The following is a 58,636-nucleotide window of genomic DNA, read 5'->3' on the forward strand; positions in this document are numbered from 1 at the left end:
AATTTATTAATTGGCAGTATTTAAATAATCATCTATCATTATAGTTCTGATAGTATGACTTTTAAAAGAAACTAGTTGTCAAATAAGTGTAGTGGACAAAAAGTATAGCACTTCCCTCTGAAATGTATTGAAGGTCAAGTGGATGTAGATTGTCTTATCATTTTTTAAAGTAAACTTACCAAAACTTGGTTGCATTATGTTTCAAATACATGCTTTATGTAAAGTTTCATTTCACATTTGAAAGCAAGAAGAATAAGAAAATGCAGACTGCTGTTCAATCTCTTCAAAAGTATAGCTAGACATGTGCAAGCATGTGAATGTTTGGGTAGTAAGCAGTGTGATTGTATGCTTCTGTACTTCTGTTTGTTATTAATGCTTCCTGGTCATATTGTGGCTTGAGGGAAACAAAAAATTAAGTAAACTCGTGTGAATTTAATGATAATGACACAGTTGTTTATTGCATTGGTTTGCTTGTAGTGCGATGGTGCTTTAAAACTTTGAGTCCTGCATCTTTGCCATTGCTATTTACATTAGGGACCACAATGTGGTCACTGCATTGTCTGGTGAGTATGAAAATGATGTGACTCATAAGCTAATTTACATCAGGGACCACAATGTAAATGACAGGATCATGGGCTTCACTTCATCATTGTTAGATGGTATCATCAGTTGTGAAACCGAGCTAAACATACAGTAGGCTACAAGTATTCGGTTTCTCTACTTCTTCTGTTACTGTGAACACAGCACCTCCCTTTGGTAAGAAAACAGTAACAGAAACACAAAATTGAACTTACAGTAAAAGCAAAGCAAAAGATTGAAAATAAAATAAAAGAACAGAACAAGAAAAAATATCCAAAAATAATCCAGGATGCATAATTGATGGTTTTAAAACATTTAACCCCTTTCTGTGATTTAAGTATTAAATGTTTAGAAATCTAAAAAGTTTCAGCATATTTTTCTGTCATTAATATGCATTCAAAATTATGTAATATATATTAACAATGAAATTTTAAAAAAAGCTTAATGGACAAACAGCACAAGATCATGGAAATCATTGTTTTGGGCTAGTTAATTATATGAGGTACGCAGACACTGTGCCCCTGTACAGCAGTTAACTGCCTGCTGTTCTTGTCTTAACACATTTGTAACAACACCCAACATTTGTAGTTTACAAAACCACAACAGATACGGTAGACATTTACAGATATATAGTAAATTAAATCAAAACCAAACAGAAAGTGTTTTAGTGAGGTAGCAGGCCCCACATTACACCAGCACAGTTTCAGTTCTCTTTGGTTCTACAAGTCTTTGGAACACTATTGAAGCAATGGAACACCATTAATCCAGGAGATGTTCCCTCATTTGGTGTTTTCCTGGTAGTGGAGAGTGCTGTCTACAACATCAGCTCAAAATCTTCCATAGATGTCCAGCTAGGTTCATATCTGGTGGCTGCAGAGGCAGTAGCATATGATTCACATCATTTTCATATTCAGACAATTCAGTAACATCATGTGCTCTATGGATGGAGGCACTGTCATCTTGGAAGAGACTACTCCCATCATGATAGGAATGTTTCATCATAGGATCGAGGGAATCGCTCAGTACAGCTTTGTTGTGATTTGCAGCAAATATTCCCTCTAAAGGGACAAGTGGACACAAACCACATCAAATAAATAAATAAAACAGAACCACTGGAACCTCTTCACTGTAGGGGTCAAGGGTTCAGGAGGTTCTTTACATCTACATGCAAGTGAACATTGATATGAGGTAGTAAACACATGGGCTAATGCAAAACAGAGTGTCAAGCTGCTGCCTTTCCCACAATGCAGATTAAGTTTTGGGAAATCTGAGGTATTGAAAGGGTCCACATGAGCTCATTCCCATAGACTGCAAAGAAGGTTCTAAAGGGGAAACCAGTACTTTCCACACTCAGGGTGCAACTTATCAGGCAGGTGAAATAACTCAGTCTACCAGGAATCTCAGTGTCAGATCTATTGATGTTGACATGAATCATACAAAAAAAGATTAGAAAATACCAAAGTAAAGACAAATAAATTATTTTATGTTTATTTAGTGTATTTCTTTATGCTTAAATACTTACAGCTGAGTGGACAGCTCAAGCTGAAAACTATTGGTAGAAACCAGCATCAGTGGGCAGCAGTGAGTCAAAATGAAGTGAGGTTGTTTTACAAACTAGACTGCACTGCATTCAGCACTAGAGGGCACTATCTCACAGGAATTTGCCAGTGCTTGTTGTCCCCTCCTTTTTTCTTCTTCTTTCTAAAAAAGAAAGCCTATATATCAAGTAGGATGTTCAGTGAAAGGCCTGAATTGTTTGCTTAATTCAACAGTCTGTCAACAGGCATTTAGACTGGTGTTGATATAATGACAAAACAGCATAGCAGTGTTTGGTGTCGTTTCTTCCTCAACCACTTTATTTTTTACTTCCCCCTTTTCGTTGATCGTTAAACTTAGACAGTATTTAGCCTCAGGAATGTGACTTTTGAGTCCTACTACTAGTAAATAGATAGGCTGAAGTGAGACTGTGAAAAGGTTGTATGCCTATTAAACGTATTTATTCTAGTAACATGATGAGGTTTTATTGCATTAAAAGTCCGTTTTGACTTGTGATGAATCCACCGAGACGTCTCACACAGTCTCACACAGATAAGTCAATAAATTAATGGCAAATTTCGAGGTGTGGCATTTCTGGTGCACGATTTACAATTTAAAAAACAGTAAAAGACTAAGAGACTAAAAGTGGATATGTAGAATTTGTTATTTGTCACATACTGGTAGCAGCTGTAAAAACAATGAAAAAGTAGTTTCTAATTTATGTAATTTATTCCTTTACACAGTACTTTTACAGCACTGTCATTTGAGTAAACTGTATTGTTGTGACATAAGATATAGCAGCATAATAACACCACTTTGAATTTATTGCTGCAATTTAAATGTAGTGTCATTCCTGTCAATGGGTTTATTTCAGCTGAATGTTCCTACAACTACTTCCTCTTCTTTTCTCCAATGGAAGACTTGAACAAAAATCAAAAACTGACAGAAGTTACTGGTAAACAGGGAATGATAAAACATAATTAAGGTGTGGAAAAGTTACATTTGTAAAACATTGTTTTCACATTGTCTATGCAGGTGAAATCCAGTGAGTAATAAGTAACTAAGGGGGGAGGGGAGATCTGGACAAACACTTGTGTCATTTGTGCTGATCTCAAGTTATTGTTTCATACAAAGCACTAACCACAACCAAAATAAAACTTCCATGTAGAATACTTTATTAACAACAGATTACTGTGTTCTGGGTGAACAGTTTACCAAAGAAGACAGGCATTGATCTAATGAGGTTTGTGTGAAACCTGGCTTTAGCCAAATTACATTCTGCTTGAAACTGCAGTCTTTCTTTTTAAAAATTCATGTTTGTTATGGTACCTGATGTGTACAATCAAAAAGACAATTACAACATTTCTCAATAATGCATTTGTGGTTTATGTAATAAAGGAATGAAATCATACAACATCTGGATACAACACTGTGCTTGTAAAACAGCTGTTTTAAAAAAAAAAAAAACAAAAAGCTTGGCTCCATTTGTTAAGTTAAATTTAACATTTAACCAGAACATAAATACATCTTGGCATTTACACTTTGCTTGGCTTTGGTAAATCCCTTCTGCTATTTTGCTTCAGATTTCAATACTGAACGTTTCAGCTCCCCCTTAAAATCTGAAAATCAAATCAGAAGTTTTGTTGACAGATGATCTGTTCAAGAAGATTTTTTGGGTTGTGGTTTGTCAACAATTTACAATTTACTCAGTGTTATAAGGACAACACATTTTTAAAAAGTCCATAGTGACACTTTTATATCATGCTGAACTTCCCTTTAAACAGTCTACAGTCTGCTGTATTGTTTTTTAACAAACAAAACTCTTTTTATGAAGTGGCACGGGAAACCTATTGTATGTAATGCCTTGTGTCTGGGCTCCCTCCTCTGTCCCAGCTTCAGCCCCCACCTGACCTCCCTCATCCTCCCTCATCCTCCTTCATCCTCCCTCATCCTCCCTCATCCTCCCTCATCCTCCCTCATCCTCCCTCATCCTCCCTCATCCTCCTCCCTCCTATTCCTCTCTCCACCTTCCTGCTGCAGCTCAGCAGAGCTGCTCTGTCCAGCTGCTGTTCATCACCAATCACTCATCAACGGAACTCCGGACAGCTGTGGTGCAGCACACCTGATGATCATCTCCACCATAAAAGCCGGCTGCACACTCCACACCCTGCCAGATAGTAAACTCTGCTCACGCAGTCAGTCGTCCAGCCTTGAACCTTTGCTGAGATTTTGCCATTGAAAAAGCCTTGCCTTGTCTACCCCTGTTTTCCTGTTTAGCTCTGCTGACCCAGCTGCCCGGTTCCACCTGCTCTGCCCCCCCCAATCCCCTGCACTCTGGATCCAGCCCTGACCAGACCTCTCCCCCTCCCCTCCCCTCCCTCACCTTGGACCTGCTGCCTGCCCCTGGAACTTCTACTCGTCGTGGAGGGTCTCTGCCTGCCATACTCCCCCCTCGGCTCTGGAAAACACCCCACTTGTCGCCCCCACTGGAACGAGGCTCTCCTGTCCGCTCTCCGCCGCCAACCTACCCCCACCACGGAGGACGCCAAGCGGGCCGCCGGTTCCTGGTACTGTCACCCCCCGTCCTCCCCTTTTTAGTTGAGTCACTCCAGACATCAGTTTTCCCCCCCCCGTCCAGCACTCCCTTAACCTCTGTTCAAAACAATAAAATCCACCTTGTTCTTGCCTCAGTCCCTCGTCTGTGTGCTCTCTGCTCGGGTTCACCCCCACGCCGTGACACCTTGATGTGTGACACAGCGTTTAATATAACTGGCAAAAATAGTCATAAAAATTAAAAAGTTACAAAAGGTCTATACAGTTGACGACTCACATTTGACGATGATTTGTATTAATTAGACATGTGTACAATTAGTGTATGTGGCACTATAAACTGGCATTCCTTTTCTAATCACACTATTGTAATGTTCTCACAGATAAAGCACTTTATTTTATCATCAGAACAACTTCTGATTACATTTACTGTAAACTTGCTCAGAACTAAGTTGCAGTTTCTGCATGTCTGCTAGATGGACTTAGGACTTTGAGCATTTATTGCACTTGAAGATATCCATCATATAACCGCTGGACTGTGTCTGAATGTTGAAGTCCTTTAAACATCGGCAGTGAACTATTGCCTTGTCTGAGCTTCAAGTAGACCAGTCAAAAACTGTCTTGTTATTGCTGATGAATAATATGTCAGCATTACAGGTTATTGTGACAGCAGACCTTTTCTCTTTGGGTTAATACTGCAACCTTTTACAGGAATCTTTTGATCACAGCAAATCCTTGATGTTTACTTTAGAAATGACAAATTAAAAGGCTTACAGAGTATCCAGGAGTATTCATGTCCTGATCCTTATAAATATACATTATCAGCACATACTGTATATCATACATTATCTATCATATTGGTGTAACTGATTTTTTTTTTTTTTTTTAAACAAATTGATATGTTGGAAGATTGTAAATTAATATTAGAATCAATCCCTAACTTATGAGCTACAATCTGGAATCTCCACTAAAATTACACAGTAAACGTGTGGATTCAAAGATATCTGCATTATGTATACACATATAATGCTGAACAAAAGTACAGGGAAGCTATTGCATGTATCAGTAAAATAATGAAAGAAACTATGGGCCTCCTGACCTCTGTCATGGTGACAGCTGCTAGAACTGGTTGATGATTAACCATCTTAAAGTGCTTTGACTAAGTAAACTGAAGCCCAAATTAGTCTGCCATATAGGAACTGAGGGGGGAAGTGCACGTTTCTTTATATCAAATTCAATCAGTTTTTACAGATCTGAGCTTAACTTTGTACGCCATTAGCACCAGCCTGAGGAGCTTGTCTCTTCACTCGCTGCATGTGGGCATCATAGTCAGGAGGAGCTGCTGCAGGAGGGCCGTTGTTCACTCGGACTTGAGCATAATCTGAGGAGGTGTTCTGTAACCCCAGCTGGACTTCCCCACCATTTTTCTTCAAAAAACTGACGTCTGTATAGTTCACCTCCTAGACAAGAAAACATAGGGTAATATTATTCAAGAATTTCCATGAAAATGTTTAAAGTATCTTGTCGAAGCTTTAAGAAATTCTATAAAATGTAACTTTCATTTCACAGTAGATATGATATTAAAGCAAATACTTGATTAGCAATGGCATGAAAATGAAAAGGCATAAAAGCTGTAATGTGTGGTAAAGATACTATTATACTGCAAGTTTAGAGTCCTGAATAAGTCTGTGTGTGAGAGAGAGACAGAGAGAGCATGAGAGAGAAGAACATGAAATACCTTTTGTACACAGTAAAATTAGCAATGTATTATATTATATTACATATAAAATCCCATAAGGACAGCTATACTGCATTTTCTCTTATACATATCTTTTGGTTTATTCAAAATCATTCATTTAATGAGTATGGCATGTAAACAGTGTCCCCCAATTAATACATACCGTGATTTCATTATAAAGTATCTTGGTTACTTCAGTGCATGTAAAGGCACTGATAACTTTACCTCACTTGAGTATCCTGTGTTGTCTTGGCTTTGGTCTCCTTTAAAACATGATACATAAACAATGTTTAATAAACTGAATTAAGTTCAAGGAGTAAATAATAATGTGTAAATTACCCAACAAATATTGAACACATACACACGTATGCACTTACCTCTGGAAGTGTTTCTTTTAGAGGATGTTTTTGGATGTTTTCTGTTAAAAGAGACAATAAGTTATTATTATACAAATTAAATATTCTCTGAATAGTTATTAGTATATTTATTCAGTGTAACTGCTTTTTATAATTTAACATCTGGCTCCACAAAAACATAGAGAACAAATATGATCACATTGATTCTGTGAGACAAAGATTTTTTCTATTTTAAGAAACAACTAACAAATAAAAGGTCCAAAGGCCCGTATCCCACCTGGCTTTGATAAACATCAGTTCGCCTACAGGTCAAACAGATCCACAGACCATGTCATGTCCATTGCCCTCCACACAGCTCTCAGTCACATTGAAAACCCCGACACATATATAAGGATGCTGTTTGTTGACTTCAGCTCGGCATTTAATTCCATCAGCCCCAGCAGACTCATCAACAAACTGCAGACACTACAACCTGGAACCTCCCTCTGTCTGTGGATCGAGGACTTCCTGACTAACAGATCCCAGCATGTCAGAATGGGCACTTCCACATCCTCCACCATCATCCTCAGTACTGATGTTCCTCAGGGTGTGTGCTGAGTCCAGTCTTGTACACACTGTACACGTATGTCTGTGTAGCTACTCATGGCTCACCATATGAGACACCATACAGGGAGGAGGTCCAAGCACTGGCAGCCTGGTGCAGTGACAACCACCTCAACCTCAACACCAAGAAGACAAAAGAAGTCATTACTCACTTCCGGAAGTGTAGGACTACACTACACTCAGGCCTGAGCATCAATGGGGAAGAAGTGGAATGGGTTACCAGCTTTAAGCTCCTTGGCCTGCACCCCCCCCCCCCCCCCCCCCCCCCACTGAGAGCCAACAGGACAGATTTATAGTTGAAGCTGACGTTAGGATTTATACAGAGAATATACTGTAGATTCCCAGACTAGCAAAAGTAGCACACTGTTATTTTCCCTGTTGATGAATATCAACCGTCTGTTGGTGTTCAATGAGTTTTACACCTGAACGCTCAAAATATATTTAAACACAATGTTGTAAATATTAATAATTTCAAAAATGTTTCCTGGTTATGTTTCAATGCTACTTTCCACTTACTTTTTTCGATATACGTAGAACCCTACACCAACAGCTACAGCAACGAAGACACAACATGCAATTACTATTCCAGCGATGCAGCCAGCAGAGCAACCTGGTGATTCGTCTGGGAAAATATAAACACAACAACAACAACAACAACAACAACAACAACAAAAAATCATTACTAATTTTTTTAACAGAAGCTTCCATCACCTCAAAAATATCTCATTTTTTTCCCCTTTGTGTGATTTCCATAGTTACTCAGATTTCACTACCTGTTTGGTTAGTATAAAGACAGAGGCAAAGAAATCTCCTTTGGCAACACTTGTGTTTGGAAGAGTGATGGATGTACTGTATAGCTTGAGCAAACATCTTTCTACAGATCAATATTTTGCTAAAGGTCAATGAAATGGAATATTCACTTTCAACCGATTGTTGTCTCATGAGCTTAAACAAAGGCCCCACGTGTACATGGAAGAAAAAGATCTATGAGAAAAAATCAGGAAGCCTAGTACTACTCAAAATACCACAAGAATAATAATAGAAGATGAACACAATATACACAAATATCGACAGTATCTGCAATCAGCCAGACCTAGGTACCCGACACAGACAATCCATGCACTGCCGATGATCTCAGTTATACTATTCCTTGCTTGATAGGTGTAGTTGCCACTGTCAGAGAGATCAACCATTTCTTTAACAATTTCAACCCAAACCCGAACCCAAACCCTAGGGAGAGTTGTTGAGTATCTGTGTCCCACTGAATATCCAGGTGTAACTGGTAGATGGTGTGGACTCTGCAGAACAGATATTTTTTAAGGTGCTTTTCACATTTATCAAACCTGGACCTATGATTTAAACATTGTCTAGTCCATCTGAAAAACATAAATTTGTAAAAATATCTTACAGCAACAGAAATAACGTCATTTTACCCAGTACACTGACTAGACAACAGTTACTGATAAAGAATAACATCTTAGATAAATAGCTTTAAATCTAGAATTCTGTGTTAATATTAATTTCAGTAATACATCAGCATGTTACTTACAGTTAACAACCAAGTTGTATTTAGCTCCATCACTGCTGATAGGGTTGCTGACATTGCAGAAATATTCTCCGTTGTCGTTTCTATTCACAGGGTTAAAAGACAACAATCTATTATTCTCTGAAAGTGTCATGTTGTCAGCCAGGATCAGATCTGAGCCATCCTTCTTCCACATCCTGGTCCAAATGGAACCAGAGGCCTCACAGGTTAAGTTGATAGAAGTCCCCTCATCAATCAGAGTTGTTGATGGTTTGACAGAAGCACCTAATATTTTCTCTGTGAGGCAAAAAATAAAGGATTCTGTATGAAAAATATGACAGTTGGAACAAAAGCAACTCCAGAACTGAAGGGAAATAATAAGGACAAAGAAAACTTAAGAATAGTGTGTAGGGAAACATGACATGAACATATAATCATTGCTTATGCTGGGAGATTTGAAAGCAAAACGGTGCCTATTTAGGCTACACATCCAATACATACTGTACTGAGCAACATTTCCAACATACACTGTCATTTTTGCTCTGTTTTGGTCTCCACCAACTTCTGCGAACCACATCTGACTCTTTTGTCGCTAAATGTTCCCCTATGTTCCTCATTAGTTCGCTACAAATACTTGGAGCTGGGCAGGTAGCGTACAGGTGATTGTTAGCTGACAGCTGTCTACCGTGGTCAAAATCACACATTTAGGTCATTGATGGTGAACAAACAGAGTCCAGTTGTGAACTGGAGAACCAAAATAATGAGGTGAAATCCAGCCAAAAGGTCCATCGAGTTGAGGGGAACTGCTGATACTAGGGATAATTCTTGTGTGTTCATGAACAGCGCTTTCCAAATGCAAGTAACAAAACTCACTATTGGTCTAAAAAAATACTGATTATGTTTTTATATGACGTTTTCTAATCACTTTATATGCAAAGTTAAGCAATCTAATGGTAAATTCAAAGGTGTTTGGTTTTTTTAAATTTTACTTCTTTTACTACAATTACATTTTAATAGTAAGTGAAACTAATCTGAGAAAAAAACACCAGTATAGATCACTCTGCAGACACATACACAAGTAACACACCACTCATTATACATCAATACTATATCTGTTACACTGTTTCTCAGACTTCTGTTCTGAGCGTATTTGAAACCATAAAATAAGTATTGCTGAATGCCACTGCCATGAAATCTCCTTTATTGTAACTCACCTAGTACAGTTATAGCTGAAGGCTGAGATGTTTGATATCTCAGCGTTTTGCTGTTAAATGCCTGACAGCTGTAGTTTCCACTTTGACTCAGTTGAATGTTGGTGAGTGTGAGCTCTGACCCAGTATCAGCCAGCAGGTTTCCATTCAGAAACCACTTAAACAGGGCAGCAGGTCTGGAGACAGCTGAGCAGGACAGGCCGATGTTTGACCCTTCCTCAATGAATTCTTGTGATGATGATCGTATCAATTCAATATTTTCAGGACCATCTGCAATGTCATGGTATATGCAGAGGATAACAGTAATGTTAGCAGCTGCATCACTTGCAGCTTTGTTTAGTGTGAAGTCTCACTATAGCCTAAACTTGAAAAGCTCAAAGCTGAAGCTTTGAGGGTGCAGGTATATCATGCAAGATAAAGATGATGCTCATTTAGGTTTGAAACTCACAGCTGATAGAGAGGTTAATGGGACTGCTGGTGCCATTACTGACAGGGTTGAACACCTGACACGTAAATGGTCCCTGGTCATAGCGGGACACATTGACTATAGTCAAAGAGGAGCCTCCATCGGTGAGCTGAACTCTGTCATTTTCTGTAACCTTCGAACTTCCATTCAGCCAGAGGAAAGACAGCAAGGTTCCAGAGGAGGTACAGGAGAGACTGACAGAGCTGTTGAACTCAACCAGGTCTGTGCTGTCTGAAGTCACCACAATGTTGGCAACATGTGCTGTGGGTGAAAAACATTGCTTTTTTGTTTGTTTTTTAACTTGCTGCCAACAAAAGAAAAGGAATATTGTTCAATATTTGGGAGGAATGTAGAGACTAGGAATGAATGTATTTATACAATGATGTGCAACATTGAATCCACTGTCAAAGGTTGTACTTCAGCTGGACATAGATACATGTATTTATTTGGGGACGTGAGACTTCGTTGCCTGAAAACTGAGACAGTTTTGACCCAGTAAATGATACAGCAACAAAACAAAAAGAAGACCTTTGGGTAGACAGCCATTGCTTGTTAGAGGCATCACTGAATTACTAGACTCTATGAATAGTTTTCATTTATGGTCTGTCTGTTTACAAGAAGACAATATGTGCATTACTGCAGCCACAGTGCATATTTTTAAAAATATTGTAGTTCCCAATTTATTTTCACTATTGACCGTGTCATGCATTTGTTGTTTTTTAGTACTTCATATTGAAAGAGGAGTCTCACTTAAAGTTGCAGCCGGAACGGCAACTTTGTTGAGGATTTTGTTTTTTTAGTAAATAAAAAAAAATTATTGCACAGCAATGTTGGGATTCACAATTCAGGCATTGGCTTATTAGACCCATTTTTCATGGACACTTAAGAAAGGTACTTTATATGTCCTCAAACAGTTTCCTTTTTTTTGTTTGTTTGTTTGTGAGACGCCTTGGTGATCTATGTTCGAGCAAAAATGGCAGATGTATCTTGATTCAGTTAGTCAGTTTTCCAAATATGTGTTGCAAACTTTTTTGTACTTCATAAATACATGTTTAGTTTTTTTTGAAAAGTGTCATAAATACAAGCTTAAATCACATCTTTTTAACCACATTTTTTTATATATGCAAAAGCTTTGTTCACACTTACCCAGTACAGATATAGCTGTAAGCTGAGATGTTTCATTTCTCATGGTTTTATCATTGAAGGCCTGACAGCTGTAGTTTCCAGTATTGTTCATCTGAATGTTTGTCAGGTTGAGCTCTGGTTCTGAGTGAGGCAGACTTTCTCCATTTAGAAACCACATAAACTGGGCAGGAGGTCTAGACTCAGTTGAGCAGAACAATCTGACATCTGACCCTTCTGCAAAGTATTCTTCTGATGGTGATAGCAGTAAGTTTGTATTTTCTGGGCCAACTGAACATGGAGGAAACAGCAAGAAGAAGCAAAGTTATTAGCTTGAAAAGCTAAATTGCATATGACATACAGCTTGACTCACTGTGAAGTCTAATGCTGAAACTGTTCAGTATACACAACTACATTACTGTGCAACAAGTCTACAAAAAATTACAATGTAATATCATTTAAAGAAAAAGCAAAACAAAGGCTGAGCAGCAACTGATTTGGATGATGGAGTTTCTGATGGTGTTGTACTGAATCCCAATAGATAGAAAAACATGTTTCTAAAGTTTTCACTAACCTCTGTGAATAATCTAAACTACCTCTGAAGTTTGCATGCAGATGTCAGATACTGAACAGATTAAAAACTCACAGCTGATGATGATGTTTACAGGCTCACTGGTGTCATTACTGACAGGATTGAACACATGACACCTGAATGGTTGCTGGTCATAGCGAGTCACGTTGACTATTGTCAAAGTGGAGCCTCCATCAGTGAGATGAACTCTGTCACTGGCTGTAACCTCAGAGGTGTCGTTCAGCCAGAGGAAAGAAATGGAGGATCCAAAGGAGGTGCAGGACAGAATAACAGAACTGAATTCAACCAAGTCTGCACTTTTGGGATGTACTGCTACATTGGAGACTGGCTCTGTGGGTGAAAAAAGACATGGTTTTACATTTGTCATCATCTAACAACCAGTCAGAGTCAGACAAACATCACAATGATCAGAAAGGAATTAGACCTAAACAACCTGAATGTTTGTATGAACCTACTTATTGTTTAATGGCAATGATGCACAGACCAAATAAAATAACAGCAGTTAAAATCCTGAAAACAGTTATTGTACTACAGTGGTCAAAATATTTAACTTTAAATTACTGTCCAACCATCATGTATCATGTTCACTACTACTGGCTACTAGTTGCACTGTGCTATGTGTCATGTTCATTGTATTTTGCACAATGACAATAAAGCCTCTATCTATCTATCTATCTATCTATCTATCTATCTATCTATCTATCTATCTATCTATCTATCTATCTATCTATCTATCTATCTATCTATCTATCTATCTATCTATCTATCTATCTATCTATCTATCTATCTATCTATCTATCTATCTATCTATCTATCTATCTATCAATTAGCAGAAATAAAATGACAGACCCGTTCCATGTATTTTTACACATTGTTGAACTGTAGCTTATACAGAAATCATATTGGGAGAAATATATGTTACAATGGTATTGGCTGTCAATTGAAATTATTCATATTTCAGTCATGATAAAGAATTTGTAAGATGATATGCTTCTGAGACTGGATAACTGCACCCATAATTTACACTGTATAATTTTATAAAGAACAAGAGATGAAGTCCCCAATAAACTTCATTGTTATTATTACTATTATTATTATTATGTCACCATTTTAGATTTTTAAAAATGGATGTTTTACTATTTTGAGAAGACACCAGGAATTATTTGTAAGTGGATTTCAACACTTGCTCACCATATATGTTCAGTGTGGTGCTCCCTGTTAAAGCGCCTCCAGCAGCTGGTGTAATGTTAATGATGTACTCTCCACTATCAGCATCAGTCAGGCTCCTGAGCTCCAGAGATCCAGTAGACAGGAATAGAGTTATCCTGCCTTCATACTCTGGAGGAGTTGTGTTTGAGGCAGCATGTGAGGTTATTATATTATTTACACCAAAAAACCAATTCACAACTACAAATGGTGTTTCTGTTGGAGTCAGTGATGTAGTGAACAGGAACGTCCCTCCAACAGTTGCATTCAGAGGACCATCTGGCAACACACCAGCACCCTCAGTTAAACCTGAAAGAGACAAAAATAATTCACCTACATATAAAACAAAGAGCAACTGTGGATTTTAGAAAGATTTGCATTACTGTTTACTGCCATGCACCTGAAGAAGGTATTTTCAGTTTTTGCATCCAGACTCTGAAACATTTTCATGTTCCACATTAAATTCTGTCTCAATAAAGGCCTGTCATTTTTAATATGCCTTTATCTCCTCTTGTGGCTTTCTTTCTTTTGATCAAACTGCTTTTTGTCATTTTGGTTGGTTTCCTGATTTCACTGACTTTTGTCTTGTATGAGTTTTACTATTAGAGTTCTGTCTCTTTTTTACTGGAGCCACATGTTTTATCTTAGCTATCCAGTTCATATTGACTATCTTCAGGATGTTAGCTTTAATCGTATTTTAATCAGGTAATATTGTATTTTGTATCATTTTGTAGGGCTTAAATTGTGATATTTAAATTATTATGACAAATTCATAACATAAAAGATGTCATCTGCAATCTCCAGCTGAGATTTGTTTCACTCATCAATTTGGAATTAACTGACAAAAGTGAAGCTGAAATAAAAACATGTATGTATTTGTTATGTAGGATACCAGTGCAGTTAAAGTAAAAGCAAGGTTAACATTTGAAAATGAAGTTAATAGATAATCAAGTTTGTACCAACTAAAATGACTGTCGGGGCTCTTTTTCCTTCTCATTTTACAGTTTGTTTTTTTCCAGTAGTTGTTTCCAAGTAGATATCTGATTTAACTGTCCTTGATAAAAGTTTACATGCATACCTCTTGTGTACATATTATGTTGACATTCAAAATATATATATATATATATATATATATATATATATATATGTATAATTTTTTTTTATTAATTAATTTATTTTTTTTTAAATTACATGGTTCTTAAATGGTCATCTAACTCACTGTCAAAATAACTGCTGTCGTGTCTAATCTAATTATTGCTTATATAACACAGCGAATGTGCTCTTCATGCTTTTGTGACTCTTCAGTTTTGCTGCTCTTCGTAGTGAAACTAAAGTCTGATGAACAAACCAATAATAATATGCACAGCACTGCACTAGAAGTTCTACTGAACACTCTTAAATGTGAGACTCCTACCTGTAAAAGCCACAAAGACGATGAAAAGTAGTGGTAACTTAGCCATTGATCAACCTCCCTGAGGGGTGCAGTTGAGGACAATGAAACCTTCGAATCTCTTTTCAACCTGGTGACTTATTATGTTGAGTGAATCTCTGCCTACGTGTGGAGTTAAGAAATGACTTAGTCATGAGAGCTGCCTGGTAGCTGATCACCTGCGGTCAAGAAGTGCAGGACGCCTCCCTCCTGTGGCAAAAACGACTTCGTGCAAGCAACCTAGAAGAAGGTACAGATTTAACAGGTCAGTAAGAAACAAAGCAGCATACAATCATAAATGCATGTCTAAGGATTCATTCATTTTGAAAGTGTCAATGTCTAACATCAGGAAAGTGATGAGTGAATGGATGCAGGTTTGAATGAGTGTATAGAAATGTTGATTTTTGATGTGCTTGTGCTAGATTCAAATTTTTGATTTATATAATTTATTGCCCAGATGTTGATGATTTAATAGCATACAAGCTTTTGGGATAGAAGAGGACTGACTCTGAAGTTTCCAAAAAAACAAGAAGACAGGAGAAAAATGTTCTGTAAATATATTTCATACAGTGTAATCCATTTTTGGTGGATGTGACATGAGACATGACATGAGAGAATGGAATTTTAACAGCATGTTAGTAATGATTAACAAGCTCAGGTAATTTCAGGGATGCAAATCTATTTCCTTATATCTTTGGATTTTAGAACTGACATTCATAGACTGAAATCAGCAAAGGGGAAGTCAGGGAGTCAAAGACAAACCACTTTTTGTTTCTTGTACTTTGTGACGTTTAAGTTAAAATGGAAAAGGTTGTGATCAGCATCGTCATTCTTGGATCCATCTCAGGTGAGCTCTTACATCTTGATTCAAGAGGAAGAAAACATTTTTTCACTTGTTTCTGAAAATATAAAAATATGTTCATATTCATTCAGTTAATTATATTAACAACAAAACTTTAACAAAAACACTTGAAGGCAATGTTGAAATGAGAAAGTTTGTGTCTCTTTCCTCTTATCTAGATCTTGGAACTCATGTTTGATGAACAATTTTGTTTCTAAAGCAAATATCAAGTCCCTTTTGATCTTTCTGAGACATTAGATTTTACAAATACCTATCGATGAATTTCTGTGCTCAGATAACGTGTCTCAGGATTGTTGTAAAGCCAGCAGTGTAAAGAGAATGTACAGAGAATAAATGAGAACAACATACTGTAGGTACATGTTTCATAGCAACGACATTTAAAACTGAAACAAAGAACTGACAACACATCTGCATCTTAAAAATTTTGAAAACATTTGAGAGGATTTTGAGTGCAACATGTGTGTGACCCTTTGACAACCTCATTAAATGACTCACTAACACCCATTTCAAGTTTATACAGTAGTTTCTTGTTTTTGCTGTCAACAGACATCTGCTCTTGACAGTTGCAGAAAAGTTGCTACATGCAGCAGATGTTTTAGAAAAAATCCTATCAGCAAAGTATAATGTCCTATACTTATTGAATTTCCTCTCAGACCAAAAATGTCTCTTTCAGGTTTAACTGAGGGTGCTGGTGTGTTGCCAGATGGTCCTCTGAATGCAACTGTTAATGGGACGTTCCTGTTCACTACATCACTGACTCCAACAGAAAAACCATTTATGTCTGTGAACTGGTTTTTTGGTGTAAATAATATAATAACCTCATATGCTGCCTCAAACACAACTCCTCCAGAGTATGAAGGCAGGATAACTCTATTCCTGTCTACTGGATCTCTGGAGCTCAGGAGCCTGACTGATGCTGACAGTGGAGAGTACATCATTAACATTACACCAGCTGCTGGAGGCGCTTTAACAGGGAGCACCACACTGAACATATATGGTGAGCAAGTGTTGAGATACACCTACAAATAATTCCTTGTATCTCTTCAAAATTTAGAAAAAAATACATTTTTGAAAAATTTAAAAATAGTAACAATATTATTTAATATGTCTTAAAAAATTGTGTTTCATGTCTGAAATATGGATCATTCCAACTGGCTGCTAATGCTGTTGTAACGTATATATATTTCCCCTAATATGACTTCTGTATAAGCTACAGTTCTATCAACAATGTGTAAAAATACATTTAATAGATCTGTCATTTCATAACTGTTATAATCTGAACCTGTAATAATGCTGTTCAATGCAACAGTCGTGGAACAAATCTTGCTCTTACAGATTTATTCCACTATTCTGATAGTAAGGAGTTTGAAAACTCTTCAAACACCTTTTGAATCGTACTGAACAGCATTTGTTTACAAGTGAGACCTGGACACCACCATAGAGAAGAGACTGAGAGCTCCATAGAGTTCAATTATGGCCTCTCAAATATGGTGTGAAAACAACTGAAAGTTTATTTTACATGAGCCTTGCTGAGTCACATCAAGCAAAATCTGGACAGCAGATACATGATGGTTGGACAGTAATTTAAAGTTAAATGTTGTTGACCACTGTTGTACAATAGCTGTTTTCAGGATTTTAACTGCTGTTATTTTATTTGGTCTGTGCATCATTGCCATTAAACAATAAGTAGGTTCATACAAACATTCAGCTTGTTTAGGTGGAATTCCTTTCTGATCATTGTAATGTTTTTCTGACTGGTTGTTAGATGATGACAAATGTAAAACCATGTCTTTTTTCACCCACAGAGCCAGTCTCCAATGTAGCAGTGCATCCCAAAAGTGCAGACTTGGTTGAATTCAGTTCTGTTATTCTGTCCTGCACCTCCTTTGGATCCTCCATTTCTTTCCTCTGGCTGAACGACACCTCTGAGGTTACAGCCAGTGACAGAGTTCATCTCACTGATGGAGGCTCCACTTTGACAATAGTCAACGTGACTCGCTATGACCAGCAACCATTCAGGTGTCATGTGTTCAATCCTGTCAGTAATGACACCAGTGAGCCTGTAAACATCATCATCAGCTGTGAGTTTTTAATCTGCTCAGTATCTGACATCTGCACGCAAACTTCAGAGGTAGTTTAGATTATTCACAGAGGTTAGTGAAAACTTTAGAAACATGTTTTTCTATCTATTGGGATTCAGTACAACACCATCAGAAACTCCATCATCCAAATCAGTTGCTGCTCAGCCTTTTTCTTATATTAAGAAAAAGGCTAATTTGTAAAGATTTTGCTTGTGATTTCATTCTCAGCATAAGACAGTGAGTCAAGCTGTATGTCATATGCAATTTAGTTTTTCAAGCTAATAACTTTGCTTCTTCTTGCTGTTTCCTCCATGTTCAGTTGGCCCAGAAAATACAAACTTACTGCTATCACCATCAGAAGAATACTTTGCAGAAGGGTCAGATGTCAGATTGTTCTGCTCAACTGAGTCTAGACCTCCTGCCCAGTTTATGTGGTTTCTAAATGGAGAAAGTCTGCCTCACTCAGAACCAGAGCTCAACCTGACAAACATTCAGATGAACAATACTGGAAACTACAGCTGTCAAGCCTTCAATGATAAAACCATGAGAAATGAAACATCTCAGCTTACAGCTATATCTGTACTGGGTAAGTGTAAAAAACTGTTTTGTATGAAGAAATATGGATTTTAAAAAAAACATGTTTTATTTTGTATTTGTAGCAGATGAAAAAATAAATATGTTTTTAATTTTAAAAATTGCAATAAACATTTGTGGAAAATTAACTGAACTGACAAAAGATACATCTGATGTAGATGTTCACGGAGCTGTGGGTCAGACAGCTGCTGTAATGCATGTATTGTCTTCCTGTAAACAGTAACACCATAACACTATTCATGGATTCTAATAATTCAGTTATGCCTCTAACAAACAATTAATGTTTATCCCACACAAATGGGATTTTTTTTCCCAGCGTCTACATTCCTCGCAAATACTGAATGATGTTTTGTTTTTTTTTTATGTTGGCGGCAAGTGAAAAAAAACACAATGTTTGTCATTTACAACACGTTACAAACATTGTGGTGACTTCAGACAGCAGAGACCTGTTGAGTTCAACAGTGGGACTGTTACGCACCCGTCTAGGGGAAGGTGCGTAGCATAATGTTTGTTTTTAAAAAAAAATAAAATAAAATAAGGTGGAATATTCTCCCAGTCCCCAAAAACAATGAACAGTTTGTAGAAAAATTACAAAAAGTTAATTTACACTATTTACAAATAAAAGAGGCCATCACATGGGCTATTCATTCAAGCAAAAAAAAAAAAAACAACAAACAAAATAATTGGATACAAACTAAAGAGGCATTATAGCACTCAAACAAAAGATCCTATCCAACAAAACCACAACTTCTTACAAAAATAAACCCAAGTCTAACAAACAAAAAACACACTATCTTAATCTAACCAAAAAACACAGGTATCACGGCAAAAATTTGGAGTCTGGGAAAAAAACAACGGGTGCTGCTGTCATTGAGGCTCCCATCATCACTGCCGGCCGCCAAGATTTAAAATGGTTTACAGCCAATCAGCGCTGGGTCCGCCTTGCCACCAATCAGCTCCTGCACACAAAGATCCACAAAGACAGAACACCCACTACCAACCAACAGGACGAAACAGACCACGAGGACGAAACAAAGATCTATAAACAAACACAGAACACCCACTCCCAGACAAAAAAAAAACATTTCAAAACTACAAACACAACATTACCAAAATACGGCCACAGCCGTAACAGGGACACAAAGGAGATATTTTCTGTGTATTTGTTTTTATTCTTTTATTCTGTCAGTCTCTTCTGTACCTCTTCTGGAACCTTGCTGTCTTTCCTCTGGCTGAACAAAAATTATAATATTACAGAAAATGGCATTAACCTCTCCATCAGGTGTGAGTTTCAAACCTAAATAAGCATCATCTTTATCTTGCATGATATACCTGCACCCTCAAAGCTTCAGCTTTGAGCTTTGACATTCATGCTATAGTGAGTCTTCATACTAAGCAATGCATGTCAGGTCGGTGTTAGCGTTACTTTTTTCCTCGACACATACCATGACATTACAGTTGGATACAATCCACTGAGTCAGAAACAGCTGCCATCTTGGCCTTCAGCTCATGAGCTGTACTCATTAAGATGGAATTAAGTTGTTATAGATAAATTATTGATGCATGATGTGTCACTGAAGTGTTTGCCTGCACTGACTGATCTCTGCTGACGGTTTCTCAAAATAGTGTCACTTACTTTTAGAAGATGCAAGATTCTGTTTTTTAAACTGGAGCAATAAATAGTTTTTGAATTTATATCTTCCCAGGTGAATCATCAGGTTGCTCTGCTGGCTGCATCGCTGGAATAGTAATTGCATGTTGTGTCCTCATTGCTGGAGCTGTTGGTGGAGGGTTCTACATTCATGAAAAGAAGTAAGTGGGAAAGAGCTTTGAGATATAACCAAGCAAATGAATAATCAAAGAAATGACCACAACATATTTGCATAGTTGAACAACAAAGGTTGACATGTCTCAAAGGAGGACTTGCCAGGTGGCTACTGTTGCAAGTGTGGGAGTGTATCAGTACATTCTCTGTGTGGTTCTAATTATGACTTCACAACCAACTCTAACTCTTATCTGTTTTTTATCAATGACATTGAAATCTGTACAAAATGTTGTTGTGGCCATTTAAAATACTAAACTGATAAGTCCCATCTGAAGTTAGAACTTTGTCATTACAGTGGAGTTCAACTCAAAGTAAAAATTATTATTGTTAATAATTTTGGACTTAGATTTTAATGCTTCATTTCTCATATTTAGGATAAAAAAGAAACCTCAGACACCTGTGACAGGTACGTAGTCATATTACTCTGTACTTTGACTGTCATATAAATACAGTGCCTTGTTGAAAGTCATCACCTCCTTTGGAAGTTTTCCCCTTGTGTTGTTTTTCAACATTGAATCATGGTCAATTTCAATTTAGATTTTTTGATAAGAATTTACAAAAGAAATTATTTTCTTTCTAAAATTCTACAATTTCATAAGCAGACACTTTTATCCAAAGCAACGTATATCTGAGAGTAGATACAACACAAGCTAGGATCTAGTCAGTAGAAAGGATGAGGCCATAGAACAAGTTCAAGTGTGATAATAGGACCGTGGTGTCTACAGGCAGTGTGGACGTCATAGGATTTTTATTTTTTTTCTGGCTTTCTATCAAGTGCAAAGGTGTTCAGTGAAGAGCTGGGTTTTTCATCTTTTCTTAAAGACTGAGAGTGACTCTGCATTTGCCAACTAACTGCTATCTGCCATGTTCTAGAGGTTGAAAGGGATCAGTTTACAATGTGGAAAAGGACACAACTTGTGTGGCACAAAGGGGATATATTCTGTTTGTTGGGGTTTTTTTTGAAACTCAGAGATTGAAACCAGGAAGTTCTCTGTGCAAACAAAGTCTGACTGCTCCCTGACAACAAGTCCTAATCAAACTTAAAAAACAAAGTTCCAAAAACACTTCCCAACTAACTGCTATCTCCTATGTTCTACATCTCAGCTTGCTTGCTTAATATGAGCTTTTATTAATAGTGGGCTTTTCTTTGCTACTCTCCCATAATGCTTTAACTGAAAAAGAACAGGCTGCAGTTGTTGTCTGCACAGTCTCTCCAAACTTAGTCACTGAAGCTTGCAACTCCTTCACAAGAGTCATGGGTGTCTTGGTGGCCTCCCTCATTAGCCTGTTTCTGGCACGGTAACCCAGTATTAGACGATGCTGCTTGAAGCAGATTGATGCATGTGCTATATTCCTTCCTTTTCTTAAAGATGGATTTAACTGCACTCCAAGGGATATTCAAGGGATTTCGGGGGAAAAAATTGAATCATCCCCTGACTTATGATTTTCAATAACCTGAAATAATGTACTTTAACATCAAAAAGCTGACCAAAATTAAACTGACCATGATTCAATGTAGAAACATAGATTGGACAGGGAAAACTTTCAAGTTTGGAGAATATTTTGTGTAGACACTGGAAACAGATTAATAGCGATACAGAAAAAGTGGAGGATCATGATTATAAATACTGGATTATCAAACACACCATAACAACTCTATTTTCTCTTAGAACAAGAAAATATTTATGCAAACACTATTGTGGTGTATGAAAATACTAAATAAACACAGTGATCATCTTTCCTTTTAAAGGTAAGTTTTGGCTACTGACCACCAATCATAGTATCCAGTTAATCCCATCAGCTTCTCTTTACTTGAATCCCTTCACTTGTCTTGTCTTTACTTTTTCCTGCAGATGATCAAGAAATAAAAATGCTTGTGAAGGTTTTACCTGCACAATGAAAATATATCAGTGATTCTTCTTCACACTCAGAAATGAGCATTTGTGCAGTGTACACCTGCCTTGATTCTCCTGTTCTTCATCTTCATCATCTCCATCCACAACATTGTAAATAACATTTTTGAGTTGGGACAAGGTATTTTAAACAGGATATATCCAAATAAAAAATGCTATGTTTTGACATTTTTAACCTGCACCTTAAAAATATTAATGTTTTTCTTCTTCATGTGGTTTAACAGCAAGTTCAGAATGTTGAAGTTGCTGCTGTTTCAATACAACTGTATATATGTAGCTTCTGATTGTTTGCTTGAATTGACACCTCTGACTTTTTATTTATTCACTTCAGAATGAACACCAACAGTGTAGAAATGTTAATGGTTTAATAAAGCTGTGACTCCGTACTTTATATAAAATTATCAAGCTTCTGGTTTTGCTGTTCTGTTGCAGCTGCACTGATATGACAAATAAATATCCATTTTTTGCTGTAAAAAGTTAGAAAATTTGAAAGAAACTCTCTTAATCCATACAAAACGTCATAACACTGTTATTTTAAATTAAGGCAATTCTATTTGCTGACATGGAGTATCTCTAAGAGAACAAGTACAACTTGTCCCCATGCTGCTGGTCTCATGATTATGAACAGATTTAGCTTTAATTAATCAGTGTTGACACCGTTTGATCTTCCAGATGTTGTATAACAGACCTGACATATTCTGTTCTTGTGTCATCCAGCCTTCAAAAGTACGGATAAAATGCTTAACTTTCTTCAACAGTGACTGAAACCTGATAATCTTTTTGCTCTAATAAACTTTTAAAAACTCAGATATGTTGATGAGCACTTACATTATATTATATCTTGCATTTCTATTGTCCACAAGAGTGCGCTCATGTGTTGCAGAAAGCATTACCTTGTGAAGAGAGCTTTTATTTAAGGAAGCTTCACAGCAGCCTGTTCGCCAAAACTCTGCAATGTTCAATCCTATAAACAGCAAACCCGAATGAGTCGTTTTTTAGTGTCAGAAAATTTAAATTGAAAAAATATTGCTGAAAATGCAAGCAGAAATATCACTGAAAATTAGCACATAAAAACAAAATTTTCTGTCCATCTCATCTCTGTGTCTGAAAGAACCAAGACAGAAATCTGTGTAGGAAGGAATTTAGAGAAACTAACTTGTGCTTTTAATTGCTGCAAGTTGTTTCAATGCCCTGCACTTTTCTGAGCTCTACCTCAGATTCCTTTCAGACTATTTAATCTCATTCAGAAAGTTGCTCTAATGTTCTTTTTGTGTGCTTTTATTGTGACCTATTGTCCTATGTTTCATTGTGTGTTTCAATGTTCTGTTTTTTGTTCCCTGCCTACAGACTGCGGATGTAAATTAACATTGTTGCTATAATCTGGCATATTTGCATCTGCTATTTAAATAGATGTTCATTATTGTGCACTGTCCCTATCAAATACAGAAATAAATTAAATAAACAAAAGAGACAAACAGCAATAAACATATCACACTACACATTTATTCTTACTTCCTGTATTATACATCTGTTCTTAACCTAAATAATAAATGTGTGTATGTATACATGCATTGGCTAATCTAGCAACTAAATGGGAATTATTGAACTTAATATCTATGTGGGGATGGCATGGTGGTGCAAAGTAAGAAGGTTCTGGGGTTACACATTATTTCTTTTCACAGGTTTTATACACTGATGCCTGTCAAGGGCATTTTTTAGTGTGTGAGTACTCAATTAATTAATTTATAAATGTAAATATGTGCTGTATGTAAACAGTTGTACACTGACATCATTCCAGTACAATACAGTTCAGTTTTTATCTACTGTGCAGTCACACCAACACCTGTAGTCACTAAACTAATCTTCTAAAGACTATAAACTGACCTACAATAGTGGAATTATTAGATGCATGCAGCTGAACTATATCACTGATACAAAGCTTTTCATTTCAAAACTGGCGTGTACATCTGCTCTTCTGTGCACGAAACTGCAGAGTGTTTTCAGTGCATACAGCATGTACTAACATTTAAGAGAACATCACAGTCTGTTTTATTTTTAACAGCTGTTTGTCTGTTTTCTCCCACTGATACAGAACAGGCATTTGTTCTTGACTAATACTGCCTACAACAGTTCAAAGGTGAGTATTAACTACTTATAATATTATAGCCATGATAAAATGTTATTAGAACTTTACATCAAAATCAGTGTTTATTATATGCATGGATGCTTTCAAATATCAATCCAAGCCCCTTGTCCATGACCAGGCATGATGAGTGCTCATAGAGGCTGATCTGTGAACTGGACAAGCGGATTTGCACATGAAAATATGAATAATTATACATGACAATTGATTTAGAAAGTGGGTTTGTAGAGACGACACAAATTGCCTCTGTATGCAGGAGTCAAATCGCTGGGTTGCTCACAGGCACTAAAACATACAGTAACTATGTACATGACAGTTGTTAGCTGTGGTTGTGTTTATTGTATTGGTGTTTTGAGTAGCTGTTGCAGTTGTACGTGGAGTTAATGTCTCTGGTGGGTCTAAGTAAGTTTTTAAAATGTGTCTGTCACTGATAAAATCCACAAATACACCCACCACAATTGCACATCATGTGTTTTTATAGCGTACTGTGTTGTAAAATGAATCATATCAGTGATGCAGAATACAACTTCTTCAGGGTGTTAACAGTCGAGGGCATAAGATAATGTCAAGGTGAGTTTGTTGTCACCAGATTTCATGCTGTCAACATGTAAAAAATCTGCAGTCAGTGGGTTAGTTAGTTGTTTATTGTTGTTTTAATCATGAAGCTGTGATGTTGTCTAGTGTCATAATTTAGGCAAGATGATACTATAGCCTAAATAAGATAAAGGAAGAAAATGAGGACAACAATCTAAATCTGCACTGAAGAAGTATACTGTTGTCTATGTCATTACTGAACGATTGTTTCAAAAGGAAATTTATAGGTAAAAAGTCATTTCTGTCCAGTAAAAGTTAAGCTGAGTAGAGTAATTTTTTCTTTCTTTTTTTTTAGTACTTATGACTTTTCCTATAAAATGTAGGTTTAATTTTAGATGTATTTTTTCTTTCTTTTTTTTATTTTTTAAAGAATTATTATTTGTTTATGTTATTAGGTATTGTACTTCACAAGTCACAATGACCAAGCGCTTGGGGGAGCGAGTGTTGCAGCCACACCTGGGCCAGACTGGGCTTTGTGAGCAGTACAAAAATAGGCGACCACAGATTTAATGCACCACCCAGTAAGCACCTAAAGTAACCCGAATCCAACTCATAGATGAGGTTATGTTGGCAGCAACTGCACGGAAAGATAAATGTTTATGTGATGGAAGTAGTGCTTAATAGTTAGAGTGAGTGTGTCATTTCAAGCAAAACCCAACTTTTACCGACTTGTTTTGGGCAGCTGTGGCTCAGGTGGAAGAGTGGGTTGTCCACTGATTGCAAGGTTGGCAGTTCAGTCCCCCACATTTCCACATATCAAATGTCCTTGGGCAACATACTGAATCCAGAGTTGCTCCCAGTGGTAGACAAGCACCTTCACATTGTAAAGAACTTTGAGTATCACCAAGGTAGAAGGGTGTTACGTAAGAGTAGACCATTTACTATTTCTATCAGTTAAAATCAATACTAATACCTTTCTTTTGCACAGTGTAAGGCCACAAGTCCTGAAAATACTGCAGTTTTTATAATTTTGTCAAATCACCTGAGTAGCAGAATCTTGCACCACTCTAGCTATGATAAATGTAACTGCTATGAACAGGGACCATTCACATGATATGTGTTCAATAACTTCAGTAATTATGCCAGTGATCCAGATAAACTCTACATCAGCTGTGAGTCATTATGCAGTACGCATATTCACTCATTCATATTACATTTAGATGCAAATGGCATGCAGCCTTTGAAATTTGCAGCCTGATTTACTGATTTACGAAATGACTTTTTGTTTGTTACTATTTTATTGTTGCAGGGCTTTTCCAGAATTGAGCAAATGACTGTATTTAGTTTTAATTATGCAGTTCTGCATCTAAATTACATACTTTGCACCATGATCCCTTCAGACTCAGCCAAGCTAAATGCCATACATAGCTTTTTCTCAAGTCAATATTTATTATGGATGACTGCTGTTTATGTATTTTTTTTCCCCACTTTTAATTTCTGAAAGGAAATGAGCTGCTTGACACAGAATCAGAGCTCAGGGTGATGAACATTCGGAAGAGTCAGAGTCATAACAACAGAAGAACTATTAAATCATTCCATCTCAAATCAATTTTTTTTATAACAATGTCAAGTTGACCAACTTTGATTTGCTTGAATTGCTCTATTACAACATCTCTAAAACAATTAAAGATAAAAGCCTGACATTTTCACAGTTATTTCTCAACGTGACACTGGTTCAGAATCTGCAATAAATGGATCAAATAGTCTCTGATTAAGGGCGAGCAATCATGAAAAGTCCCATCTTTGGGCTCACATTAGAAGAAAAGAAAATATCAACTCCACATTACGATGGGGTGAAACTTGTTATGAAAGCTTGAATTTATTCACATTTTCACTTTCCCATAATTAGACACTATTCGGTATACTCATCCTATATAGCAGAGTCTGAAAAAATGATATGATAAGAAATGACAGTAAAATTGAAGCAGTTATTTTTAACAGTCAGAAATATTGTCATTCAAACATAACCAAAAATTTCAATGTATGAAAAAAATGTGCTGAATGTGGGTCACAGGCATTTTTCATATACCAGTCTAAAATTTTACATACAGCTTCTGAAACATCTGTAGTTTATAGTTTAAAAAAAGTTCAAGCAAATTAGAGATGGTCGAGCAGAAGGCCCCTGATGATTCAAAATAGAATAATCCTGTAGTCAGTTAGATGATTCAGCTGAAGTCTCCAATGTGATTTCAAACAATGCAAATTTGTTAGACTGCAGCAACTTTGTCACTCATTCTGCTTCTCCTCTGGATCCTCCCTGTCTTTCTTTTAACTGAACAGAAGCTCTGAGGTCACAGCCAGTGGCAGAGTTCAGCTCATTCATGGAGACTCCACTCTCTTTATAATTAATGGAACCCATTATGATCAGGGACCATTTAGCTGCAATGTGTCAAATAGTATCAGTGATGGAATCAGCCAACCGGTGAGTCTTCAAACAAGCCTTCACTAAGTTGATGTGATAGTTAATATCAGGTTACTCACAAATTCTACCTGTTTTGGGAGAATTGTAAATGTCTCACTAAAACCACAGCTTCAGAGGTTCCATCTAGGGCTGGACAAATACATGATTTCTAATCAAATTTTCGATTTGAGACAGTTCAATTACCAGATTGCAGGGGCCACAGTTCAGCAGATCCAGCACATCATGCATCATGTCTGACCCAGGGTTGCATCTGTCATGGCAGTGATTTTACTAATTCACACTGTCCTCCCTGTGTAACAGCAATTGTACTGATGGTGTCTTATGTGGTAATGGTCCATCACATCTTATAAATCTATTACAATGTGAATGTTAAACTAAAGATTGACTTATCAGACTCATTTGATTTAACAAATTATATCACAAATCCAGTAGAAATTGCATGACCTATCTGAAAAATCTTTATTAGGTATTTTTCCCCATTCATTCAGCCGTAGTTTAACACCATCCCATTTTAAATCTAAGCCCTTAAACCTCGCAGACTTTAATTAACATCACTTGCATGTTCAGTGCTTATGTGCAGGAGGATACCGGGGCTCAAAATGCTTTAATTGTGAAATCATGTTCCCTGGGCAAGGTATTATGGCTGGTGCAAGTCTTTTCATGTATCTGTGGTTTATTAAAATCATATTTTAATAAACTGAATTAATCATACTTTCTGAATAATTTAATTAAATGTATCTTCCAGGGGACCAATGTCCCCTGGGGTCCCATGGATCCCTGTGCCAGATAGGGCACACTGTAACAAATTGCTGTAAAACTACAGCATATTTTGTACAGTAATATACCGTTCTTTGTAAATACAGCTGAATACTGTAAATTCACGTGTTTTCCAAGAACAAAATATTAACAGCAAGCTACCGTACAATCTTACAGCAGATTACAGTATTTTTCTGGTTTGGGTTGATTTGAGTGTGACTGTTGCTGCAGTCCGACCGTTACTCGTCTCGGCAAATCTTCCTGCATATCACCGCATTTAGCAAACAGTCAACACAAAGAAGTGACGAAATAGGTTTAAAATAGTATGTATCAGTTATTTTACTCATTACTGAGGGAAGATGTGGAGAAAAGGAAGAACTGAGGACGATGATTTTCGGCCCAGCTCAGACCTGCAGGGACCATCTGTAGCTGATCCATCCTGCTCCGGTTCACTTAACAAGGTAACTGTGATTATTAAAAAGTCAGCCTTACTTTTATTTCTGTCAGTCTATTTTATGTTTTATTCTTTGACAGTAACATAAACATAGCCAGTTAGTCACTGCTTGGTGTTAGCCACGAGTCGCTAGCATGAATGCTAATGTTTCCCACACTGTTAGCTAGCAGCTAGCATGAATGCTAACGTTTCCCACACTGTTAGCTAGCAGCTAGCATGAATGCTAACGTTTCCCCACACTGTTAGCTAGAAGCTAGCTAGCTAGCAGCTAGCATCCTCCCCTTTGGCTGCAGAGTGGACAAAACTTTGGCTCTTTCTTTTAAACCAGACCAGGAAAATGAATTTCTAAGCAACCAGATCCAGCTAGGTTAGGTTAGCTATCTCTGTCTTTCGTGTAATTTTCCATTAAATATCCAATGTGATGCTCCACTGATCTGTTATCACATCTCCACATGTACTTGTCTGCTTTTGAGCATTTAGGTAATTTCAAGTTTTAATTAAAGCTGCAAGCAGCGTTGGACGGGTCCTCGCATCCTTGCTGGTCGGCGAATCCGCGCACGTCCACCAGGTGGCGCTGCGACCGAGAATGCATGTCGGCCTATGGATGTGATCAGGACTGGACTCTGATCACACATGTAAAGTTTGAGGCAGATTGGAGCATGTTTACGGCAGTTACACAGCAGTTGATGTTTCATGGCGAAGCATCAGAATTCACGAGGCCGCCATGGCCACGCCCTCAGACTTAAGGTGAGCATTTTGATAACTTTTGATCACCCATGCCTGGAGTACATCCTGGCTCAATTTCATATCTGTCGGTGTTACCCTGTTTGAGTTGATAGCTTTTCAAAATGTCAAAAAATGACCCAAAATTTAAGGTTGGTGTAAAATTCTAGAAAGAAGAAGAAGATTAAAGAAAGAAAATACATAAAAAAGAAGCAATTAAATAAATGGGAAAAAGTTAAGACAATTAAACTTTTATAAAGTATGGGGGGGAAAAAAGATGTAAGAAATTAAAGAATTGTATTTAATAAAGAAACAGGAAATTTGTAAAAAAGTGTTGTAGTCTTTTGCAGTTAATTGATGGATAGGCGTAGTGAGAGACAGCCAGACAATGGGGTAGAAATAAGAATGAGAACAATTCATACAGCACGGGGTTGCGAGCGGGAATCGAACCAGGGCCTCAGCGTTGAGGACCTACTACATGCGTCAGTGGCTTAACCCGCAGAGCTATATGATCACACATGTTGCATGTCAGCAAAGGTGTACCAACCCAATAGAAGTCCAGGGGAAGGGTTAGGGTTGGAGAGGTAGGTCCTGACAGTTGTAATGTATCATAAAAAATTGATATATAAATTAAAATTTTTTCATAATTTAATATTAAGCCACTCAACCCAAAAAATTTATAAAATAAAGTTGGGGTTTTCCCTTCAGCATTGTGGTTGCACGTCTCCGATAGAGGATATTTAGACCCACAATGCTGAAGGGAAAACCGTGGATTAATTTCTCGGATTATTCTGTTGCTTAGTATTAATATTAAAAATATTTATGTGTCATATTAAATTTACCTTATTTTTCATTAATGCTGTAAGGACCTTGCTCTGTAACCCTAACTCTATCCCTAGACTTTCTATTGGATTTATACACGTTTACAAGACGAGAACATATGTGCTCATGTAGCTCTACGGGTTACGCCTCTGACGTATGTACTTGGTCCCCGCCGCTGAGGCCCGGGTTCGACTCCCGCTTGTACACCCCATGCTGTATGCGCTGGCCTACCTCTTATTTCTAACCCCGTTGTCTGGCTGTCTCTCACTACGCCTATCCAAACAAAAAGTGAAAGAGACTACTACACTTATTTAAATAGTTAAATGTTTATTTACAAATAAACACCTTAAAGACAATAACACTTTTACTAGGAATTAAACACAATTTACTATGAAAACTTTAAATATACAATTACACATTAAAATCTACTACAAGTTCTTAAAATTACAAACTACAACAGTTTATCTAAACATTTAATATTGAAAATAATATTTTAACTCATCACATCCAATAATACTTTTGACTCAACAATTACACATTAAAAAGACAGAACATTTGGACATCTAATCTAATATTTTAAAATCATACAGAATGACAAAAGACCAAGACTACACTTTTAAGATGAATCTAAATACAGACAAAAAAATTTGAAAAACACCAGTGACACTTTTGAATATCTAATTACACAGAAGACACAATAACAAAATCCAAAAAAACAAATAAATTTACATATCTTAAAACGTTTTCTATTCTGAAACAAAAACATCTGGTTGTTTCTTCAAACAGTTCCTCTTTCAATGTTCTGGGTTGCACTATGAATTGATTTACTAATAACTCTTTTCTCAAAACTGCTTCCCTCATAAAGTCTACTAATAGTTGAAATCATTGATCAAACTAATGTTACCTTCTGATCACCACTAACTATACTTTTCAGTGAATACAATCAAAGTTTCTGGACCATTTCTAAATAGCACACAGGTGAACATCTCACCAAAACTCAAATGGATACTCTAAATGTGAAATCAAGACTCATGTTCACAACTTTTAAGGCTTCGATTAAACAGAAATTTCTAACTAACAGAGAAGTACTAAGACACTTTGCACATTTCAGTCCTCACACTATCTGACATTTCAAACTAACAGACAACTACACATGGACATAGAAGACACGAGTCCTTGGACTATCTCAAGGTTCTAGTTTACAGACAGCTACTGTGAAACTTCGAAAATTTCAGCCCTCACACTGTGTGAAAGCTCATCTCCTCAGGACTCAAGAGGTCTGTACACTTAGAACATCTTGGAAATCAGGGTTCAACCCTCCAGCACAAAGCCTAAAGTCCAACCTCCTCACAAAAACTGTCGAGTCCAAACTCAAGTTAAAAATTAAAGCTGCAAGCAGCATTGGACGGGTCATCCATCTTTCTCTACAAAACTCCTTTATGTCCCCGAACTGTGGCCGTGAAAACAAAAAAAAAACAAATAAAAGCTTTGCGCTCTTTGCGCTCTTTGCGCTCTTTGCGCTCTTTGCGCTCTTTGCGCTCTTTGCGCTCTTTGCGCTCTTTGCGCTCTTTGCGCTCTTTGCGCTCTTTCAGGCAACCTCTGGGTTTTGCCAAGAACCACCCTTCAACTCCAATCCACCCTTCAACTCCAATCCACTGACACTCCACACCACAGACCACAACCTTTCCACTCCGCTATCATCCTCCGCAACGTTCCCAGTGGGGATTCGAACCATGACCCTCCACATGACAGACACACAACCTATGTGTGAGCTATCTTTCACACAAGGTGCTTCGTGGACTTTGTTGTAATGATGGTTGAAAGAGGTTGTCATACAGCCAAAGTATGTATATATTGTAAATAAAGCTGCTGTAACAATGTAAATTTCCCCTGGAGTGGGGAGAAATAAAGAACTTTATCTTATCTTTATCTTATCTTAAAAAGTGTCAAAAGAGCCCTGGGCTGGATTCGAACCAAAAACCTCCTGGATGAGAGGCAGATAACTTACCACTGCGCTATCCTTCCTACTGGGTGTAACTGTTAGTTTTCGTAAATGATGGTACACAAAACTATTAAGGAGGTGAAGATAATAAAGGTACTAAGGTGGATTTCAACCGGGGACCTTCAACATGCCAGGAAAAAACTTACCTCTACACCACCTGTCCTACAAGATGCTGCTCTAACTTTGCTTAAATGATGCTAGCAATTAGTACTGGAGCATCCAAAGGACACATAAAAAGTGTGAGTGGGGATTTGAACCATGGACCTTCAACATGTGAGGCACAGAACTTACCTCTGCACCACATTTCCTACAAGGTGTTGTTGTAAATTGGCTTAAATGATGGCATCGATCAGTACTGGAGCAATCAAAGGACAAATAAAAGGTGTGAGTGGAGATTTGAATCATGTGAGGTACAGAACTTACTTTGTAGGTTTGTTTCTGAGACTGAATACACCCAATCTCATCTGATCTGCAAAGCTAAGCAGGGTTGGGCCTGGTTAGTATTTGGATGGGAGACTACCTGGGAATACCAGCTGCTGTAAGCTTTTTACTTCTCCTCACAACCTGAACAAGACACTGCTGGTCATTCACTAGAGACAGCTATCAACTAAAACCTCTTGGTTTCTTTATTATACACTCTATGAGGTGGATAAGCTGCAGCTCATGCTGATTTATTGCTGGTTCTGGTTGGAGCCAAAGAACAAAGGCGTCACCTGTTGGAGCAGCTGATGTCCTGCAGCCTCTTCACCACAGAAAGCCTCTGACAGCTTCAATTCTTTACACTCTGACTGCAAGACACCAATCACATAGGAACATATACATGTGTGGAACAAAGAGCTGAACTGACACTCAACATGTGTTTGACCATTTATTGATAAAGACATTCAAACATGTCTAGAGATAGAACACCAACGCACGGTGTAAGAAAGGTCAGAACAGACTTCACCTGCTCAGGAAACTGAGGTCCTTCGGGGTGCAGGGAGCAATTCTGAGGACCTTTTATGGTTGTGTGGTGGTATCAGCCATCCTGTATGGAGTGGTCTGCTGGAGCAGCAGCATCACGGCTGCAGACAGGAAGAGACTAAAGAAACTGGTTAAGAAAGCAAGCTCTGTCCTGGGCTGGTGTTAGACAGGAGGATGATGACAAAGCTGTTGTCTATCATGGAGGACATCTCCCACCCCCTGCAGGAAACAGGACCATCACCGGCAGCTCCTTCAGGGACAGACTGCTTCACCCACAATGTTTGAAGGAGGTCCTTCCTTCCTGCAGCAGTCAGACTGTGTTCAATCAAACCTGCTCCCAGTAGTTCAGATCACCCATGAAGTAACTGCAATAAAATGTAAATAAGTCAATATGTGCAATTTCACAAGGTTTTTTTTTTTTTACAAGCATTTCTATTTCTTCTCTAAGGAGAAAGCATCTATTTATATCTGTGCACTGAGTGCTGCTTTTCTTTTTACTTTTTTCCTATCTGCTACTGCCACACTGAAAATTTCCCCACTGGGAGTCAGTCCGGGGGCTGAATTTTCGTAATTTTCTAGGGGGCGCTATTGAGCCATTTTGGCACGCACGCGTGCCATTCCCCTAAAATATCAAATTTTTCGCCAGTCCTGATGTGTGTGGCGATTTTCATGCGTTTTCGTGTATGTTTAGGGCGTCAAAAATGCGTTTTCCCCGTCCGTAGAAAAAAGTATAATAATAATAATAATAATAATAATTCCTAGGGTTTCAATAGGTTCCTCGCACCACTTCGTGGTGCTCGGACCCTAATAATAATAATAAACCACAGGGTTTCAATAGGGTCTTCGCACCTTTGGTGCTCGGACCCTAATAATAATTCCTTGGGTTTCAATAGGTTCCTCGCACCACTTCGTGGTGCTCGGACCCTAATAATAATTCCTAGGGTTTCAATAGGTTCCTCGCACCACTTCGTGGTGCTCGGACCCTAATAAAAAGGTTTGTAGGATGTGTCATGTTGCTTTTCTCTCCACTTAGGAAAGATAAATTTGCTTGTCATGCAAACGGCTGCAAAAATTAGATTTAAATGTGTATTGAACTAAGTAGCTGTTTTAAGTGGAAGCCTCTGTTTTGCTTAATAATTTGAGTTTCCTGTTTGTTTGTTTGTTTGTTTTTTTTTTGATTAATGTGACAGAGTTCCATATTAAGTTTAAGGGATCTTTGCCTACACACCTAATATATTCTTTCTTTGTCATTCCGTTGTAGGCTTTTTCTTGGTATCAACCCTGAGAGGGGAACAAAGGCCAGCCAGGAGAAGATGATGTCCAAGAGGTCAGGAAGCTGCTCCAGAAAAAGACATCTACTGTAAATCCACATGTAGCCTCCTTTATAGAAAAGACTGATGGACTCTGAGTGGGACTTCATGTAAACCCACAGCTCCTGTCCACACAGGTAGTGATGGTCCTCTGATACCTGAGGCTTCGACACATGCGCTGTAGCAAACGTATCGAGCCACTGTGCCGAGGCGTGGTTTGGTCACGTGACTCGTGACGTTTGAATCACTTCAGTGACGTTTGAAGCACTCAACTGCTTCGAATCACCTGATTGGTTCGGTTTGTTATGTGAATCACTCAGCGGGATCGAGTGTTCCGGGATAGGAGATCCCTATTCAGTGTTGTTCATTTGAATTGTTTTTCGCAGAATAGGTTGTATTTTTTGCTGTTGTTTTTGCTTTGAGAGTTAGTAGTATGTCAGATTTCATATTTCGTAGAGAATAGATAGATAGATAGATAGATAGATAGATAGATAGATAGATAGATAGATAGATAGATAGATAGATAGATAGATTTTATATATATATATATATATATATATATATATTTATATATTCCCAACTCATCACCCCCATGCCACAACACCTGGCACAGAACCTTGTCAGGTGCTTAGCTGACAGACTACAAACCAAAGAAAAGAACAGTTCACTGACTGTTGCTACACTTGTGGCTCTGCAGTTCAAAATTTTGGATTCACCAATCAGAGTGGCAGCCAGTGTGAAAGAACGTTTAATAACAGAATGCACAACAATTAACATAAAGAATACCAAGCAGCAGTCATCTATGTCACAAGCACCACCGCAGCCTCGTCCTCCACCACCAGCAGCACCTTCCACAGGTATTCTTTTTCTCTTCTGAATAGGGAATGACTGACATTTCTGGTGATGATGATGATGATCTTCAATATTTTTCAGTTCAACTGTGGAGCCTATTAGACGAAGACGCAAGTAGAGTCTGGTAAATGCAAAGCGCCACAGCGAATGCAATTGTAGAAAGAACGGCAGACCCACTGGCTTACTGGACAACCCACAAAACTGTTTACCCAAACTTGTACAATGAAGCCAAACATTTCCTGTGTACCTCAGCCTCATCTGTGCCGTGTGAACAGGTTTTTTTTTTTCTAAGGCTGGGGAGATAGTGAGTAAAAGAAGGAACTGCTTGAGTCCCAAACAATGTTCCCTGTAATTTTTCCTGAGTCTGAGCAAACACACAAACTCCCTGAGCGTCCCTTGGACCACTGTGAGCAACATAAGACATGTGCACTGTGGTCACACCAGCATCACATCCATTCAAGTTACATGGTTCATTAAAAGAATCAAATTACAGCATTTACATTTCTGTTAAAACACTTTGTCAACAGGAGCCAGTTGAAGGCTGCAGTGATTTTAGTGACACTACAATGTATAAGAGTGAATATTTGTATTTGTATATTGAATATTTGTCTCTCTTTACTGTTGCAGTGATTTTGCAAATTGCAGACGGACCCTGTTCTCTCCATAGACACCAATGTTATTCCTGTAGCTTGAAAGACAGCTACTTTTGATAAAACTGGGCTTGTAGCACATTGTCTGCCTTGCAACAATGGGAAAGAGGCACCGTTTATGTTTTGACAACCTATATCTAATGAGTTATTGATGCTGGAAGTCCGAATCTGTGAATATCTTTCCAACTTTACTGAACTTGGGGCCACTACCACCTAAGGAGTGATATATTTAATTTTGAAAAAAGCATTTAGCCATACTTAAAGCTTTAAGTGCTTTATTAACACGGAACTAAAAATTTTGTATTGTTTTATTATCACAGGTTCTGTCTGAAAAGAGGTGGCATCATTTTAAACAGTGAAATCAAACTAATAAAATGTAATGACCAACCAGTGAGTAATACTGGATTCTGCAAAAACATAAACAACTTTTTAAAAAAAAATCTAAATCTTATCTTAACACAGTTAATGTATTAACTTATTTTTGTGTGTATGCATGTATTTATTGATTTATTTAGTACTGTTAACATACCAGAGTTCTAAGTGAATTTTTCTTAAGATAGTCAAAGGCCATTTATTGATTACATATAGGCTGTTAAATGTTTATTAAAAACTAAAAAGCATTTAAAAAAAACAACTTAGGCATTTATTGAGTCACTAAAATACTGTAGAGTACAGACCACATCAGCATGATTATAAGCATCCTCTGGTAAATGAACAACCAGATACTGATGTCTCTCACCATATGGACTTCAGGAGATGACTGGGGGATGATAAACTGTGACCTACTGGTTGGGTTCTCTCTGTTCTCATGTTTCTTACATGTTTGTCCCCTGACAGCCAGGTCCTAATGTTTTTTGAGCAACACACCATACTATGACGTTTTTACAATGATGGTTCTACTATGGAACCAGTTTGACATGTTCAGGTGTTCTTTGTGTGAAAACTCAGAGATTTCAGGTATCAGAAGGTGGTTTTCAACTTTCTTTGTTAACTTTCTGCTTCAACTTTAAACTAAATTTCCTTCACTAACCCCGCCCTCTGGACTTCCAGGAAGCTGTGTTCCTATTGGCTGTCCAGGTGGCTGCTTGGTGTTATCAGGAACACCTGAGCAGCTCGGTGTCTTCCTGCTTTATTTAGCTGCAGACAAACATTTCCTCTGTTTCTCTTCACCACAGAACCGGGTTTGGCTCCATTGCTTTAGTATGTTCTTTAGGCGTTGGCTTGCAGCTTCCAGCAGTAAAATCATCTTTAATGTGTTTCTTTGTGTGTTTTAGGGCTTTGTACTGGATAGTTGTCTTGGTAAATGTGGTTCTTTAACCACAGTTAGCACATGGTGCTAATGTGTGCAGTGATTAGTGGATTTGGTGCAGCTGAGTTGTGTCTTTATCTTGGCTGTAGTGAGTCTTTAGAGGTTTCTGGTCAGACACATTCTGTGTTCTTGTTTGAGAACCGATGTTGATTGTCCAGAAGGTAAGAGTTCCTGTCCTGATTCTCTGTTCTCAGAGGTTCTCTGGTAGACTGCAGGAGACTTTAGCATTTGGGTTGTGCTAGTTTGGTTTTTGTTCGGTTTCATTTGGACGACTATCTTGAGGCCCCTCCATGTGGTTTAGTGAGGTTTTCTGCAACAGTTCTACAAAGCAACCTGCAGCAGAAGAGACTTTGAGAGTTTTTAGGAAGTTCTGGAGACCAGACTTTAGAGCAGCAGAAACATTTGTCAGTAGTTTGAGCAGGAGAAGGTGAGCTTCAGAGTAGAAATGAGACAGAAACCTTCTTGATCCGTGTGGTGAGGTCCTGTACCAAGAGTTTGAACAGGTTGTGAAGAGTCTGTAGTTCTTTGGTCTGAAAGCACAAGAAGAGTCGACTCATTAAAGGAGAAAACAGGAGATATTGTTGATTCTTCTGTCACTCTGCAGTTTCCAGTTTCCTTAGACTGAATATCAAGTTTATATTTTAAATGATTTCCCATGTGAGCCCAAGAAGACTTCAATAAACTCCCTCCATCCCCTGGACACAACATATTTTATTACCATGTTAAATGTTTTTATTTTTTTATTTTTTTTATTTTTTTGAGTTTTAATCATAGTTTTTTTCTCTTTGCTTGTTTAGTTTTGTCATCTGTGTAAAAGGTGCTAAACAAATAAAGTTGAATTGATAAACTGAATAATTGACTAACTCATGATTGTGACAACAGAAGTATTTTCATTGTGATTTAAGGGTTTATTTCATTTTTAAGGTTGGGGTTAAAATCTTGACAGAGAAAGAAGATTCAAGTAATAAACTACATAACAAAAAGCAATTAAATCAAACAAAAAAAATTAATACAATAAAACTTTTGAAAAGTTTTATTGTTAAAAAGATTTAAGAAGTTTAAGATGTAATTTTCTAATTAAACATTTAATTTTTTAATTAAATGTTTTGTCTTTTTAAAGGTTTAATAATCTAATTAAATGTTTTGCATTTTTTTAAATGTTTAATATTCTTGTTTAATTTTATTTTTTAAATGTTTAATGATGGAAAATACTTCATCTGTAATTTCTAATATTTGTATTTTAAAAATTTTATTTAATTTCATAATGACGTATTGTATGTTGTTGAATTATCTAATTCAATATTTTGTCTGTTTAATAGAGTTAAACATTAAATACAATTAAATTATATGTACATATACCACCCTTTAATGTTTAGTTTTCTTTTTAAATGCTTCATTGTATTTTCTTTTTAATTCCTATTTGAAGTTTTATTGTCTTTATGATGTAATTTTCTAATTAAACATTTAATTTTTTAATTAAATGTTTTGTCTTTTTAAGGGTTTAATAATCTGATTAAATGTTTTGCATTTTTAAAAATGTTTAACATTCTGCTTGTTTAATTGTATTTTTTAAATGTTTAATGATGGAAAATACTTTATCTGTAATTTCTAATATTTGTATTTTAAAAATTTTGTTTAATTTCATAATGACATGTATTGTATCGTGTTGAATTATCTCATTCCATATTTTGTCTGTTTAATAGAGTTAAACATTAAATACAATTAAATTATATGTACATATACCACCCTTTAATGTTTAGTTTTCTTTTTAAATGCTTCATTGTATTTTCTTTTTAATTCCTATTTGAAGTTTTATTGTCTTTATGATGTAATTTTCTAATTAAACATTTAATTTTTTAATTAAATGTTTTGTCTTTTTAAGGGTTTAATAATCTGATTAAATGTTTTGCATTTTTAAAAATGTTTAACATTCTGCTTGTTTAATTGTATTTTTTAAATGTTTAATGATGGAAAATACTTTATCTGTAATTTCTAATATTTGTATTTTAAAAATTTTGTTTAATTTCATAATGACATGTATTGTATCGTGTTGAATTATCTCATTCCATATTTTGTCTGTTTAATAGAGTTAAACATTAAATACAATTAAATTATATGTACATATACCACCCTTTAATGTTTAGTTTTCTTTTTAAATGCTTCATTGTATTTTCTTTTTAATTCCTATTTGAAGTTTTATTGTCTTTATGATGTAATTTTCTAATTAAACATTTAATTTTTTAATTAAATGTTTTGTCTTTTTAAGGGTTTAATAATCTGATTAAATGTTTTGCATTTTTAAAAATGTTTAACATTCTGCTTGTTTAATTGTATTTTTTAAATGTTTAATGATGGAAAATACTTTATCTGTAATTTCTAATATTTGTATTTTAAAAATTTTGTTTAATTTCATAATGACATGTATTGTATCGTGTTGAATTATCTCATTCCATATTTTGTCTGTTTAATAGAGTTAAACATTAAATACAATTAAATTATATGTACATATACCACCCTTTAATGTTTAGTTTTCTTTTTAAATGCTTCATTGTATTTTCTTTTTAATTCCTATTTGAAGTTTTATTGTCTTTATGATGTAATTTTCTAATTAAACATTTAATTTTTTAATTAAATGTTTTGTCTTTTTAAGGGTTTAATAATCTGATTAAATGTTTTGCATTTTTAAAAATGTTTAACATTCTGCTTGTTTAATTGTATTTTTTAAATGTTTAATGATGGAAAATACTTTATCTGTAATTTCTAATATTTGTATTTTAAAAATTTTGTTTAATTTCATAATGACATGTATTGTATCGTGTTGAATTATCTCATTCCATATTTTGTCTGTTTAATAGAGTTAAACATTAAATACAATTAAATTATATGTACATATACCACCCTTTAATGTTTAGTTTTCTTTTTAAATGCTTCATTGTATTTTCTTTTTAATTCCTATTTGAAGTTTTATTGTCTTTATGATGTAATTTTCTAATTAAACATTTAATTTTTTAATTAAATGTTTTGTCTTTTTAAGGGTTTAATAATCTGATTAAATGTTTTGCATTTTTAAAAATGTTTAACATTCTGCTTGTTTAATTGTATTTTTTAAATGTTTAATGATGGAAAATACTTTATCTGTAATTTCTAATATTTGTATTTTAAAAATTTTGTTTAATTTCATAATGACATGTATTGTATCGTGTTGAATTATCTCATTCCATATTTTGTCTGTTTAATAGAGTTAAACATTAAATACAATTAAATTATATGTACATATACCACCCTTTAATGTTTAGTTTTCTTTTTAAATGCTTCATTGTATTTTCTTTTTAATTCCTATTTGAAGTTTTATTGTCTTTATGATGTAATTTTCTAATTAAACATTTAATTTTTTAATTAAATGTTTTGTCTTTTTAAGGGTTTAATAATCTGATTAAATGTTTTGCATTTTTAAAAATGTTTAACATTCTGCTTGTTTAATTGTATTTTTTAAATGTTTAATGATGGAAAATACTTTATCTGTAATTTCTAATATTTGTATTTTAAAAATTTTGTTTAATTTCATAATGACATGTATTGTATCGTGTTGAATTATCTCATTCCATATTTTGTCTGTTTAATAGTATGTAATGTAATTTAATGTTTAACTCTATTAAACAGACAAAATATGGAATGAGATAATTCAACACGATACAATACATGTCATTATGAAATTAAACAAAATTTTTAAAATACAAATATTAGAAATTACAGATAAAGTATTTTCCATCATTAAACATTTAAAAAATACAATTAAACAAGCAGAATGTTAAACATTTTTAAAAATGCAAAACATTTAATCAGATTATTAAACCCTTAAAAAGACAAAACACGGGTGCCCATATAGCTCAACGGGTTAAGCAGGTGATCTATGTACAGGGGCTGGTCCCTGACGCAGCGTCCCGGGTTCGAGTCCCGTTAGTGGCCCTTTGCTGCAAGTCTTTCCCCGACTCTTCTCCCCTGTTTCCTGTCTGTCTTTTACAACACCTATCCAATAAAAGGCCAAAAAAGACAAAACATTTAATTAAAAAATTAAATGTTTAATTAGAAAATTATATCTTAAAGACAATAAAAGTTCAAATAGGAATTACACTGAAAATACAATGAAGGATTTAAAAAGAAAATTAAACATTAAAAGGTGGTAAAACATTTAAAAAGAAAAACCTTAAAGATTTAATCGAAACATTAACAGACTGTCTGAAGGTTCCATCTAACAGAGAACTACTCAAGAACTTTTAAGATTTCAGTCCTCAGACTGTGTGAAGGTTCAAACTAACAGAGAAGTACTCAGGAACTTAGAAGATATCAGTCCTTGGACTGTCTGGAAGTTCAATCTAACAGAGAACTACTGTGGGACTTAGAAAATTTCAGCCCTCAGACTGTGTGAAAGCTCAGGTCCTGAGGACTCGGGAGGTCTGGAGGCTTTGAAAGTCTTGGAACTGAGGGTTCAACCCTCCAGCACAAAGGCTGAAGTCCAACCTCCTGAGAAAAACGGTCGAGTCGAGACTCAAGTTAAAAAAACTCAAAAATGGCAAAAAAAAAAAATAGATGATAAATGCGCAAAAAAAAAAAAGTATCGCGCGCAGCTTAGAGGGAACAGTGGTCCCAAAACTGTTGATAAATTATTTCTCAATAAAACCTCATAACCAGTTACATAAGCACACCCTCTTTACTGACCTCTTTACCAATAAACCCCAAGAGATACTTTGCCAAAATCCATAATAATCCATAAAATCTTTATTTGCACCAGCCCCATGTGAAAATGACATCAGTCTGTATTTGTAGAGCATCTCATGAATGTAGCAGCACCGTTTAAATGTTTCATAACACAGAATATAAGCAAAGAGTATATAGGGATACAGACAAACATGGGAAATAAGAAACGTGCTCTTCAATAGTTATTGTCATTATTATTACTAGTAATATCATTTTTGTGTCCAGTGTAGTCAAACAGGAATGTGTGCATGGCGAATCAAATCCAAAACAATCCATGAACCAACGACCACGTCTTGATTGCACTTCATATTATTGACCACTAGATGTCCTACTCGAGCACTGTGTGTCATTGAGGCCTCGAGTAATGAAGCATGTTTTGAATGAAGTGTCGAAGCTTCAACAAAGCCTCGATCAGCCATCACTACACACAGGACCTCACTTTCACAAAGCAATATATAACCTATAACCTATCACCAACAATTCCTTAATAAATTGCATTTTTCTAAAGAAACTCAATCTTGATCCCTGTGTTCTGAACAATTTTAGATCAGCTTATAAGCTTTTGACCTTTATGTGGTGCAGTGACATCTCTGGGAAATTTCAATCAGGTTTTAGAGCTTTGCACAGTGCAGAAATTACTCTCCTCAAGGTATCTAATGACATATACAATATTCTTTTTTGCAGTCGACAGGGGAGAGAGCCCTATTTTAATTCTTTTAGACCATAGTGGAGCTTTTGACACAGTTGTCCATGTCATTTTAATTAACCATTTGAAATCCTGAGTTGGTATCAAGGGTACTGCACTTACTCGGTTTTATTCTTACCTTTTAAAATTACTCATCCACTATGACTGAAATTACCTGTGGTGTACTGCAAGGTTCAATTTTAGGTCCATTTGGACAAACTGTCCAACAGCACAATGCATCTTTTCATTGATATGCAGATGAAACACAGCTATACATATAGTGTAGCTGCTGTCTCAGAATGTCTCACAGATATCAACTGTTCGATGGCACAGAATTTCCTTCAACTAAAATCCGAAATGATTTTGTTCAGTCTGAGAAACAATAAAATCAGCTTCGGTAGAATAGCCTTGGTCCACTGTCACCCAACACAAAATCTACCGTCAGAAGTCTGGGAGTTCTTTTTGATTCCAATTTAAACTTTGATCCTCACATTAAAATAGTTGTCCAGTGTTGTTTTGTTTTTTTTATCATATTCAAAACATCTCCAGACTAAAATCTTTCCATTCACACCCAGATCTGGAAAAAGTAATTCATGCATTCATTTTCTCATCTCTGGTTTAATGTAACTCCCTCCTCTCCAGTATCAACCACAAGTCATTGTCTCACCTCCAACTAGTTCAGAATGCAGCAGCTTGGCTTCTTACTGGTTTTAGCAGATGGCATCACATCACCCAGATCCTGGCTTCCCTGCAGTGGTGCTCTGTCCATTTTAGAATAGGTTTTAAAATTTTACTGATCGCTTTTAAAGCTCGTCAAAGTCTGGCCCCAACTTATTTAATAGAACTGCTGACCTTTTATGACCTGGTCTGCAGCCTTAGATCCTCAGGTGGAGCCATTTTGATGGGTGATAAAGTTTTTGCGATCAGGCCATCCTGGTGAGACAGGGTTTGCTTAATCAGTGTTTTCCTTTAAATCACTTCTTTAAAACCTATTTTTATAGGCTTGCCTTTATGTGTCTGTTTTTATAGTCTAATTCATATTTCATTTTTTATGATTTTATTTGTTCATTTTATTCTCTTTCATCCCTTATTTATTTGCTTAATTACATATTTTATTTTATTTATTTACTACTACCATTATCATTACCTCTAAACAACCGAATTTATTTATTTATTTTTTGATAGTGAATGTTCCTATTAGGTGAAACTCTATGGGACTATTTTCTTTTTTTAAAATTATGTGTCTAGGCATTTTTAAGTCTTTGTTTCATACAGGCAATCTAGAGAGAACAGAAGAAGTGTACGGAAGAGCCTTAGCTTGGAATCAAATTAGAGAATCACTGACCAGGATATTTACACCCATGTGGTATGCAGCCTAAGCATTCAAATAGTGGATGACCAGTTTTAACTGACTGACACTCTTTTATAAACTGAGCTAAAGTTTGTACCCTATTATGCTCAAAACCTTTTATAAAATGTTTGCCGTGCTTGTTCAGCTGTGGTCATTGTCTGCACTACAGTACATTTACTGTGACATATTCACAGAATAGTCAAACAATCCAGTCAGAGCTCATAAAAATGTAAAGATGTAGCATGACTCCATATGTGAGGAATGCATCCTGTATCACATAAACCGTCAGTTTCTGTATTTAACTGCAAGCTTTGTGTACAATGGCCTAGTCCTGCTTAATTATGTTGTGTTGTGGGTGTGTGTGTGTGTGTGTGTGTAAGATAATATATGTGTATATATATATATATATATATATATATATATATATATATATATATATATATATATACACACACCTCTTGAGTAACATTATGTTTACACTGAGTGCCACTTACAAAAATACATTGTTACTGAGAGTCAACAAGGTAAGAAGCTCATCATATCTCTGCTGACATGTTTTCCCTCCCATACTGTACAGTCACATGTCAGGAAATGTTGACACGTGACACATTGTTAGTACTTCATTGTTTGAGCTGATTAAAACTTAACACTAATTAGACACTTATCAAAGGATAATTCTGGATAGACAATCATGAACTATAACTGCAGTAATTATACTGTATTTAGACATCTTATAAAATCTTAAAATCATTTTTCAATCTCTATATGTTTTTTTTCACCTGCACTGAAGCCAGCGATCTGTCTGTAAAGCTGTTTGAGCAGGATGTGTGTCTCCTAGATGTCTTTGATTCTCCTCCTCAAGGAATGCTTCGGCTCACTGCAGATTCTCAAACACAACTTAGAGCTAGACCCAAAACCACTCACTGAAGAGCTCTTAAAACTGATGCACAACACTCAGCCCCACCTGGAACACAACCACCAGCATGACTCAGACTTCTGGTACACATATTAATACGTGGAATAAATTTAGTCTGTTATTAAACTGAGTTGTTTTTGTTTTGTGGAAAGTTCTCAACTTTATCCTGGAGGACTTTGATGGTTCTTTGTGTTGAGAATTTCCCATGCCACTAATTTTAAAGACTGTATCGATGTTTCAAATGATGGATTCATTTATTTAATGGTTTAATTGCCATAGTTTTTGCCTATGTCATAGTTTGTTTTATGTGTAAATAATATATGTGTAGACTATTTCTTTCTTGATTTAGCCTCATGAAGAGGCCTTTAATCGTCTTGAGATTAGTTTAAAGTTGTTTCAATGTAGGCAGGGGTTGATTGGAGAGGGTAAGGTCTTTAAAATAATGTGATGTAAAATTTTTATGGTAAAGGTTTTTCCCCTATTGTGTAGGGATTAAAAAAATAAACGCACAGCTATTTGATTAACAAACTCAGGTCAAGGTATAATTTAGAGTTGTGATCTGTTGAGCTGTTAGATTTCTGTTAATTCCTCTTCTTTTTGTTTCAGTTTTTTCTTTCACAAATGTAAAATGTGGAAAACAAAATTGACTTTTTTTGAGGACCATCTGTCTAATCAAAGATCGGTTTAAAAGAACAACAACAACAACAACAAATCCATCATTCATAGTCCAGTTAACTCATGACTGAACATACTGGACATACCTAGAGGCAGTTTGCTATACGTGCACAGTTCTATCGTAAACACTGTTTGTGCTTTTCATTACTGAGTCGGGGGCTGGAGCTGGTCCTGTGTTTTAGGTGGGGGACAATAAAAGCCCAGGAGGACCTGTGACTCTCATTGTTCTTGATTTAGGACAGGACAGAGACAATGCTGAATAAGTCATCATATGCCTTGGACATGACAGTGTTTTGGACTGCAGTGATGCTTGTATTATCAGGTAAAGTTAACAGAGAGCTCATGTTTGGCTGTAAAATACCGTCAATCTGTAATCTAATTTGTGCTATGCCTTTTTTTCTTGTATTTATCTCTGAGATTATTGCTATTATTGTGCTGATCCTTAAGATCCTACTTGGTTCACGGTACTTTTAGATTTTTACAGAGTCACCTTTTATTTGCTCTTTGGGTTAATTAGGTATGTGTGTAGGTGAAGGTATTTTACCCCCGGGACCCTTGAGCGGAGCTGTAGCAGGGGCAGTGAAGTTCACCACCACCCTTAGACCTCCCGAGAATCCATTCCTGTCTGTAAGCTGGAGCTTTAAAGGGGCGAACATAATCACCTCCACCAGCGTCGACATCACTGAACCTGGACACGTCAACAGGATCTCATTAGACCGAGCCACAGGGACCCTGGAGCTCAGGAACCTGGTGCTGGAGGACAGCGGGGAGTACACTGTCACCATCATTCCAGATGCAGGGCTGCAGAAACAAGGGAAGGTCACTCTGAATGTGTACGGTGGGTAGTTTACAAACTCACACTGTGCATGCAAACCTTTTGACACTCACAAATGGCTGAAAAAATAAATTGTAGCACAGACTGGGCTGAATGTTTGCCAAATATATTTAAAACGATGAATGAAGCACCTAGAAAGTAGGTACTCAAGCACAAAACGATAATCCAATGATCAAACAAAAACAAGTGACACTACATAAAATGCTCCATCACATTTACCTCATTAAGATTTGGAATAAGCTGATACTGTCAGTCAGTGAGAATGATTTTAATAACCGTAAAGCTACTTACGCTGCATGTCAAAAGTTTAATCTTCATCTCTTTTCTTCAGGTACCTGAAAACATCTTATAACATCTAATTGAAATATCTAATAAAACAACACAGTAACCCTACAGTGATTACTATCATTGTCAAGCTTTATGTTCTCCTAGATTTAGATTTTTTTGAGAGCATGAAATGAAAGGTTGATTCATTTTCTGTAGTTGCAATTTAGAATTTTGAATGGCATCCTTCTGTAGTTTGATGCAGTTCAAAGTAAATTCTGTACAATTCAGTCGCTCCAACTATAATTTGGCTCATTTGAAATCTAACTTGTGAGGACCAATACTAATCTTCAACAGTGTTTCCTTTTTATTCTCCTACCATCTTTAATGAACTGCCACTTTTTTTTTTTTTGCACTGACAGCACTGATATCCAAAGCCACCATCCGCAGCCCTGCAGCCATCCTGATAGAAGACAGAAGCTCCACTAACCTCACCTGTGAGGCCTCTGGCTCCATTACCACCAGAGTGTGGATAAAAGATGGCCACCCTCTTCTTCCCAGTGACAGAGTCAGCTTCTCCATGGACAACAGGACAGTGTTCATACAACCTGTTCACAGCTCCAACCATGGCACCTACCAGTGTCAAGTTAGCAACCCAGTCAGCACCATGACTGCAGCCCATAATCTCACTGTCAACTGTGAGTATTCGTTCTACAAAAGAGATTCTAATTTAACAAAAAATTTGATGTATTTGTTGACATTTTCTCTTAATTTATTTATTTTTGGCAGTTTATCAAGCCATTCAAGCACAGATCTTAACTTTGTAACGCTAACACAGTATGTGTCTTTTATCCGTACAGTTGGACCACATAACATATCAATTATTGGACCTTCAGCAGCTCCACCAGGCTACAGAGTGGCACTGCTGTGCACCACAGCTTCTGTCCCACCAGCAAACTTCAGCTGGATGTTTAACGGCAATGAGACGCATGTCAACAACTCCTTGTACGTAATAGAAAGGTTAGATGCAGAAGACACTGGGAATTACACCTGCACGGCAAGAAATATGGTGACAATGATGGAAAACTCCACAGTTATGAGCCTGAAAGGTAAAATAGGATGCATGAGTTTATTTGCTGATTAGACCTTGTTTGTTGTTGTTGTCAGAATTACATATGTTTTAAAAGTAAGTGACATTTCAAGTGATGGTAATGTTTGCCCTCTTTACCACATTAAGCATCTTGCACTGCTCCCTGCTGGTCGTTCCTAGTGTTGGTCATCAGTGCACTGACTCTAAGAGAGTTTAAATAACAGGAAGTCGCAGGTAAGGGATATTAATCATTTATATATATATGCAGTTTGTGTGTGTGCGTATATGTGTGTGTGCATATACAATATATATGTACAGTGTATATGTAGTATACTGTGAATGTATAGTCACATTAATGCACTTTTCTTCATTTTTCCTCAGCTTCTCTCCCTGGAGGACCAGAATGTCAACATGTCAAAATGTTATTTAGACCAAACAGACCTTGATGATTTAATAAGTTTGATCATTATGTCTGTGGCTCACTTTGGTATAAGTCATCTAATTTGTTCATTAAATAGACTTATGAAGAAGTGTTTTATTAATACAACGTACAAACATAAAGCTATTATCAAATCAATCATGTCTTTGGCTTTATTGTTGATTTATATCTCACATACATCGTGTATTATGGTCCATATATTGGATGTCAGAGTGTAATTAAAGTCTGTGTGTCTATGTGTCAACTGCTTTAACAAACTATAAATGCTTTTTTACATAATGACCAAGCACTCAGTCTTCTGTGGTAAAGGTCACGATGGTTCATAGATTAGGTTTTTTCATGTCTTGTCTGTGAAATTTATTCTAAAAGAAGCTGATCATCATCACTATAATCATCAATTATAAGGAATAGTTTTGTTACTGTGTATTTTTTTTTACATCTGGGAGGCTTTTTTTTTATAAGCAGAGAGTGAAATATACATTTGACTGTGTCTGTGACTGCAGCTTTTCTCCATTTTTGTCTGTCAGTAATCAGTAAAGTAATTAAACTGATCTACGTCAGCTAGAGATGATCTTGATAAAGAAGTGACTGTGTGCCTTGACAAGATACAGCAAAGCTTAAGTTGGTGCCTAATGTATTTCCACTTTACACAGTGAAATAAATTAATTATTCAGTGTACTTGTTAACATTTTTTTTAACTGAGTGTAGTTGACACAATTATTGAAATGACTGAACTTCTAAAAATACTGCAAGTAAAAGCAGTTTATACATTTTCCAGTCTCTGGTCTCACTTCAGTGTTACTCTGAGAGAAAGTAGTATATTGGCTACTAGCAGAAGAAGTACTCTTATGGTCCAATCTTAGCAAGGGTAGCAATGCACAGTGTCAAAATACTTCAATACAAGTAAGTCCTGTGTGAGCAGAGTTTAAAGGCTGTGGCAGGATGGAGAATGCGCTAAAACATGTGGGCAAAGAAACAAGTCAATTTGCCACTGGATCCAGTGGTGGACGGTGCAGCAGCTACAGAAACTAAATATAAGTGATAGTGGATTGTTATAAAAAATACACAAAAATTCTTCTCCTTCTTAGTGTTTTTTTTTTTTTTTTTAAACTCGACTATATTAGCTGCATTTCTAGCCATTAATAGACTGAGGATAGTTCAACGGACCACTATCTGCAATAGGAAAATGCTTAGTCTGATTTCACATGGAGAGGAGTACAACTCATAGTGCAGTGCAATGCCTTTTCAGTTGTTACTAATGCCTTGCCCTCCTGTAATTTACATGCAGGCAACAAGCAGAGTTCAACAAACTGAAACAGGCAAAACTTTGCATCTTTGACTTTTTACCCTGTTGAATACCTGGGATTAATTTAGCAAATGACTCTGATGAAGATCATTATACATCCTTTTTTGAGTTGCAGCTTCCTCCCAGAATCTTGACATGAGTTCACTGATGTGAGGTTTCAAATTAGAGAACTGTTCTGCTATACGCTCTTTTGTTTCTTTAATTTCGTTACCCTCCCCAGCATCTGAGCTGAATCTGATGAGCTGTACTTTTGACTGACAGGCTGAATACATGGTACTATAATCTGTAGAAAATGTTGCAGCACCTTATTACTTTAGTCTTCAGCTTGTGTGTCATTTGATGGAACTAACAATTTTAGTCAATCCATGGATTTTTTTCTTGAAGATTCTAAGCTTTGCTGATGTTTCAGATTGACTTGAGACATGAAGTGGACTGTTTAATTCTCCTATCTAGCTATACGCTACAGTGTAATTGTACAAACACTGGTGGACATGAAGCTGGATGCATTATAAAGAAGCAAAAACAAAAATGGGTACTTTGCCTGCTGGCCTACATTCTTCTTATCTGAAAACGTCCTCAATCACAGAGGATAATAAAAAAAAAAACCATAACCCTGAAGCTAAGAATAATATAGCATTGTCCAAATTACAGTTAAACATAGATTAATGAAGTCAAACAGCGCTGCGACCATCATGTGACACTAAAACTTTGAAGCTGAAAATAGTCATGTGAGTTCATGGAAAACAGCAGCTCTGAGGGGCTTGCACACAGAGTACGTATTTAGTGGCAGTTGAACGAAATATTTTTAAAAACTTAACTAGTCCAGCATTGTTTGCATGATTTGCATTTAATGTGCAACAGTTCTGTAACAAAAAGAAAATGTACAGCAGTGAAAGTCATTGTGTAAAGCATATTTGGTGTTAAAATGTTTAATATGTGTTTGTGCTTATATTTTGCCTAAAAAACTATCTTGCTAGTCCACTGAGTGCAGGTTTGTTTTTTACTTTCATATATCCTAATTTGAACCCCTTTTTTTTCCAGATTTAAAGATAGATCATGTGAAAGTCACTGAAGAGCGCTCACATACCACCTCACCACAGGCCAGAAAGCAATAAACAAAGTCGCCCACTGGTGAGGAACTATGGAAGACTTGATTAAAATATTTTAAACAAGATAGCATGCTGTTGTAAAGAAATGCACAGTGTCTCCTTCAGCAGGACTAGCCACTATTAATTTGACTTCCTCTTGCACACAGAGGGGAACAAAAGCATGTGTATTATCACAAATTTTACATACAGCTTCATATACACACATGGACAAAATTGTTGGTACCCCTCGGTTAATGAAAGAAAAACCCACACTGGTCACAGAAATAATTTGAATCTGACAAAAGTAATAATAAATAAAAATTCTATGAAAATTATCCAGTGAAAATCAGACATTGCGTTTGAACCATGGTTCAACAGAATTATTTAAAAAAAATAAACTCATGAAACAGGCCTGGACAAAAATGATGGTACCCCTAGAAAAGACTGAAAACAATGTGACCATAGGGACATGTTCAATCAAGGTGTGTCCTCTAATTAGCATCACAGGTGTCTACAAACTTGTAATCAGTCAGTCGGCCTATTTATAGGGTTACAGTAGTCACTGTGCTGCTTGGTGACATGGTATGTACCACACTAAACATGGACCAGAGGAAGTGAAGGAGAGAGTTGTCTCAGGAGATTAGAAAGAAAATTAAAGACAAGCATGTTTACTCGTGGCATTAATTATAATATATCTCAAACATCACATAAACAAATATAACTTTTAAATCAAAAGCATCAACCAAAAGTGAGGCTTGCTTGGACTGACTTATTACTGTGAGTAACATTTGCTTTCACGCATAAATATTTCTTCCTATCATTTAGAATTTTAGATGCTTCATTTACTTTTCTTTCTTTTTTTTTTTTTTTTTTTTACTACATCTCATCACGATGTTGCTACTGACTGAATTTGGGAAAAGATCAGTTTACTTTTGACCTGCTGGCACTGATGCTGCTGTTAACCCAGTAAACGAATCATCACTTGTCGAGCATCAACACGATTTAACCGCATGAGGTCACTGTTGCGAAAGACACGACATGGATGGCAGAACAGAGAAAACTGTCTCTGAAAATCATGCTGAAATGCTGAGTTGACAATTACAGAGTTTGAAAGCCGAGAATCGATGGCAGTGGGAGAGTTTTGGTACAGATTTAAAAAATGGTTCCTCTCGCAGTTATTCTTTTTCATGGGTAAGTTATTTTTTATTAACTGCTTACTTTGAATTTGGAAGCGTTTACGTCAGATGGGCAAAATGCTGTGTATAACCTGTTTGGTTTAAATTCTGATGTCTTTGTCATCTCGATAATTTCGTGTTTTTTGGTCAGTGTCGTGGGTTTAATGTTGCGTATGTACTTTTTTTTTTTCCTGTGTTCACATATCGTCATAGTTTTTCAGACGTTTCTCCTGTTGCCACACTGCATGTTTTAGTCCTTAACTACTGAATCAGGAACTTCACCGATCCGCCTCTTTGCAACTCTCTTCGTGTTACCTATGAAGCTGACATATAAAGTCAGGAATATTGTATGGGCTGTCAGGTGTTTCTGCTTTTTTGCTCTCTGTCTGTAGTTGTGCGCGATGAAAACTTGCAGCAGATCAGCCCACAGGATGCTACAGAAGCTCATTTGCTTTGCATTACTTCCAGGTAAGACTAATCATTTTCAATTAGAATTTTCTGAAAGTTTGATTAGTACAGATTTATGTAGTTTATATTGATTCTGAATATTGGAAATCGTTGCTTTAAATGATACTTGTAAAACTCCCCCTTAGTACAATTTACAAGCCCTTTATAGGATCTAGTTCTATGTTTGCACACTCCTCCATTACAGAAAACATTCTGTGATTTCCCTTACATACTTGTGTCTGGGGTAGAAGGGTGAAGTGAGCAAATATACCAACACAACCAAATATAACAACATGCACGAAAAAAAATCTATATAAGAGTGCAATAGAGTTCTTTTCATTTCCGTGTGTCTTCCATCTCATCTTGCCGGCACGTCAATATCATTTCTTTTTGGCAGTTATTGAGGCACAAAAAGTCGATGTCTTGCCTGAAGTGACTGGATACCTCCAGAATGATGTCACCTTGTCATGCCAGTTCATCCAAGGACCAAAAGACAGCAACATTACTCAGTTTCAGTGGGATCTCCTGCAACCAGAAGGAGAAGATATAACCCTTGCCGTTTCAAATAGTCAGCATGGAGTGCATATTCCTGAATCGCCTCTGAAGGGGAGAGTGGAGATTGCAGAACAATCACTGATAATTAAAAAAATGGAAATGACAGATGCAGGGTCTTACACCTGCCGCATATTCACTTTTCCCAGTGGTTCATTTGAAGGAACCACCAAACTTGTTGTTGGAGGTAAGGAAATAGAGTGTTTTATCCACTCAGTTGCCAAAATAATATTAAGTGTTGCTGGTTTTCAAAATTAGCCTGACAATCACTTAACCAGTAAACAGTTTAAAAACACTGTTGGTGAAATGTGGGTTACAAGAGATTTTGTCAAAAGTTTTAGCTTTGGTTGCAATTTGGTTGCATAAAAGAGAACAATTTAATGCACAATACAGTACCAGCTGTGTTTCTATACAGAATCAAGTGTTTATTACTATTGCATCAGAAATCTGGAACAACAATTCCAAATTGTACCTATAAAACAAATGAATAATACTTTATTGACAACATCAGTGCTAATAAAATCTTTTAAGTGATACTAAATCAACAATTTCATAATAAAGGTTTTGCAATAGTTCATTTAGAACAGCAAAACAGTTAATAGTGTGTACTGCTTCCCATTGCTTGCAAGCCAGTCTGTGAGACATACTCTCCACTAATGCATGTGACGTTGCACTGGGAAAACTGGCACGTTCTTCCTGTACAAACTGGCCAAGTTCATGAAGATTAGCTGGCTGTGGGTCTCTGGCAGAACTGCATGTCCAAGACCATCCTACAAATGCTGCGATGGGATTGGTGTCGTGCGAGCATGCCAGTTGGTGCAAAACACAAATTCCCTCTTGGTCAAGTAAATCCTGCACAGTTTGTGCTCTGTGTGCTGGAGCGTGATCGTCATTATCATCTTGGTGCCTAAAGTTTTCTCGGAATGTCTGCCGGGCCCATGACAACAGGTGATGTCTCAGCGTGTCACCATACTCAGCCCCATGAAACTGGCCCTGAAGATCAGCAGGTCTGATTTGCCATTGTAGTGAAAGGCCCATACATGTACAGATCTGTATTCACTGGTGAGTCTGGGCTTTACACAATTCTCATGGAGTCTTTCAGATTTCATTCGACACACCCTGACATGGAAATCAGTTTTGTCCAGCAGAAAACGCAGCTCATCTCCCAACAGGACATGTCGCCAGTGATCTACAGTAAGGGCTTGGTTCTGCCTCGCCCACTGGAGGAGCTCCTGCTTGTGTCTGTCTGTCAGACGTGGCATTCAGACCCCCTTTCAAACAATCTTCTGTTGACTCTTTCATGACTAACTTGGATATTTGCCTCCTGTTGCCATTCTTTCCTCAGAGAGGCAGCAGCATGTTTATACACCTCTAGTGCTCCAAAACCATTTAGTAGGAAACAAAAACACCTATTATTGAGTAATTGAATAATTACTCAATAATCTTATAATGCAAACTTCTGTGTTATGTTCATGAAAATGGTGCTTAACAACAAATCCTCCATGTTAACAAGCTGTAACCAACATTTTGACCAACAGTGTATACTGTTATCTGTTTAGCAATGCTGTTTAATATGTAACAGTAAAAAAAAAATATTGAACTGATACACAATGGTTGTGATTAATGCTGTAGGTGCTTATCCTGTCAGTTGAGAATAAAATGAGTTTGATGATCTTAGAAAATAAGTGAGATTGTACATTTTTAAAAATATTGTGCTGTGTTATCAGCCTCTTCACTATACCAATCATACCACCATGATGATCAGTGTTACGCACCTGATAAATACTCTTAGTCTAACATGGATATCACAAAGCCAGGGTTATATAAAGATCATGAACTTGACTTGGAATCATTTCATGTGACATCTCTGCAAGGTTAATGAGTCCAGTTTGTTCTCTCAGAACACAAGCCGTTATCGACTGAGGTGATTTCTGCTGTAGTGACTTCTGTCCTGCTGCTGTTGGTGATCGTGGCTGCCGTGGTTTACTTCATTTTCATCAGAAGGCAGTATGTGTGTGTGCATGTGCTTGTAATCATGTTGTTGTCATGCTGTTGTAACATTTTGGGGACTCACCTCTCTTTTGGTGACATCAAGCAGGTCCCCACAGTGCATCACTAAATATGAGGTTGAAGACTTGTTTTATCATTACGGTTGGAGTTCGGTTGCTATGGGCTCTGGTAAACTTAGCCCTCCCAGTAACTATTCTTTTTTGTAGTTTTGTGGCATTTCACAAAGTAAATGGCTAGTGACTTAATAGTTTTTCTTTAGCAGATTAATCAATAATTACAATCACAGCTGGAGCCTGTTTTTCTCTTCTTCATCAGCTAAATGCATGCAGGACAACTAATAATAGTGCTTTTGATTCTTTCACTCAGACGTGATTCTTCAGGCAGGCATCGTGTCTTCATTGGTGAGAACAAGTGCATAAGTTTCACCTCACTCTATTTCTAACCAACACTTGAATAATTTATCTTCTGCTGTTTGTTTCAATTCCAATGACTGAGGCCTGTGTGTCTTTTAGATACAGCTGGTCCAGGGATTGATGTGGCCAGGCCTTCTGTGATTGTAAGAGAGGAGGTGAGCTCAGACTTACTTCCTGATTTTTAAAATAAGATGTCGATAGAATTACAGTTTGCTGTTGTGGTGAAAAAAAAGATGTGATGCTAATGATAATACAACCTACACTCTGTCACGCTCTATATCGTAGGATGTGGTCTACTCTGACATCAAGCTCAGTCCGTCCAGAAGCGCTACTCCTTCATCCAAATACAAGCACAGAGACACTGTGAATGCTGATGTCGTGTACTCCGAAGTGGCAGTTTTACGTCGACAGCCTACTGAGAAGATGTTTATGTACTGTAGAAGGGCTGATGAAGTTCTTTCTTGTGCTTGCTGAGTGCATAAAAACACTCTTAATCCTGCTGTAAGCAAGTTGTCTGTACTATACTTGTGGTGCCATCATTTGGTGTAATCAGCACAATCTGACCTGATTCTAATCACCTTATCCTAAAATATAATCTAATAACATATAATATAGTGGCTCCAGTCCCTCTGTTTAAATGTAGGCTGTACTAGAACCAAATAATATTGTTTTAAAGCTAATATGTCTCTAAAGTTAATGCAACCATGTTGATAATTAGTAGGTAGGTGTGTCATCTTCAGTGTTGGTTTAGCTTCTTAGTTTCCTAAAAATGCAGCAAATAATAATATAACATAGCAAGGGGATTATGAATAGTTTTGAAGGTGTTTGGTAACAACCAGCGTAACATTTTGTCCTGATAGTGTTTGCAAGACGAGTTATTCCAACGCATCCGCCATGGACTATGATTTTGTGTCTACCAAATTTAGTTGCAATAGAAAAAAAACTATCACCAAAGTTGTGTCCTCAAAAGACCTTAAAGATCATCTAATAGTTGCTAGGTGCAATTTCTCTCTAAGCCTTTTGGTTAAACCTCTGGACAATATGAACTACTGTGCAAAATGTCATTCCAATCCTCACAATAGTAGACATACCAACACTGCCATCCCTAGAGTCAGATCACTATCAAAACTATAAACAGATCCACACAACAAGACTTGACTGGCACCGTTCAGTTAGTGGATCAGTTTCTGGTATTGCAGTCAGACATATCTGCAGTAGAACAAGAAATGGCCACAGTAAAATGTTTTCTGGAAATCTCCAATATGCAATCAAGGTACAATCAACAAGGCTTCTTGTGCCTTGCTATGCTGTGCAGTGGGGAAGTGCTTGCATGTCTTTTTCTGCCATCATTGCTGTAAAAACAGCACCTGAATCTAACTTAGCAATTGATGTATTTGCAGGAGATTTTAATCATGTAGTGAAGGCAAGTCCTGCTGTGGATGTGACTGTGTCTGGCTTGCAAGGCCTTACATAACCTGTCATGCGTGGCCATGTGTGGTCATAACAGTAAAGCTGACATACAGACAAGTGCAATTCTCAACAAAAATCACACATAGTTCCTCATTTACCAAATATCAAAAGAGGAAGACGGAAAGAAGAAGAAGACAAACATTAACATTAACTATTCGAACGTGTGAGCACAAAATCTACTTTTCTACTTGTTTTTCTATTTGTTGTGTTGTGCGAAAGTCAGAAGTTGAGAAGTTTGATTACATAATTACATTGTTTTTAAGATAGTGCAGTCCTTTAGACAGAAATGAGTGCTGTTAACTATACATTTGCTTTAATAGATGTTTTGTTAGTATCTGTGTTTGTTAATTGCCATTGTAACCTCAAAAACTTTGTTTCACAGACTTTATAAACTCTGTGTTTTTTAATTTAATTCTTGTAGAGTTCTCTCATGACAGGAAATAGATGAGAAAGATAAGAAAAATGCTGTTTGAAGGGAGTGCAGTACAAAAGCTATTCCATATCAGATCAATAGGAAATGAGTAGAGAAAACACAGCAAAGCTCAAAGTACTCAAAGTCTGACATGAAGTTTTACATTTAACTTTAGCACCAAGTCCTGTTTTGATACAATCATTGATCTTTATGTCATACAAAAGTAAGTGTCATACCTCCGTACCACTGTTATGTGGTGGTGAATGGCTGGGCTAGAACACAGATTCAGGTTCCCTGAAGTATTATTGACAATAACTTTACAGATGCAGCTCAAAAAATAAGAATATTGTGAATAAGTTTTTTGTTTGTTTTTTTTTTTAATTCAAAAGGTAAACTGCCATGCATTCCATATTCATTACATGTGAAGTAGAGCATGTCAAGCCTTTTCTCGTATTAACTTCGATTGAAATGGCTTATGGCTCATGAAAATGAGAAATCCAATATATCAAAATATTAGAATATTTAATTTTGAGTTTGACTAAATTACTATTCAAACTGTATAAATACCATCTACCTTTCATGCTACTTCTGTAATTGTAATAATGGGTAAGACTGCTGGCTTAAAAGTTGTCCAGGAGACAATCGTGAAAATCTTCCACAAGGAGGCCACAGAAGGTCATTGCTGAAAAGTTTGGCTGTTGGCAAAGTGCTGTATCAACGCATATTAATTGAAAGTTGACTGGTAGGGAAAAGTGTGGTAGGAAAAGTTGCACAAGTAACAGAGATGACCATGAACCTTGAGAGGATTACCAGTCGATTAAAAAAAACTGGGAGAGCTTCACATGGAGTGGACTGAGGCTAATGTCAGTGCATCAAGAGCCCCAAAATACAGATATCTTCAGGAGAGGAGCTGCAGCTGTCCCTAGGGTTGCCACTTTTCAGAAATGAAAATAAAGGACGCCCACCACGGCTCCTTGGGGCCACAGTTCAGTAAAATTGGGAAGATATTCACAGATTCAGAATTCCACCATCAGTAACTCATTATAAACGATGCCTCTTTTCCATTGTTGTAAGGTAGACAATGTGCTACAAGCCCAGTTTTATCAACAGTTGCTGTTTTTCAAGCTGCAGGAATAACAATGGTGTCAACAGGAGCCAGTTGAAGGCTGCAGTGATTTTGGTGACACTACAGTGTATCAGAGAGAAGCTATTGAATATTTGTTTCTCTCTTTGCTGTTGCAGCAGTTTTGCAATTTGCAGATGGTCCCTGTTCACTCCATAGACATCAATGGTATTTTTGCAGCTTGAAAGACAGCTACTGTTGATAAAACTGGGCTTGTAGCACATTGTCTACCTTACAACGATGGAAAAGAGGCATCGTTTATGTTTTGACCAGTGTTGCCAACTCCTCAGTAAGGAAAGTAGCTATTGGCTGTTCTAAAAGTTTAGAAGTCGCTAAATGACGCCATCGCCTAATTTGCATAATTTCCCGTTTGCATGTAATTGTAATCAATGTTGTAGGAGAGACAAAAAGTGAGTATAAAACACCCAAAATCTGCTTCTGA

The 58,636-nt window shown here is 36.7% G+C and overlaps 4 protein-coding genes across 6 annotated transcripts; 3 read left to right on the forward strand and 1 right to left on the reverse strand.

Annotated features, from left to right (window-relative positions):
• Positions 1–3,267: 3,267 nt before the first annotated feature.
• On the reverse strand, positions 3,268–15,035 carry LOC111562949 (carcinoembryonic antigen-related cell adhesion molecule 1-like). Of its 3 annotated transcripts, XM_035944219.2 has the most exons (11): positions 14,899–15,035; positions 13,470–13,793; positions 12,333–12,608; positions 11,711–11,977; positions 10,547–10,825; positions 10,102–10,368; positions 8,912–9,184; positions 7,879–7,984; positions 6,781–6,821; positions 6,629–6,666; positions 3,268–6,125 (listed from the first exon to the last, which is right to left on the reverse strand). In XM_035944219.2, the coding sequence occupies exons 1-11, from the start codon at positions 14,942–14,944 to the stop codon at positions 5,925–5,927; spliced, it is 2,118 nt and encodes a 705-aa protein (XP_035800112.1). In that variant the 5' UTR covers positions 14,945–15,035; the 3' UTR covers positions 3,268–5,924. The 3 variants fall into 3 exon arrangements, 2 of the variants coding, with proteins under 2 accessions (XP_035800112.1, XP_054869937.1); XR_008602832.1 differs by lacking the exons at positions 3,268–6,125; positions 6,629–6,666 and having other exon boundaries at positions 6,783–6,821; positions 7,879–8,660; XM_055013962.1 differs by lacking the exons at positions 3,268–6,125; positions 6,629–6,666; positions 6,781–6,821 and adding an exon at positions 6,841–7,478.
• A 679-nt stretch (positions 15,036–15,714) lies between these two features.
• On the forward strand, positions 15,715–19,686 carry LOC111562950 (carcinoembryonic antigen-related cell adhesion molecule 1). Its single transcript, XM_055013673.1, has 5 exons — positions 15,715–15,760; positions 16,449–16,772; positions 17,581–17,856; positions 18,176–18,442; positions 19,640–19,686. The coding sequence occupies exons 1-5, from the start codon at positions 15,715–15,717 to the stop codon at positions 19,684–19,686; spliced, it is 960 nt and encodes a 319-aa protein (XP_054869648.1).
• Positions 19,687–45,820: 26,134 nt separating this feature from the next.
• LOC118470474 (carcinoembryonic antigen-related cell adhesion molecule 6-like) lies at positions 45,821–48,442 on the forward strand. The gene is made up of 6 exons (XM_035949444.2): positions 45,821–45,892; positions 46,088–46,408; positions 47,092–47,367; positions 47,530–47,778; positions 47,907–47,993; positions 48,141–48,442. The coding sequence occupies exons 1-5, from the start codon at positions 45,823–45,825 to the stop codon at positions 47,978–47,980; spliced, it is 990 nt and encodes a 329-aa protein (XP_035805337.1). The 5' UTR covers positions 45,821–45,822; the 3' UTR covers positions 47,981–47,993; positions 48,141–48,442.
• Positions 48,443–50,975: 2,533 nt separating this feature from the next.
• LOC111570341 (uncharacterized) lies at positions 50,976–57,071 on the forward strand. Its single transcript, XM_023273047.3, has 7 exons — positions 50,976–51,783; positions 52,160–52,235; positions 52,612–52,953; positions 54,668–54,773; positions 55,143–55,177; positions 55,289–55,344; positions 55,475–57,071. The coding sequence occupies exons 2-7, from the start codon at positions 52,169–52,171 to the stop codon at positions 55,661–55,663; spliced, it is 795 nt and encodes a 264-aa protein (XP_023128815.1). The 5' UTR covers positions 50,976–51,783; positions 52,160–52,168; the 3' UTR covers positions 55,664–57,071.
• Positions 57,072–58,636: the final 1,565 nt, after the last annotated feature.

The sequence above is a fragment of the Amphiprion ocellaris genome, chromosome 9 (assembly GCF_022539595.1).
Source record: "Amphiprion ocellaris isolate individual 3 ecotype Okinawa chromosome 9, ASM2253959v1, whole genome shotgun sequence".
Taxonomy (NCBI): Eukaryota; Metazoa; Chordata; class Actinopteri; family Pomacentridae; genus Amphiprion; species Amphiprion ocellaris.

Coding starts and splice junctions, on each gene's coding strand:
- LOC111570341 (XM_023273047.3), top strand. CDS start 52,169: ATGAAAACTTGCAGCAGATCAGCCCACAGGATGCTACAGAAGCTCATT. Junction 54,774..55,142: donor TTCATTTTCATCAGAAGGCA/GTATGTGTGTGT, acceptor TCTTTCACTCAG/ACGTGATTCTTCAGGCAGGC. Junction 55,345..55,474: donor CTGTGATTGTAAGAGAGGAG/GTGAGCTCAGAC, acceptor TCTATATCGTAG/GATGTGGTCTACTCTGACAT.
- LOC111562950 (XM_055013673.1), top strand. CDS start 15,715: ATGGAAAAGGTTGTGATCAGCATCGTCATTCTTGGATCCATCTCAG. Junction 16,773..17,580: donor CACCACACTGAACATATATG/GTGAGCAAGTGT, acceptor TTTCACCCACAG/AGCCAGTCTCCAATGTAGCA. Junction 18,443..19,639: donor TACAGCTATATCTGTACTGG/GTAAGTGTAAAA, acceptor TTATTCTGTCAG/TCTCTTCTGTACCTCTTCTG.
- LOC111562949 (XM_035944219.2), bottom strand. CDS start 14,944: ATGGCTAAGTTACCACTACTTTTCATCGTCTTTGTGGCTTTTACAG. Junction 9,185..10,101: donor TTCAGCTATAACTGTACTAG/GTGAGTTACAAT, acceptor TTTGCCTCACAG/AGAAAATATTAGGTGCTTCT. Junction 6,667..6,780: donor TAAAAGAAACACTTCCAGAG/GTAAGTGCATAC, acceptor CATGTTTTAAAG/GAGACCAAAGCCAAGACAAC.
- LOC118470474 (XM_035949444.2), top strand. CDS start 45,823: ATGCTGAATAAGTCATCATATGCCTTGGACATGACAGTGTTTTGGACT. Junction 47,368..47,529: donor CCATAATCTCACTGTCAACT/GTGAGTATTCGT, acceptor TTATCCGTACAG/TTGGACCACATAACATATCA. Junction 47,779..47,906: donor CACAGTTATGAGCCTGAAAG/GTAAAATAGGAT, acceptor TACCACATTAAG/CATCTTGCACTGCTCCCTGC.